A 68,844-nucleotide genomic window follows, 5' to 3' on the forward strand; every position below is an offset into this window, starting at 1 on the left:
AATAAACTAAATTATTTTACTATATATAGAAGTAGTTTGTTTTTAGTAAGTAGTACTTTATTTATTTATAGTAAGTAATTAATTAGTAGTTGAACTAGATAGTTGATTTAATTAATAAAACTACTTTATTGAACTATATATAGAAGTAGTTCCCGCATCGACGTCGGCGATGCCTATCCCGCATCCTCGTCGTCGTCGACTCGGCGGTGGAGGCTTGCTTGATCAGGGCCATGTTCGGGACTGGGCTCCACCGGGCTGGTATTGGGAGGTGCTACCTTCCGGGAGACGTAGGTTGGTGAGGAGGCAGCCCGTTGCTGACCCGATCCTTGTTTGGTGGCGGTCGCGTGGGCCAGTGACGGTGCCGAGGCTTCCAGACACCGCGGAGGTGGTACGTCACCGTGTCAGCGAGGAGGACGAGCACGTCCGTCGCTACATGGTTGCATTGGAGGGCAGGTTCGACAATACCTGGCAGGTTCTTCAGGGATCTCATTGGAGCTATGATCCTGTGATGGTTCCTTATCTTTGGGTGTCCACCGCCCGCGTCGATACCCGTCGGGCTCTACGGTTCTAGTTGTATTAGTGATAATATTAGACAATGTACGGACACCAAGAGATGATGTACTTTTGCTTATAATTATTGAATGCATGCTAATTTGAATACTACTTTATTTTATGATTTGGTTTTGCTTATTTTATGATTTGGTTTTGCTTATTGAATGCTCATATTGGATAAGTTCTCCTTCATTCCTGTGTGCTAGACAATTTGATGTAATAGTGCACTCGGGAATGAAAGGAGGAGTTACGTGCATCACCGATAGTTAACCCGTGATTAATAATAATGATCTTATTTAATATTTGAATTATGAACATAGGCCAGAAATGTCGTACTCATCGGACGACGAAAACCGCCCGGGGGAGTGCGACTGGTGCCACGACGACCGAGGTATCTGTAACAGGTTCATTGAGCTGGACGAAGATCGTCGCTTCAGCATTAAGCTCGAGGAGACTTTCGATGTTCATACGGTACGCAAACGACGACAATAGTTTTTTTTCGTAATTAATCATGACTTCAACTATTTTAATCATGACAATATTTTTCATTTTTTCCAATTCGACTAGCTTATCCCATGCTTTGCAAGACGCTATGTCTTGGAGATGATGGGTTTTGAATACCATGAAAGTTTCGAAACCAAAAAAATTATTCTAAGTACCCATCATGGTGTGGATTTTCAAATAAAGCTGTACAATGCTCAGAATGTAACCCATTTTGGTTGCAAAAATTGGGAAGCACTTTGCAAGATGTATGGTCTTGATGAGGGTATGCTTGTCACCATGGATCTTGGTGATCCTACAATCGAGCAAGAGAGACCTTCGATTTGGGTCCTTGTGGATACACCTCCAATTCTTCCCCCATGTGAGCTTAACATAGTTATTAAGTAATTTATATTGTTTATTTCAAAATAGTTGACAACATATCTCCATTGACAGCTTATTTTCATTCTTCAAAGAATGTGCGGAAGATGGTAGACAGAACCTACTACACCGAAGGCTCCGAATTAACTTATCAGGAGAAAAATCATCTGGTCGGATTTTGTACTGATCTTGAGAATTACAATATCTACAATCAAACTCCTCAACATTATGGTCAATACGTGCCACTAGTGCACGTGTTGAACTACGGTAACTACCATGGAGATACCCTGGTAAGATTATTTTTTACTATTACAACATCCGTGCATCTTTTTGCACACTTCTAAAACTAGTACATCATTGCTAACTATGAAGTTATTACTAAGTTTTTCAACAGATAATCCCGAATGATTGTGTGCCTCATCTGATGTATACGCATGGTAGCCTTCATGTTTTGAACATACAACCAGGTCGTCCTACGAATCTCAACTGTCCATATTGGATTTCTAAAAGAAGTGTAGACATAACAATCAAAGAATGGAAAAAATGTATGGACAGTCGTAAGGAGCTTCTTGGAAGCAATAAGCAGCGAAGGGCAAGAATTGGAGACAGGATGATCGCCATTCTTCATAACGGAGAGTCAGGGTCTATATTGTTTTATGCTATTTTACCTTAAAGGTGTTTAGGTCCTACCTGATACTAATGATCATGTGCTAAGAACAATTATGTAGGGTTGGGTTCGATGACTATGAGGATGATGATCGTATGACTTATTATTAATAACGAGTAGAAGTTGTATGATGATGCATGATTAGTAGGACTTGTTATTATATATGATGATGTATGATGCGAGCATGCATGAGCATGTTATATCTGCGGGTACAATGAACATAGCAACAGCGTTGATAAACCAAGGACGAAGATATAAGAGAGGACACTTCTCTCTATTAGCTAGCTAATAACAACCTAAAAATAACCCCCAAAACCCCTAAAGCAGCCACTTTTGTAAAAAAAAATTGACTTTTGATCCCGGTTGGAGCCACCAACCGGGACCAAAGGCCCCCTGACTGGGCTCGGCGCACAGGGCCACGTGGAGGCACATTGGTCCCGGTTCGTGTTTGAGCCGGGACTAATGGGTGGAGGTATTAGTAACGACCCATTAGTCCCGGTTCATGAACCGGGACTAAAGGCCCTTACGAACCGGGACTATTAGGTGTTTTTCTACTAGTGGGGGGCCTATGGCAGGGGAGGCGGCAGGGGATGCCTTGTCCCCACACATCTTCCTACTGGTCACCAATGTCCCCGAACAAACGATCAAGCAGGACGACATCCTCATTCACCCTATGGTCATTGGAATACCGCACTCAGTCTGTACGTTGATGACACCCTCATAATCGTGCATGTGGACCTCGGAGTTGTGGATCACTTGAAGCGGATCCTCAACGACCGTGATTAACTTCCACGAGAGCACGATCACCCCAGGAGTGTCCTGGAAGATGATCTCCAGTCCATGAGTGTTGTTCTCGGCTATTGCGTGGAGTCTTTCACCGTGTGTACTTGGGGTTGCCGTTTTCCTCCTAGAAACTGGAATTTGAAGACTTCCTGCCACTCGTCGTAAGGCTGAGCGCTACCTCTCGAGGTGGGGCGCGCAACTGTTGTCCTTCGGTGGCCGCCTCATCGTGCTAAATGTTGTTTTGGACGCCCTACCCATATATGCCATGGTAGCTATGGAGTTTCCACTGTTGGTGGTCTGGGCCATCACGCTCTCTGTCGCTTCTTCTTATGGGCCATGGCCAACAAGGCCTCTGGACTCGATGCTTCGTTTCCTGGGACAAGGTGTGTCGCTCCAAACACGAAGGATGGCTTGGTGTTCGGTCTAAGTGCTGAAACAACTGTCTGCGGATGAAGATGTTGCACCGTCTGCACACCCTGCTTGACCCCCCTTGGGCTCGCTAGGTCTTGACATGCCTCGATGGGCACATGCTCTCCCCTCGACCCCCGACCTCTCCAACCCTCACTCGTTGTCCATGGTCGGATTGATGCCGCTCTATTGGGGCATCTCAATGGCTACAATGGGGGACGAGGCGAGGACTTCGGACTGCCTTTTGGCTCGATTCTTGATGTCGGATGGTCCTCTGGCCGTGGCCATGTCGTCGCTCTTCTCCCACTTCATTTTCCCAAACGCCTCCATTTTGTTCGTTGTTGCGAATGTGCTTGACCGCATGCGGGTGACATTCTCGATTGGTTGAGGTGTCCAGGCTGTCGCGGCCAAACTGGGGAGGTTGTTCTCCTCTGCGCTTTATGGGTCTTCGGTGGTGTTCATGCCCTGTTTGCTGACTTTTGCCTGGTCAAGGAATGCTCCCAGTCGGGTGCGATTCTTCACGCGGTTATTTTTTTAGGGAAAAGTTGCTAATTTATTCATAGTTCGCTTCCTCAACTGCTACCTCCGAGCGAATGCACTCGGGAGGAACATTTTTTTCCTCGAAAAGGGGGGTTCCCCGGCCTCTGCATCAAAAAGATGCATACGGCCACTTTTATAAATAAACAAGTAGTTCAACAAAGTCTTATCAAGTGCTTCAACAAAGGAAACTGGCTCACACAGAGCAAGCAAAAAAAAACAAGGCCCAAAAGCCACAACCGGCTGGCAAAATATAGAGAGATAGGTAAACTAGGCGCCTATCCTATTACATGACCGTCATCCAAACCGGTTGAAGATATCCCGCGCTACCATCTCCCACCGGACAGATCCAGTAACCAAACGCGCCCTGGCCTCCGTCGGAGTGAGTAATGACCAAGTATGGATTAGCACAGTAGCCCAGAATAGAACCTGCAAAAAATGAATAGTTGTTGTTTTGTTAAAAGCCAAGTCATTTCTGCAGTTCCAAATTGCCCATAACAATGCACATGCTCCTACACGAATTTGTCTAGCTGTTTCGGCCTCTATACCACCCAGCCACGTTCCAAACAATGACCTGACCGAATTCGGAGGAGTAATGTTAAAGGCAATTTGCACCGAGCGCCACAACACCCTCGCCATCGGGCACTCAAAGAAAAGATGCTTGATATTTTCATCCCGATCACAGAAACTACACCTAGTAGATCCTGTCCAGTTGCGCTTAATCAAGTTGTCCTTCGTTAGAACGACTTGTTTATGCAGAAACCACATAAACACTTTAATTTTCAGAGGAACCTTAACTTTCCAAACGTGTTTGGAACTAGGAATTACACTAGAGTTGATGACATCAATGTACATCGACTTGACCGTGAACTCACCAGATTTAGTAAGCTTCCAACACAACTGATCAGGCTGATGAGTAAGCTGAACCTCCATAAGTCTACTCACCAGATGAATCCAAGCCTCCCACCGGCCACCCACAAGCACCCTCCTAAATCGGATGTTAAGAGGAACCGATTGCAGCCTCGTTGCAACCAGAGCATCACGTCGCTGCACAATGCGATAAAGCGCCGGGTACAATCGGATGTTAAGAGGAACCCATAGCAGACTCGGGAGAACATGGAGCCAAGTTTTACATAAGGCATTACAACAACCATTCTTAGCTAGGACATGTGCGACCTTATTCGCTGACCGTTGCACCCAAGCAACCTTAAAATCATCAAAAGACTGAAGCAACGCTTTGATCTCTTCAACTAGTTGCCCATTAGCTGAGAGATCTTTTTGCTGAGACACAATTTTTCACCGCCACCTGCGAGTCAGTCTCTATGATCACCTTCTGGACATTGAGTTCTTGAGCTAAAAAAATGGCATGTCTACACGCTAGTAGCTCGACCACTTCGGAATCAGCAGCAACTGGGAAAAAATGGCTCGCACATGCAATGAACTTGCCATCGCTGTCCCGAAGAATAGCACCAGATGCTCCTGAGCCTTGGTCTCTAGATAGAGCACGATCTGCATTCGCCTTGATCCAGCCTGCAGCGGCTTAGACCAGTCCTGAACGTCTTGTTGCACCGGTCGTCTCGGCATCGTCGTTCGTATAGACTTCCATTCCTCTCTTAGTCTCAAGACTCCGTCTCTGATAACCGCCGGGTCATCTATATGTCCTGCATCTCTCGCATTATTCCATCCTAGCCATCCATAGCTCGTACCATGCCGTGATTACAGTCTCACGTTCCTCTGAGCAAGCACGCCCCAACCATTCTAGCAACCACGTCCGCATCCCTCTGTACGTCTCTATCTCCTTCGGTAGTCCTAGCAGCGGCGCTCCGATCGAGTCACGCAGCAGCTTCCAAAAGAACAACGAATGTGGACATCTCCAGAACCTATGTACGAGGGACTCCTCCCGGCCACATGCGATGCAAAAGACGCCTGGTTTAATTCTGCGCCTGTGCAGCTCATGTCCTACAGCAAGTCCATTAGATATTATACGCCACGTATGAATTTTCATCTTGTTTGGGACATCTGCGGACCATAGTTCCAAGAAACTTTTGTGATCTGCAGCCGGGTTGGAGCTAGTGGCCAGTGCCTTACCAGCTCGTTTGATGCTCATACCCATGTGGTACGCGGAGCGGACAGAGAAGACACCCGATTTAGTATGGGCCCAGGCTCGGTAATCTTCAGTCCCTGGGCCGCCTACAATGATTTGTTTGATTTCCTTCACTTCATCATCTGAGAAAGCTGTGTGCACACTCTGGACGTCCTGCACAGCCCCGTGTGCACACCAGAGATGCCCTCAATTCTTCATGGGTGTTTTCCCGAGCATGCACATGCGGTGCATGCTATGGGTCTGCTAGACCGGTTGGTGCTCTCGGCTCGTCTTAGGACGGCTTCGTGGGCCACCAGATTAGATAGTATGCATTGATGCAGTCCGGGCACATTATCAAGCTTGTAGGTGTAGCGACTTTGTTCGCCAGAAAGGTTGCTTCTGGTTGATCGGTGTATTCATTTTCTCAGAATCTGTTGAAAAATGACAAAGATGGTTGTGTGCATCGCTCCATGTAGAGGCTAAGGGTTATTCTTTTTTTTAAATGCACACACGTTTTTTCCTGTTCGTGTGTCTAAAGTAAACACGATGGTGCATTCTGCACGGATGTACATGAAAAATTGCACATGTTTGTAACAAGTTTGAATCGATTACATGTGATAGTAGTTGTGGCACCACAGTAGAAGAGAGGAGCGTAGGACGAGTTCTTTTGTTTTGTGATGGTGGTGGTGGTGGTGCTTGGATACCACAGGAATAAAGCGAGGAGATGAGGGTTTTTATTTTTGAAATAACCACATACAGTATATTCCATTAGCAGACAAACTTATTACAGAGAGTACATAGTCATCACATAAGACATACATAGGTGTCTTACATGTTTGCACTAAAGATCCTCCTACCGGTAAAACTAGAATTTCACGAGTGGAGAACCATGTGCCTCGTTGAATCGTTGCCCACCATTGTCCTCCATCATCAGAAAGGAGAACAACCACCATACCAAGATCTGAGGGAGCACCTTTGCATACAAGAATGCTTTTCGAGCCGATGAATCAGACCGCCGCAAGCGACGATACCAATGCTTTGTGGCACGTCGACCGGGGTTTTTCCTCGTCCATTAGATCCCGGCACCATCAACTTCATCCAACACGGTGGAAGAAGCGGAACGTCGCCGTCTGCCGCCATCCACGTATCCCACTGTAAGACACCAAACACAACTACAACAGCCGATGCCAACCAATGCCAAGTGCCGACCACTAGACACAAATCACTGGATCCGAAGACCGGCAAGAACACCAAGCCATCTGCTCCCCGGCACCACTGCTTAGAACATCATTGAGATGAGGAAAAACACAGGCAAATTATTCGGACGCGGCGTCATCCCCTCCATTGATGCGACGCCTCTCAAAGAAACTAGCCCACCCTATCTCCTTGCCGGACAGAATCAACGGGTCTCCGTCCAATCCCACCACCGAAGCGGCAGACATGGGGGACGAGGACCCTCAGCATTCAGCAACACCGGCGGAGAGAGAGGCAGGCAAAAATTGCCTCGCGCATCGCCTTGGACCGGTTCCTGCTGGCAGTTGGCGCCTGGCGGTGTTAGCGAGGCGATGAGTTGTGTTCGGTACGACATAATCATATAACATTTGTACTGTAAATCCAAAATAAAGTCTGCCGGGCCGGGCCGGCCCCTATATAGGCATGACAATGCTAGCCCCAACAACGAAGAAGAAACAGCGGATTACCTAAAGAAACAGTGGATCCCTCTCCCCTGGTAGTCGAGAAACAATGGCGGCGCTCTGACTGGCGGCGAGGAGGCTTTGCTCCCGGCTCGGGATAAAAACGGTACTCCTCCTCTCCTACCTTTGATCTCTCTCCTTACTGCCCTCCGGAACGGCGCCCGCTTTCTTTCCGTGGCGTTGGGGGCAGACCTAGGGTTGTCCATGCGAGAACCGTTGCTGCTGAATCTGAGTTGAGGCCGAAAATCCTGAATAAATCTTAATGACTTGGGGCGAAAAAGAAGAATGGGATCTTTCGTTCTATGATAATCATCTCACTTCTGATTTGTGCGCGTGGCAGGGTCTTTTCGGGCCAGCGGCAGCCCAGGGAAAAGCTGGGATGCCGACCGCCATGTAAGCCTTCGATTTTGGCATCACGAATGTCGATGATGAAGCGCGCAAGATCTTCTGGCAGCTAAAGAACAAACGAATGGAGGGTGAAAAAGATTTAACACTTGCTGAAGTGACCAGCATTGTGCAGGCCATGTATGACATGCATGAGAACAAAGATGGGGCTACAAGCAATAACTAGCTTTACAGTACAATGTTATAGGAGTCAATACTAGATTTACAGTACAATGCTAGAAGTCTAGAAATCCTCATGAACACATGTAATATTAATTTGGATCTTTGTTATTTTCCTTCTTCGTATTTTCGGGCTAGCGATAGGGTGTGGAGAAATCAAAGAGAAAACAAGCAAGTGGCGCAAAAGAGAAGGCCTCCGCAAATCATGATGGATGATGATCAGTTTTGGGGTTGTCAGTGTGGTTTTGGTTGTATGGGTTGTTATGGTCGGTGTATTTTCCTCCAATTGTGGTCCATGTGTTTGGAGGTTTGCAGAAGTAGCGTGTCAGGGATGTTGGTTGATCTGTTTTTGTTGTCGTGTTGGTTCATGGTTCGGTAGTAGTCCACATGCTGTGTCGGGTTTTTGCTACTTTGCCTCTCATAAACAAGTGTCAAACTGGTTTCATCCAGTTTTTCGCTAATTAATGAACATGGCAATTCTCTTCTGCTTAATTGACCAAATTGTAGCTGTAGGTAGTTTGCAATATGATGTTGCATCCAAAGCTGAATAATGAATTATGCTGCCTTTCGCTATTTAACCTGGTATAATTCTTGACAATACATAAGTGTCGGCTTAACCCTTCACTTACATATTGTTCCCTCATATCGAATTTCAAATGCTCAAATGGAACTATGCAACCAAAACTAATTAGGCCAATACTTACATGCATACAAATTGAAATATAATTTCCAATATGATTCAGACGGTATCACAAATAATGAAATTTTAGATGAAGCAAAAATATTTTGGCAAAGATTAAGCAGGATGTCCAGGCAAACCTACAAAGGAAAGAAAACAATAGATGATACTGTATTATACAAGTAAAAGAACACCAATTAATGAAATGAACATGAAGCAGATTTTGCAAATGTGTATATTCGCATCTTTGTCTTTCTTTGCTAAGCCATCGAAGATTTTTCCAATGTGTGGGGAGGTGAAACCGAGAAAAGGTTCAAACACAAACTGGTTCCAAGTTCCGCCAACTTATTACATAACAAAACTATATGACTAGAAAGTAAGTACCTTGACAGCAGCGCGCAATGAATTAGATTATAGATAAGAGAACATACATAGAAGCAGTGAAGTAAACTTACAAAACAGAACTAGGTAATTCATATAAGTGATTTTCCAGCTTTCGTTATTTTTGTCCACGAAAGTCTGATATTCCTCCAACAGCATGAGCATGACGCACTAGATGTACTGGAAAGGAATGTAGCTTAACTCAACTATAGTGCTTAGAAAATTTCAATGGAAATCCTAACCAATACTTGAATCACCTAACTCACCGAGTTCCCAAGGAACTCGGCAGACTAGAAACAACTTGGCGTTGTGTTTGCCGAGGTTCATTCTTGGCAAACAGTACTCGGCTGGACGGTTGCCGAAAATTATTAATTTCTCTAAGTTCCTATTATTGAGAACTTGGCAAACTACCATATTAGGTGAAATGGGTGTTAATAGCAGTGTCACGTGTCCAACGACCTTTGTCGAGTGGGGAACTCAGCAGTCCAACGGCGAGTAGGGGTTTGACACATGGCACATTTTCTGCCGAGTTTAGTTTACCAAAACTCGGCAAACCGTTGTCGATTGATCGTCAACACCACACACACACACACACACACACACACACACACACACACACACACACACACACACACACACACATCACATCACATCACATATAGTCCATACGAAGAAGTCACATAACAAGCAACATAGAGAGTTCACAAACATCATATAAGTCACATAATGGAAGCTCGCAAGTAGTTCGCGACACAAACTCTCGACGCGGAAGATCATCTCCGTGGACATGAGCTCTAGGGCTGTTGTGGATGATGAGGGGTATGTTTCGTCATAGCCTCCATATTTTGTGAGAAGATATGCAATTATTTTTGTCAACATTGTAACAAAGAATTTCATTGGATAATGGAGCGCAGCCGAGGCACATCGATCACCATCTCCATCGCATCTGCATTGTTGTTGCCATCCACCACATGCACCACTTCTGCATTGGCATCGGCATCCACCATATCATCATCGTCTAGAGTGATGGTTGTCCATGCCACCGCCCACCGCCTCCACTGCATCGGCCGCCACGGCCCGAATGAGAGACCGATGCTTGGCTCACCGAGATCTCTATCCGGGATCGTCCGAATCGTCTTCCTCCATCACCCACAAGAGGAAATCGGTGGGAACCGCATTGACACCATCGACGAGGAAAATGCATTGCCGCTTTAGCGTTGTCACTGCGGACCTCACGGCTTGCACTTCCTCGATGATCTAGTAGACATAGGGGAACTGCGATGATATCTCCATCATGTTGGCGAAGTGGAGGTAGTCGCTGCATGCACACCTCAAGATTAGCGTTGTCCATCTCGGCTCGGCGAGGAGGATTCACAAACAGAGTCAGCAACGCCGGTTGCGGCCGCAGGAGCAATGGAACGGGCGACTGTGGCACAGCCGCGGACGCTACTGAGGTAGGTGGCGGCGGCATGGAGGATGGTGGGGGCGGAGGCAGGTGGCGGCGGCGCAGTGGAGTTGGCGATTGATACATCTCGAGCGTATCTATAATTTTATTTATTATTTTGCTATTATATTATAATTTCTATAAAAAACTTATATTATTTTTATGGACTAACCTATTAATTTAGTGCCCAGTGCTAGTTCATGTTTTCTATTTGTTTTTGGTTTCCTGGAAAACCAATATATATGGAGGTCAAAATAAGTTGTCGATTTAACATGGATTTCTTGGGCAATGTCGTGGAATTGTCACGGCAGATGTCCTTAGTGTGAGGACTTAGTCGCGAGCTCAACGCATCTATGCGGTAGCTTGAGAGGGGTTGAGCGGAATCGAGAGACACAACACAGGACAAGGATTTAGACAGCTTCGGTCCCCGGGAAACATCATCCGGTAATAACCCTACATGCTGTTTGTGGCTAGGTCTCATGCATTATGATCATGAGGGAGTCGCCGGTAAGCCGGCTCTTTGTGTCTAGCCCTAGAGATTGTTTCTTGCCTGTCCCTCTTTGGGGAGCCTTGCCCTCCTTATATAAGTTGAAGGGGCGGGTTACATGATTAGTCCTAGTAGGATTAGGATTACTCTATTACAAATGGAGTCCCAGTCTTGCTTCCTTTGTAGGAGAATATTCCTTATGCCTTTTCCCTTAAGTAGGCCCACCATAGCATGAGCTGGCCTTCTGGGCCTTGGGCCTTGTCATCCGTCTGACCCGCCGTCGGGGCCATTAGTGAGTTGCCAGGCTTATGAGTCGTCAGATCAGTGAGCCGCCAGACTCATGAGTCGCCAATCCTCCGGCGGGTTACCAATGAAATGCCAAGTCCGACCGGGTCATACTTCCGGCCGGGTCATACCATGGGGTATATCCCCAACATTAGCCCCCAGTTTAATTTGGATTTATCCATGTTAAACTGATCCTGTAAAATAAACACAAGAACAAACTTGATAGGTTGTGCTCCGGGTTAAATATTTTTCTGAACCGGCACCTGATCATCTTTAAGTCCTTGTCATTTCCTCCTGGATGCATACTTAAGATCTTATAGCAAATCTCCTTTAACAGATATGTCCAAACCTTGCCCATGCAAAAAATCCAGGCCCTTCTTCTAAAAAATCCGGGTCAATAGGCCAGCTTCATAACCAATTTGCTAACATTGGCTCTTGTAGAGAAATATTATAAGAAATAATCCATTTGACTCGGCCTTCAATGCTCTGACTTGACAAAAATATTGGTCTTGAAATATTCAACTGATATTCAGAGCCGATTTATGATTGCCAAAATTGCCGGGTTATAAATAAATGATGCCGGGTCATGATTGTTGCAGACACCGGGTTAATCTGGTCTGCTCCAAACTGAGAATTTGAAGATTTTTTCTCCCTTATATGCATATCACCTGTAGTCCCCAAGTGTCGGGTTGTCATGCTTGCAGCAACCTGGGACTTGTAATTGCCTTATGCTCATGAAAACTTCAACCCGTGTAGCCCTCAAGGGCCGGGTCATTATGCAATAATGAGTTGGGACTTTGTAGATATAACCATGTAAACTTGAACAACAACGTGTAGCCCCCAAGGGCTGGCTCAGTAAGATAATACTGAGGTGGGACTTTGTATATAATTCATTGATAATAACATCATATAATGTAATGTCCACCATGGGGCTTGAACCCACATCCACAAGGTTAAGAGCTTTGTACTCTACCAACTGAGTACTGGATCTTTCAATATAATGGACTGAGGCTTGTGTACCTTGAATTTTTGACATGAGCGACTGGTAGCCCCTAAGGGCCGGCTCATTATAATGCGGTGAGTCGGATCTTCAATAAAGTGAGCAAAAAAATGACTTTGCATTAGCCCCCAAGTGCCATGGTGCATGCTGGCAGTGACATGGGACTTGCATATTTGATGTAATCTCAACTTGAATAATATAGCCCCCAAGTGCCGGGTCGTAAGCCTGCAGCGACTCGGGACTATTCCCTCCATTGTAGAATAAATCATATACCTTGATAAAATAATAGCTATTGCGCTGAAGCGACTTTAAAGACCTCTATCATAATATTGATAATCATAATAAAAATCCAGCCATGTTGGTTATTCAAGATTTGAATAATATAATCCGGTATGAAAAACTCAATCATTCAATATCATCATGAAAATCCAGCCAAGCTTTGGCTATTAGAAATTTCAGTAACTTATCGGTTGACAAGTAGATCCAAAGTTCAAATACTCAGCGGCTCTTGGCCGATGGCGACTTAATGCCCATTCACTGTAAGCCGGAATTTCATAACCCGGCGGCTTATAGCCTTTGAGAAAATCAAGAATTGATAACCCTTTTGAGACACCAATTTCAATCTTTGATGATGGGCTTGAACTTAATCATTTATGTAAGTCATAGCTCTATAAATCCTGCACAGAGTTTAAACAACATATGCCCTGGCGACTTAACGTCAAAAGCCAGGGCGGGTAACCATCCAAATGTAGTCTTATCCTGCACACAAGTAGATCACGAGAACCCTTGGCGGTTTACCGCAGGGCGGGTCATAATATTTCACATATAACCATTGATGTGTAACAAGGAGTCACAGATAAGCATGTTATGAATCATAACTTTGAAACATAACTATAATGATAATATCATACCTGTGATATTGAATTTTCACTGCCGGTTTATGTGACCTGTGCAGTAAGGGTGATAACCCAATCTTTAGAAGCCAAGACTCCCAAATGTTTGATGATTGTCATATGCTGGCGACTTATCATCCAAAGTTAAGCCGGGTTAAATAGAAACCACATATATATATGCCTTAGATATGAACAAAAAAGTCTCAAGACAAAATCAAAGATTGCTTTCAAAATACTTAAGCCAAATAGAGAGAAAAGACCGAGGCTTCTGATTCGAATACGATCAGTAAACCATTCCAAAGGGGTTAAGCTAGGATTCGAATACGATCATGTAGCCCCCAGTGGCTTTGGCGTTGCGCCGATCAAGAGGGTATCGACAGCTATGTTCTCTTTGGTTTGAATACAATCTATGTTTGAACAGGAAGCCCCCTAATGATCTTGAGAGTTTTTTAATGACTCTGATTTGAATACCATCAAAGTCGGTTCCCAAAAGGGGTTGAGCCATGGTTCGAATACGATCAAGAAGCCCCCTAGTGAGCTCGGCAGTGTGCCGATCAAGAGGGTACCGACAGCTATGTTCTCTTTGGTTCGAATACGACCTATGTTTGAACAGAAAGCCCCCAAGTGATCATGAGAATATTTAACGACTCTGATTCGAATACGATCAGGATCAGACCAAAAGGGTTAAGCTAGATTCGAATACGATCAACTCCCAATGGTCATTAAAGCAGGGTATCTATGTTTGAGTTGTGCTTTGCAACAAACTCTCTTTGTCAACCTTTAATTTTTCCTGAGAACTCAACTTTGCAAGAGATAATTCTTTTTGAACCGGAATTTTTAAACCAGATTTGAGAGCTTCAGAGCTTTGTGGGAGACGGGATTTCCCTTGAACCGGATTTTGAACCGGAAGCATCATTATGAGCCGGATTTTTTCTGAAGGCCTTCTAAATTTTCATCGATAGAGCAGTAATCTCCGGGGCCAGGTTATTATTTTCCCCTCCAATGACCCGGAGTTCTTGAATGCATTGAAACCGGCCAATTCTGCCGAGTCATGCCATTGTAGCCCCCGAGTCTCAAGACAAAATCAAAGACTTGGCTTGAGATTGTTCATATTTTGACCATAGCATAAGGTGTATCTCATTGGTGTTGATAGTGCGATGCGAATCCAGAGAAGGTTGAGGTGACTGCGGCGATTTAGAAATGATCCCGTATGAGCTGTGTCAGCAACTCGGCCAATGGTTCCTTCCAACTGGCTGTTTGATGTTTAACTAAACAGTAGTGGTGGCGACTTGTGCGCCTGCCCATTGAGCCATCCAGTGTAGACGACAGCTGAATATATAATAATTTGCCTCCAAATTGTTAAAAGAAAACCGGGCTACCCAAGTAGTGACTTGCTCATACCCAATAAATAGCTCATGCAGACAGATGCGGCCCGGTGTATTGATGTAGACCAGGCCGAGAGAGACGGATGATAAAGACGACCGCAACATCGGAGGCGGCACAGACAGATGAACCGGCCGTGGCATTGTAAGACGGTGCGGACGGGCAAGTTGTCCTCCTCGTTGTAAGCCGGCGTGATCGTGAGAGACGGACAGGCGCGGTCGCGAGAGACGGCCACGACATTGTAAGCCGGCGCGGTCGCGAGAGACGGCCACGGCGTTGTAAGCCGGTGCAGGAGCCCGTTGAGTAACGACGACCACCTGTGCCAAAAGATGTTGGCGTGCCTCCATCTCCGTGGTATAATATCACTTTTTGTCATAAATAATTGTCCTGCATAAATAATATTGCAGACCAAGACGAAGGTAAACTGTTCTTTGACAAAAATAATATGTGCTAATAAAACAAACTTGGATGGATATCACCTGATTTGTTCGGACGACGGATGATCCGTTTATCGCGACAGAGGTGGCTCAGGCAGACTAGCGACTCAATATAGTTATGGCGGCTCAGGCAGACCGGCGACTTAATATAACCCCGGCGGCTCAAAGCAGCAAGGGCGGCTCAACACGGCTCCGGCGGGTTGATGTAGATTAAGCTGCACGGGCGGCGACTTGCGCACACCTGTTCCATTAGTAAGTGGGCGCGGACGTCGGTGCGTGATGATGCTGACACACACTTCATAGACACAACGTGGCACCACCTTTGCTGCACATAAAAATATACATATCAAAGTAATTATTCTTTGATGAAAATAGTATAAAAATGTATAGAAAAGATAGCACATTGTATTTTTTGTCAGATGACCGTGGATGCTGGTGTTGGATAATGATGCTTGACACAGCGGTGGCCCTCGGACGATGGCGACTTAACACAGGGAAGCGAGCAGGCAGCGGAGGTGTGTTTGGTGAAGCAAAAAACACGGCGGCGACTCGAGCACGTGATGGAGACTATAGACCTCGGCGGCAGCAGCAGTTCCAAGCGGCTTGACCACGGTTGAGACTAGGCGTGAACATGCAGAGGGCGCAGCTGCGGCGCTCGAAGCGGTGGAGGCAGGGCTGGAGGCGGCTCAGCAGCTCAACCGGAGGCGCACCGCCACGGAAGTAGTTCGACGAGACTGGCGGCTTATAGCGCAGCAGCGGAAGAGCGATCGGCCGGCTCAGAAGCGGCAACTGGAAGCTCGAGGCCAGGTGGCTCACATTAAGAAACAGTATAATGAGGTGACCTGCAAGCGCCCATAGCGCTTTGTTGCCCCCAGCCGTTCATTTGTACTGTTGTACCTCCCAGATCATCAAGTTGTCCCGTCGATCGTTGATGTGGCTTTTTTTACCGTGTCACTCCGTGCGTTTCGTCCAGCCCATCGTTCCTGGGCTGCTGCTCCGAAGAACGATCTTGGAGCCGTTGCGTGAACTGGGCCGATTTGATCACATAGGTTGTTGATTAGCTCATGGGCCGGTACTTAATTCGCAGGCCAGGTTTCGTGGTTTTCATTGCCGCACTGTCCTTTACGACAAAGGCCTCTAAAAAGAACTCCTTAGTTGCGTGGGTATTTTGAATATTGTATACTTGCTGTCTCGAACATGAAAATGATATTATTTTTGCGGGAAGAATTTTTTTATCTACTCCCTCCGTTTCTAAATATTAGTCATTTTAGATATTTCAATACGGACTATATACGAATGTATATAGACGCATTTTAGAGTATAGATTTACTGATTTTGCTCTGTATGTAGTTTGTATTGGAATCTCTAAAAGTACTTATATTTAAGAACAGAGGAAGTATTCATCAACTATGAACATGGACTGACTATGAAGATAGTACAAAGGATCATAAGGGAAAATTACATCCAGGTCAGTAGACCACCTAGCAACGACTACAAGCATTGGAGCGAGCAAAAAGCGTGTTGTTGACAGTCGGGAACTCATCTTGCTAAGGTCGTGTAGGACCAGCACATCAGAACATCAATCGCTGCCGATGAAGAGAATGTAGATCGGAAGGATCTCCAACGTGTAGACAAACGAATACACGCGAACGAAGACCAGATCCACGTGGATCCACTGAAGACAAACACAGATTGAATCATGTGAGATCCGTCAGAGACAAATCTCCACACGCCCCCCATCTCCCCCGACAACACTAGAAGCACCGCCAGGACGGGGACTAGGCAGAAACAACTTTATTCCATCTTCAGAGATCCATCGCTGCCTCGCCTCTCTGGGTAGGACACAGACCCAAAATAAACTATAGAAAACATCCAAACACGAAGCCCTTCGGGCGATAAGGGTGGTCAGAATCCACCACGCATCCATGGCCTTAAGGACACAGGAGACGAGGCGGACCGACGCAGCGCCGACGGGAGGCACAAGAAATCCTAGCGGCATGCCCTTTCAAGGCTACATGACAGTAAGTTAGTAGTACTCATGTTTGAACATGACATATACCATGCAAGTTGTACTTCATTTTTGTAATCAAAAAATTGAACAATAAGCAGTATAAATTCCATCAATTTTCAACAATAAATATAACACATGTAACTTCTTTTAATAATCATGTTTGATCCCTACATAATGGTACAAATCATATTTGATCTCATTGAATTCATATTCATACACAATTAGATCATGTCATCAAACATGGACGGGCGCGGTAACGCGTGTCATCATGGTCTAGTAGCAATTACTGGCCATACTGTAGCTCCATGTGACGAATAGTATAATACCAAAGTAGTACTTTAATTGATCTTTAAACGTGAGCACTCAATTAGCACTTGGTAGATGAATTGCTTTTCTTCTTGCGGAGGAATTAGGAGAGGCGATCCCGTAGCTTGATTCTCGGGACTTGCAATTTGTACGTAAACAGCAACGGCGGTTTGCAGGCGACAGCTCGACGGAGGTTGAACAAGACCGGAGCGGCTCGCAGGCGAGGCCACGGCGGCTCGGCACTGACCACTGGCAGTGGCTTGAGGTAGTGGCGTTCCACGGCGGGCGTCTGAAGCACCCACGGCCGTGGCCGCAGCGGGACGGCTCAAGCACGCGCGTGCATGGCCGCAGCGGGACGAGCATGAGGCGGCGGCGACTTGGGCGTGGAGGTGCGGGGGCGTCCATTGGCAACCGCCACGAGCAGGGCATCGGATGGTCGTCGCGTCATCTGAAAGACCATATGGAGATACCCTGCTCCCCAAAGGTACGCGTTTTTGCATGGAGACTGGTGTCCAACTCGCTCGTAACTTGGGCAAATAAATGCCATCGTCATCTCGAGCTTACTGATGTGTGCCCCCTTTGTGGTGTTGAACGGGAGGACGGCTTCCATGCGATGTGCAGGTGTCCCCTTGCGGCGGAGTTGTGGAGAGCCATGGCGCTAGACTGGCCTATTCCCAAGGTGGAGGACATCCGAAACATAGGACCAGAATGGCTTTTCTCGCTGATGGACCCACTCTCGGAAACTACACGCATGGTAGTCCTGATGATCATGTGGCGTGCTTGGTATGTACGTAATGAAATTACCCATGGTAAAGTTCCTCCACCAACCGAGGCGTCCTGCAGGTTCCTCCATGGATACATCAACTCACTGTTGTGTATTCAAGAATGGCCCAAAGGTGATATGGAAAAAGGTAAAATGGTCATTCAGCTAGGTGCCCCGGCTAGCTACCATGACACAGAGAAGAAGTATGAGCAGCGTTGGGTTTTACCACCGGCCGGTTGGACAAAACTAAACGTCGATGGAAGCCATGTACCCGCCACTGGAGCTGCGGGTGGAGGGATGGTGCTACCTACAGAGCGATGGGAAATTATCTTCACCGCATGTAGAGAAATACGCACATGTGATAATAGCCTGGAAGCTGAATTAGCGGCCTGCAAGGAGGGACTCGAGCTCGCGCTACACCGTACCGAGTTGCCCATTGTGATCGAGATGGACTGCGCCGAAGCTGTCATGTTGTTGAATGCCAGGACGATCGATCGCTCGAGGGTCCGTGTGATGGTGGAAGAGATCAAGAGGATGGTTGTTGATGACTCTAGGGAGATTTCTATTACTGCTATTAGTCGTTCGCAAAATAAAGTCAGCCATGCACTAGCTGCATATGGGAGGAGCACCCCTCGTACTGCAGTATGGTTGGGCTCAGGTTTGAGTGACATTGTAAAACTTGTTTTGGCTGATTTGCCTCCTTAAGTAATAGAATCTTTCTTTACCCCGCAAAAAAAAAAGAGGTGTGGGGGCTGACCGCGCCAATGCAAGGTAGCAGCGCGGGGCGCAGCCGGTCGGGGGTGATTCAACAGCATGCCAACCCGGTCAGAGTCCTCCTCCAAGTCGTCAACTGTTGTGGATGTTTGACCGAACGGGTCCTCCCCCAGATCGCGGTCCCTATTGATCGGTGTACCAAATCTTTCTAGTGCCTGTCTTCACGAAGGGGATGTGGCAATTGACGCAAGGAAATAAAAACTGAACTTGCCAATTGATTCAATCTTCACGTGAGTACCAAATCAACCGCTTAGCACGTACTAGCACTTCGTATTGATCTGATTTGATGTTTTGACACAGTGTACAGTAATAGCAATAAGGTAGCAGCTTCGGGACTTGAAGCGAATCTGCGTACGTCGACTGCCGCGGATGTAACCTGCTTCACATGCCCCGGCTCTCGTAGTAGAAAACTGCAATTTAAACAGCGGAGTACTCTGAAACGGTCTCTGTCTCACCGGATCGTACTGGCTTTTCTGATGGAAAACGATCCCACTCGGACAGGCGGATCAACAGGTCAAGCGTGACGACGCGCACGGAACCCTAGCCTCTTTTGATCTCAAACCTTCTCGATTGCGAGGGCCGCGCGGCCGGGTCAGAGCTGACGTGCCCCGCCGGTAAAAAACTTTTGATTTCTATCTAATTTATGTAGCCACTCAAAACCTTTTCAATCTTGACCGATGAACTTGGAATTGATGTGGATTCTGACCGGCCCTTCTTCACTCAAAATTTACAAACTTCTTGATCCCTAAAAAAAATCCCTCCAAGAACTCAACAGTATCATGAGCACGCCCCACGGTGGGCGCCAACTATCGTGGAATTGTCATGGCAGATGTCCTTAGTGTGAGGACTTAGTCGCGAGGCCAACACATCTATGCGGTAGCTTGAGAGGGGTTGGGCGGAATCAAGAGACGCAACACAAGACAAGGATTTAAACAGCTTCGGGCCCTGGAAAACATCATCCGGTAATAACCCTACATGCTATTTGTGGCTATGTCTCATTATGATCATGAGGGAGTCGCCGGTAAGCCGACTCTTTGTGTCTAGCCCTAGAGATTGTTTCTTGCTTGTCCCTCTTTGGGGAGCCTTACCCCTCCTTATATAAGTTGAAGGGGCGGGTTACATGATTAGTCCTAGTAGGATTAGGATTACTCTATTACAAGTGGAGTCCCAGTCTTGCTTCCTTTGTAGGAGAATATTCCTTATGCCTTTTCTCTTAAGCCGGCCCACCATAGCATGAGCCGGCCTTCTGGGCCTTGGGCCTTGTCATCCGTCTGACCCGCTGTCGGGGCCATTAGTGAGTCGTCAGGCTTATGAGTCGTCACATCAGTGAGCCGCCAATCTTTCGGCGGGTTACCAATGAAATGTCAAGTCCGGCCGGGTCATACTTCCGGACGGGTCATACCGCAGGGTATATCCCCGACATGCAACAAGAAACACTGTAAGGTTCGGGAGAGATCGAGACGAGCAGCCAGGGGACCACACGGACAGGTGGTGCAACCAGTCGGTAGGCCACACCCACTGCCCGTGTGGGGCCCCTACTTATTGCCCTGAACTGATTCGGTCGCCATAAATTCCTATAAATACCAAAACTATTCGTCGTACCTCCAGAAGAATTTTATCGCCGCCGCAAGCTACTGTTTCATGAAGATCCCATCTGGAGGGCCTTTTCAGAGCTCCAGCGGAGGGGGAAGCATTGTCGGTGTCATGGCCTCAAATCAGCACGAGAATCAAGACAGTCAATATTTAAAACCCACTACACCATGAAGCGTCACTCGGATTTCCAGTCAGTCGGCTTGTGGAATTCGAGGAGTCTTCCTTCAAAGATGGTCTGACAAAAGCCTGACAGACATGCAAAAGATTCTGATATGATGAGTCATAAAGATTCGCAATGATGACCATTTACGACTCGCTTTCCAAGTCGTCTAGGGACCTTCAGTCGGCTGGGAACCGCAAACAAACTGATTGACAGGGCCCGTCCCGAGTCATATAATATGTGCCCAAGGCATGATGTTATCCCAAAACCGAGTGGGCCGACACTCGTCGTAGATCCGCTCAGCGTAGGAGCAAGGGGCGCCCGTGATATCTTTTGTGGCACGAGTCACATTCTCTCCGGGGAACCAAATATCTGGCTGCGCAGACTTGGTTCCGTTGAAAGGCGTCCGGCAGGCGTTCCTGATAAAGGATACTGACTGGCAACGCTTGATTCGATCAAGCCCAGATGCCCCAGACCACCACTTGGAATTTTTTGATATGCCCACAGTCGAGCCACAAGCCGTCCTCTCCATAAGAGATTGAAAAATGGGTATCACGAAGTCTTTGTCCCGATTTCTCGTCTCTTTGCCCTCCGAGGGCATGAACAAACTGAGTCCACCAAGGTCTCTCAGTCAAACCTCAAGCTCGCCCACAATCAGACATCTCACCAAGGGGAAGCAGACAACCATTCTCTCCAGCGGGACCTCGACTGACTCGAAGGCTATTGTCAGGGTGATAAATACGGGGTTGGCCCAAGTATACGGATGGCCCATCAGAGGTCCATGATCCGTCCAGGATATGGCCCAGAAGACCATGGGCCAAGGGGCTTCTTCATCAAGTATAAGGAGGGTGGCTCAGGACCGCGCTAAGTCCCTAGAGTTGGACACTAAGTCAGCGGACAGCCGAGCGCTAGTAGTCGGCTCGAAATGAAGAGAGCAATCAGCTAGACCATCAGTCGTGGCTGCCTATGATACATCTCGCCCACGATGTCTTAATGAAGGTAGTTACTCAATAGCAGCATAATCTGGTTAAATACAACAGTTACCAGTAGTAAATGCCATGAGGTAGTCAGCCACACCTGAGGCCATGAACAACATTAATATCAGCCCATTATGTACCCTCTCCTGACGCACTCTATATATGCCGGAGGGAAGCTCTGGGCTAAAGGTTGAACATCCACACATCATACCTTACACCAAGAGCTAAGACCACCACATGAGTAGGGTATTACCTCCACCGCAGAGGGCGCTCGAACCCGTATAATTCCTTGAGCGTACTCCCAATTGCACCGTTCGGTAGATATGACTGCCTCTACAATCCTACCCCGCCCCCTAGTATTGTCAAGATTATATCCACGACAAGGGGCTTGTGGCGCCATCATAGATCTGGTCGGTAGCAAAGTGGCGTCGTGGTTGCTATTCCCATGAGATTTGACATGGACCAAGAGAGCGACGGAGTCGGAGAGGATCCGACCAAAGTTGGGTAAACCACGTGGTCGCAACTCCCTTGGTCCACCACCGACAAGGAAACCATCGATAATCGAGGACGACAGATCGCCATCGTCAAGCCACCTTGGGATCGCCTCCTAGTGCATCGCCACCTTGGGCTCTCAACGAGGTCTGACGGAGTGGTCACACTGTTGACGAGAGGCATGGTGGTCAGGCACTCAGCGGCCGATCTTGCCTGATCTGGACGCCAACGCACGTCCGGTGAGGCCTCACGCTGGCCCAACCATGGATCCATTGTCGGCCCGCGTGATCCGGCCTCACTCCCATTCAATTATTGTTGGATCGCACGCAGGGACGGATCCAGGAATCATACTAAAAGTGGGCTAATGGAAAAGATAAAATGTTGGGGGGGGGGATGCAAATTTGTAGCGCTCTGCACTAGCAATCTAAGGTTGTTTTCAGAAATAGATTGCCATGGGGGAACCATGGCCCCGACTCGCCCCTGACTGGCTCCGTTACTGATCTCACCCGAGAAACTCGCAGTAGAGAGAATGGTGGAGTCGTGCAGGATATTTAGTTGGTTACCACCTTTGTATTGCGTCGATATTAGCTTTGGTATGGTAGAAATAGATGATTCCTACATGGCATCCTCGCTAATCTTGATGCGTGGATGGACGCGGGATTTCTTACCGGTATCTAGCGGAACATGTAAAAAGGTAGGTGTTGCAAACAGACTACAAACGTATGACAATCGCCAAGAGGTGGCGCCGGCATACAAGGCTGGGTGGGATTGTGTGTGCGTTCATAGGAATGAGTATGTATGATTATACTGTATTAAAAAAAAGATCTCTTGAAGAAAAACCTAAAAGAATTTCGCCGTGGCACGGCGGCAGAAGCAAAGAGCGGGCCGGCTGTGGAGTTTTCTTTCTTCCTTGGCAAGGCAAGCAAACCGATCACACACCAACGAGAAGAAAGACTGGGCCAAATACACCGGAGCCCACCACCCGGTCGGTCGCGAAGAAGAGGAAGCGGATCGAGTCGGCGAGGGCAATGGCGGCGCTCCGGCTAGCGGTGAGGAGGCTTTGTGACCGTGTGCTCGGGAGATCAGCGGTACTTCTCCTCTCCTACGTCCGACTCCTCTCCCTCTCTAGCGGTGTTGGCTTTGTTTCCGGCGTGGGAGCCAGATCTAGGGTTGCCCATTGCTGCCGATTCCTCCATCCTTTGCCGTTTTGTTGTCCAAGTTGGGGCCAAAAACCTTGCGCATATCTTAAATCTTCTACGAGTTGGGGCCAAAAATTCTCGATTACTGGCGGTTAATTAGGAGCCACTTCCAGACATTGATCTGCTCTTCAAATCAGGCGATCGATTGTAGGAGATTAGGCGCCATATGAAACATTGATTCTGAGGATGTATGTACATAATAACGTGAAAATTTTAATTTCTTTCAGCATGTGACGCTTGCTCTCAACTTTGATAAGCTTTGTCATGATATATCTTATTAGTGTAGACCTTGGTGGTTATACGATGTTAACGGTAGGGGAAAAAGAGTCGAATTCCCCTCCTGTATAAGGGTTCCCGAGCAAGACACATGCTTGTAGTGCTAGTGTTTGTGGTGTGATTCCTACCAAGTACTGGTAGGAAGGAAAGGCGCTAACCAACTAAATGGTACAGTATAATTGGTATGTGGTTGTTAGGGCCTTGCAAATTGCCTAGAGTGACAACAAACAGGATATGAAAGTACGCTTTGGTAGTATATATATGCCCTAACGACAAAATTTGGATAATGCCAGCTCGATTATAATTTTAACCTTCAAATTGAGAATGTGGGAAAGCCAGCAATGCAAGCAGGGTATTTTCAATTGCTAGGTTGTCCACCTTTAATTGTTCCATGCTAGCCTTACTTACGATTTCTGCTGCAGGTTATTTCCGAGCGAAAATTTCTGAAGGAACTCGCCAATATTGATCCCGAGCATCTCAAGGCTGCCAGAAAATTCCCCAAGATTCATGTCAAGGATGTTGATGCTACGTCTTTGGAGGTCTTCAAGATTCTCAGGGAGAGTCCTGTCGATGGTCATAAAGATGTAACCCTTCGTGAAGTGCGCATGACACTCAAGACCTTGGCTGAGATTCAGGAAGAAGAATGAAGATGCGCTACTAGGAAGCAATATCGTCTCTTGCTCTAATATGAACTAGCTTTGCAGTATGTAATATTTGAACCTTTCCTATGTTGTCGCTTTGTGGGGACTACTGGACGTATGTGATGTTGGGATCTTTGCTATTTTCTTGCTTCTCAAGGTCATTGTTCTTGATCTTGACATGCCCACCAGATTGGAGTGTATAAGCTTTCAGGCTAGCAATAGGAACGGCGTGTGAACATCTACCTGTAGTTGTAGAATATGGTAATGGAATGGTCATTTGGAAACAAAGAAAAAAGGCATACCAGATAGGAGTGGTGGTGCAAGCCATTGATGATCAAGATCAAGTATCATCACGGACTGATGTTTAGTGTTCGTATTGTCAGTTTTCATTTTCTTTTTTGCTATGGAAGTCTCCTTCCTCGTGCATCTTTGTGTGAGAAGGCAAGTTTGGTGCCTTCTCTAGCCAGATGCATAAATTTTGCAAGGAGGTATCTTCCATTCAGTTCCCTTGATCTTCTTCGGCTCTGGGTGAAGAAACATTGTGACCACACATAAGTTGCTGGATGCAAAACATAATGTCCAAGCATGGAATCCTGCTGAAACAAGTTCTGCGGATGAGTCTTGGTTAAACCATTGGCTGTTCAATCAAAACACATGAATCACGAGAACAAGCATAGGTTGCAAGAAAATATACTGAAATAAAACACACAACCACTACACCAAGAAATTTCCTTGAGAATTGCACTAGAGTGAGGTGTAACTTCAGTTCATATTTCTTGGTGCTGGACACATCCCCAAGCAAGTAAGCATTTTATGAAGCTACTAATATCGTCGAGGACAAGCATAATTTTAACAATTGCTATCAAAAGTACAAACTTCACATTTATCATCAGTGCTTCCTTTTTTGAAAATAAATAAATGGTAATAACACCAACAAGGCAACAACAGCTAGAGGACTAAACCAAATGGGCAATTAAGCAAACCAGGGCATTCCTTCATTCATAGACGCCTAGATGGCCAAGGGAAGCCGAAGGATGATTCGACTAGCTTTAGAAATCTAGAAACTTAACCTTTATGAACGTTAGTGCCTATATATTTGACTAGCTAATTACTAGTATGATGATATTTTGATCTTTGCGGTTAAGAGTATCGTGTTTTGATATTTTCTTCCTTTATAAGGTCGAATGATTCTCTATCTTTGAAATTAAGGTGTGGACATGCCTATCTGATTGGAGCGGTGGCCCAAGTCACTGTAAATAGTCGTTTACATGGTGTTAGCACATAGAAAACATAAAATCTAGTTGTTGTCTAGGTAATTGGCCTTTAGGTAAATTTGTCATGTCTATATACGGAAACACGGCAGAAACAAAGTGCAAGGGCCATTTGTGGAGTTTTATTTCTTCCCTGGTAAATCAACTCCATCATCGACGTCGACCAACTAGAGTTAATCACCAGGAGAAGCTTCTCCGAGACCTTCATCTACGCCGCCGAGGTTTTTCGGTGCTGCTGCAAAAGGAACGCCCCCACGCTAGTCCTCAAGCTCGACTTTGCCAAGGCCTTCGACTCCGTCGACTGGCATAGATTGTGAAGGATCTGTGGGTTTCCCGACCGGTGGTGCGACTGGATGGACTCCATCTTCCAGTCCTCCATGTTAGCGGCCATCCTCAACGGGGTACCCAGCTGGAGGATTCAGTGCAAGTGGGGCCTACGGTAGGGGATCCCATGTCGCCACACCTCTTCCTGTTGGTCGGCCATGTCCCCCAATAGATGATCAGGCAGGACGGCGTCCTCTCTGACCCTATGGTTTGCAAAATGCCGCCCTCGATCCTTCTCATCATCGTGTGTGCGGACCTCTGGCTTGTGGAGCACCTAAAGCGGGTCCTCGACCACTGTGATCAACTTCCACAAGAACACGGCCGCCCCATGAGTGTCTTGGAGGATGATCTCCTGGCCATGATAGTTGTGCTCGGCTGCTGCGTGGAGTCCGTCACCAGGTGTACTTGCGGATGCTGCTTTCCTCCCATAAACTGACAATTGAAAATTTTCAACCACTGATTGCCAAGGCTAGCTAAGTGCTACATCTGGAGATGGTGCATGTAGCTGTTGTCTTTTCGTGGCCGCCTCGTCGTGCTAAATGTTGTTTTGGACGCCCTACACATATATGCCATGGTAGCTATGGAGCTTCCACCATCGGTGATCTAGTCAATTAACGCTCTGCGTCGCTCCTTCTTGCGGTCCATGGACAACAAGGCCTCGGGGGATCGATGTCTCGTTTCCTGGGACAGGGTGTGTCGCTCCAAACATGAAGGATGGCTCGGTGTTCGGTTTAAGTGTTAAACAATTAAATATGGATGAAGATGTTGTACCGTCCGCACGCCCAGCTTGACTCCCCATGAGCTCTCTAGGTTTTGACATTCCTCGATGGGCGCATGCTCTCCCCCTCGACCCTGGCAGCATCTGGCCTCTCTGACCCTCACTGGTTGTCCCTGGTCGGGTTGATGTCGCTCTACCGGGGCATCTCAACGGCTACAATGATGGACGAGGCGAGGACTGCTGACTGCCTTCTGGCTCGACTCTTGGCTGCCGGACGATCCTCTGGCGGTGGCCATGCCATCGCTCTTCTCCCACTTCGTTTGCCCAGACGCCATTGTTTTGTTCGTCGTCGTGAATGTGCTCGATCAGGTGCGACATGCGAGTGACATTCTCTACTTGATTGAGATGTCCACGCTGCCAAACAAGAGGCCCTTCCGCCACGCGGCAGCCAAACTGTGAAGCTTGTCCTCCTCCGCGCTTTACGGGTTATGCCGCTTCGACGTCGTCCATGCCCTGTTCACCGAGTTTGTCTGGTCGAGCAATCCTCCCAACCGACCGGGTGCGATTATTCATGTGGTTGCTGGTTCAAACCCATGTACACACCATAGATGTGCTCTTGTGCACGAACATCATCGATCGAGCCGCTGCAGGCTGCCCCCTATTCACCGAGCCTCTCGAGACGGCGAACTATTGGGGAACGTAGTAATTTCAAAAATAATTCCTACGCACACGCAAGATCATCGTGATGCATAGCAACGAGAGGGGAGAGTGTGTCCACGTACCCTCGTAGACCGAAAGCGGAAGCGTTATGACAACGCGGTTGATGTAGTCGTACGTCTTCACGATCCGACCGATCCAAGCACCGAACGTACGACACCTCCGTGTTCTGCACACGTTCAGCTCGATGACGATCCCCGGACTCCGATCCAGCAGGGTGTCGGGGATGAGTTCCGTCAGCACGACGGCGTGGTGACGCTGATGATGTTCTACCGACACAGGGCTTCGCCTAAACTCCGCGATGATATGACCGAGGTGGAATATGGTGGAGGGGGGCACCGCACACGGCTAAGGAACGATCACGAAGATCAACTTGTTTGTTCTAGGGTGCCCCCTGCCCCCGTATATAAAGGAGCAATGGGGGAGGCTGGCCGGCCCTTGTGGGCGCGCCAAGGAGGAGGAGTCCTCCTCCTAGTAGGAGTAGGACTCCCTCTTTCCTACTCCTACTAGGAGGGGAAAGGAAGGGGGAGAGGGAGAGGGAAAGAGGGGGGCGCCGCCCCCCCTCTCCTAGTCCAAATCGGACCAAAGGGGGAGGGGGCGCGCGGCCCATCCTGGCTGCCCCTCTCTCTCTCCACTAAAGCCCATAAGGCCCAATACTCCTCCCGGGGGGGTTCCGGTAACCCTCCGGCACTCCGGTTTTCTCCGAAATCACCCGGAACACTTCCGGTGTCCGAATATAGTCGTCCAATATATCGATCTTTATGTCTTGACCATTTCGAGACTCCTCGTCATGTCCGTGATCACATCCGGGACTCCGAACAACCTTCGGTACATCAAAACTTATAAACTCATAATAAAACTGTGATCGTAACGTTAAGTGTGCGGACCCTACAGGTTCGAGAACTATGTAGACATGACCTAGAACTGTTTCTGGTCAATAACCAATAGTGGAACCTGGATGTTCATATTGGCTCCTACATATTCTACGAAGATCTTTATCGGTCAAATCGCATAACAACATACATTGTTCCCTTTGCCATCGGTATGTTACTTGCCCGAGATTCGATCGTCGGTATCCAATACCTAGTTCAATCTCGTTACTGGCAAGTCTCTTTACTCGTTCCGTAATACATCATCCCGTAACTAACTCATTAGTTACAATGCTTGCAAGGCTTAAGTGATGTGTATTACCGAGAGGGCCCAGAGATACCTCTCCGACAATCGGAGTGACAGAACCTAATCTCGAAATACGCCAACCCAACATGTACCTTCGGAGACACCTGTAGAGCACCTTTATAATCACCCAGTTACGTTGTGACGTTTGGTAGCACACAAAGTGTTCCTCTGGTAAATTGGAGTTGCATAATCTCATAGTTGTAGGAACTTTGTATAAGTTATGAAGAAAGCAATAGCAACATACTAAACGATCAAGTGCTAGGCTAACGGAATGGGTCAAGTCAATCACATCATTCTCCTAATGATGTGATCCCGTTAATCAAATGACAACACATGCCTATGGTTAGGAAACCTAACCATCTTTGATTAATGAGCTAGTCAAGTAGAGGCATACTAGTGACATTATGTTTGTCTATGTATTCACACATGTATCATGTTTCCGGGTAATACAATTCTAGCATGAATAATAAACATTTATCATGATACGAGGAAATAAATAGTAACTTTATTATTTCCTCTAGGGCATATTTCCTTCAGTCTCCCACTTGCACTAGAGTCAATAATCTAGATTACATAGTAATGATTCTAACACCCATGGAGTCTTGGTGCTGATCATGTTTTGCTCGTGGAAGAGGCTTAGTCAACGGGTCTGCAATATTCAGATCCGTATGTATCTTGCAAATCTCTATGTCTCCCACCTGGATTTGGTCCCGGATGGAATTGAAGCGTCTCTTGATGTGCTTGGTCCTCTTGCGGAATCTGGATTCCTTTGCCAAGGCAATTGCACCAGTACTGTCACAGAAGATCTTCATTGGTCCCGATGCACTAGGTATGACACCTAGATCGGAAATGAACTCCTTCATCCAGACTCCTTCATTTGCTGCTTCCGAAGCAGCTATGTGCTCCGCTTCGCATGTAGATCCCGCTACGACGCTTTGTTTAGAACTGCACCAACTGACAGCTCCACCGTTTAATATAAATACGTATCCGGTTTGCGATTTAGAATCGTCTGGATCTGTGTCAAAGCTTGCATCGACGTAACCCTTTACGACAAGCACTTTGTCACCTCCATAAACGACGAACATATCCTTAGTCCTTTTCAGGTATTTCAGGATGTTCTTGACCGCTGTCCAGTGATCCACTCCTGGATTACTTTGGTACCTCCCTGCTAAATTAATAGCAAGGCACACATCAGGTCTGGTACACAACATTGCATACATGATAGAGCCTATGGCTGAGGCATAGGGAACTCCTTTCATTTTTTCTCTATCTTCTGTAGTGGTCGGGCATTGAGTCTGACTCAACTTCACACCTTGTAATACAGGCAAGAATCCTTTCTTTGCCTGATCCATATTGAACTTTTTCAAAATTTTATCAAGGTATGTGCTTTGTGAAAGTCCAATCAAGCGTCTTGATCTATCTCTATAGATCTTGATGCCCAATATGTAAGCAGCTTCACCAAGGTCTTTCATTGAAAACTTTTATTCAAGTATCCTTTTATGCTATCCAGAAATTCTATATCATTTCCAATCAATAATATGTCGTCCACATATAATATCAGAAATGCTACAGAGCTCCCACTCACTTTCTTGTAAATACAGGCTTCTCCAAAAGTCTGTATAAAACCATATGCTTTGATCACACTATCAAAGCGTTTATTCCAACTCCGAGAGGCTTGCACCAGACCATAAATGGATCGCTGGAGCTTGCACACTTTGTTAGCTCCCTTAGGATCGACAAAACCTTCCGGTTGCATCATATACAACTCTTCTTCCAGAAATCCATTCAGGAATGCAGTTTTGACATCCATCTGCCATATTTCATAATCATAAAATGCGGCAATTGCTAACATGATTCGGACTGACTTAAGCATCGCTACGGGTGAGAAGGTCTCATCATAGTCAACCCCTTGAACTTGTCGAAAACCTTTTGCAACAAGTCGAGCTTTGTAAACAGTAACATTACCGTCAGCGTCAGTCTTCTTCTTGAAGATCCATTTATTCTCTATTGCTTGCCGATCATTGGGCAAGTCAACCAAAGTCCACACTTTGTTCTCATACATGGATCCCATCTCAGATTTCATGGCTTCAGGCCATTTTGCGGAATCTGGGCTCACCATCGCTTCTTCATAGTTCGTAGGTTCACCATGATCTAGTAGCATGACTTCCAGGATAGGATTACCGTACCACTCTGGTGCGGATCTTACTCTGGTTGATCTACAAAGTTCAATAACAACTTGATCTGAAGTTTCATGATCATCATCATTAACTTCCTCACTAATTGGTGTAGGTGTCACAGGAACCGACTTCTGTGGTGAACTACTTTCCAATAAGGGAGCTGGTACTGTTACCTCATCAAGTTCTACTTTCCTCCCACTCACTTCTTTCGAGAGAAACTCCTTCTCTAGAAAGGATCCATTCTTAGCAACAAATGGCTTGCCTTCGGATCTATGATAGAAGGTGTACCCAACTGTCTCCTTTGGGTATCCTATGAAGACACATTTTTCCGATTTGGGTTCGAGCTTATCAGGTTGAAGTTTTTTCACATAAGCATCGCAACCCCAAACTTTCAGAAACGACAACTTTGGTTTCTTGCCAAACCATAGTTCATAAGGAGTCGTCTCAACCGATTTTGATGGTGCCCTATTTAACGTGAATGTGGCCGTCTCTAAAGCATAACCCCAAAACGATAGCGGTAAATCGGTAAGAGACATCATAGATCGCACCATATCTAGTAAAGTACGATTACGACGTTCGGACACACAATTACGTTGTGGTGTTCCAGGTGGCGTAAGTTGCGAAACTATTCCGCATTGTTTCAAATGTAGACCAAACTCGTAACTCAAATATTCTCCTCCACGATCAGATCGTAGAAACTTTATTTTCTTGTTACGATGATTTTCAACTTCACTCTGAAATTCTTTGAACTTTTCAAATGTTTCAGATTTATGCTTCATTAAGTAGATATACCCGTATCTGCTTAAATCATCTGTGAAGGTGAGAAAATAACGATATCCGCCACGAGCCTCAATATTCATCGGACCACATACATCTGTATGTATGATTTCCAACAAATCTGTTGCTCTCTCCATAGTACCGGAGAACGGTGTTTTAGTCATCTTGCCCATGAGGCACGGTTCGCAAGTACCAAGTGATTCATAATCAAGTGATTCCAAAAGACCATCAGTATGGAGTTTCTTCATGCGTTTTACACCGATATGACCTAAACGGCAGTGCCACAAATAAGTTGCACTATCATTATCAACTCTGCATCTTTTGGCTTCAACATTATGAATATGTGTATTACTACTATCGAGATTCATCAAAAATAGACCACTCTTTAAGGGTGCATGACCATAAAAGATATTACTCATATAAATAGAACAACCATTATTCTCTGATTTAAATGAATAACCATCTCGCATCAAACAAGATCCAGATATAATGTTCATGCTCAACGCTGGCACCAAATAACAACAACTAATCCCGAAGGTAGATGTAGAGGTAGCGTGCCGACCGCGATCACATCGATTTTGGAACCATTTCCCACGCGCATCGTCACCTCGTCCTTGGCTAGTGTTCGCTTATTCCGTAGTCCCTGTTTCGAGTTGCAAATATTAGCAACAGAACCAGTATCAAATATCCAGGTGCTACTGCGAGCTCTAGTAAGGTACACATCAATAACATGTATATCACATATACCTTTGTTCACATTGCCATCCTTCTTATCCGCCAAATACTTGGGGCAGTTCCGCTTCCAGTGACCAGCTTGCTTGCAGTAAAAGCACTCAGTTTCAGGCTTAGGTCCAGACTTGGGTTTCTTCTCTTGAGCAGCAACTTGTTTGCTGTTCTTCTTGAAGTTCCCCTTCTTCTTCCCTTTGCCCTTTTTCTTGAAACTAGTGGTCTTGTTGACCATCAACACTTGATGCTCCTTCTTGATTTCTACCTCCGCAGCTTTTAGCATTGCGAAGAGCTCGGGAATTGTCTTGTTCATCCCTTGCATATTATAGTTCATCACGAAGCTCTTGTAGCTTGGTGGCAGAGATAGGAGAATTCTGTCAATGACGCCATCATCCGGAAGATTAACTCCTAGTTGAATCAAGTGATTATTATACCCAGACATTTTGAGTATATGCTCACTGACAGAACTATTCTCCTCCATCATGCAGCTATAGAACTTATTGGAGACTTCATATCTCTCAATCCGGGCATTTCCTTGAAATATTAACTTCAACTCCTGGAACATCTCATATGCTCCATGACGTTCAAAACATCGTTGAAGACCCAGTTCTAAGCCGTAAAGCATGGCACACTGAACTATTGAGTAGTCATCAACTTTGCTCTGCCAGACGTTCATAACATCTGGCGTTGCTCCTGCAGCAGGCCTGGCAGCCAGCGGTGCTTCCAGGACGTAATTCTTCTGTGCAGCAATGAGGATAATCCTCAAGTTACGGACCCAGTCTGTGTAATTGCTACCATCATCTTTCAACTTTGCTTTCTCAAGGAACGCATTAAAATTCAACGAAACAACAGCACTAGATAAGCAAAATACTATCAGGTACTAAGTTCATGATAAATTTAAGTTCAATTAATCATATTACTTAAGAACTCCCACTCAGACAGACATCTCTCTAGTCATCTAAGTGATCACGTGATCCAAATCAACTAAACCATAACCGATCATCATGTGAGATGGAGTAGTTTTCAATGGTGAACATCACTATGTTGATCATATCTACTATATGATTCACGCTCGACCTTTCGGTCTCCGTGTTCCTAGGCCATATCTGCATATGCTAGGCTCGTCAAGTTTAACCTGAGTATTCCGTGTGTGCAAAACTGGCTTGCACCCGTTGTAGATGGACGTTGAGCTTATGACACCCGATCATCACATGGTGTCTGGGCACGACGAACTTTGGCAACGGTGCATACTTAGGGAGAACACTTCTTGATAATTTAGTGAGAGATCATCTTAAAATGCTACCGTCAATCAAAGCAAGATAAGATGCATAAAGGATAAACATCACATGCAATCAATATAAGTGATATGATATGGCCATCATCATCTTGTGCTTGTGATCTCCATCTCCGAAGCACCGTCATGATCACCATCGTCATCGGCGCGACACCTTGATCTCCATCGTGGCATCGTTGTCGTCTCGCCAACTATTGCTTCTACGACTATCGCTACCGCTTAGTGATAAAGTAAAGCAATTACAGGGCATTTGCTTTTCATACAATAAAGCGACAACCATATGGCTCCTGCCAGTTGCCGATAACTTGATTACAAAACATGATCATCTCATACAAAAAAATATAGCATCACGTCTTGACCATATCACATCAAAACATGCCCTGCAAAAACAAGTTAGACGTCCTCTACTTTGTTGTTGCAAGTTTTACGTGGCTGCTACGGGCTGAGCAAGAACCGTTCTTACCTACGCATTAAAACTACAACGATAGTTCATCAAGTTAGTGTTGTTTTAACCTTCGCAAGGACCGGGCGTAGCCATACTCGGTTCAACTAAAGTTGAAGAAACTGACACCCGCCAGCCACCTATGTGCAAAGCACGTTGGTAGAACCAGTCTCGCGTAAGCATACGTGTAATGTCGGTCCGGGCCGCTTCATCCAACAATACCGCCGAACCAAAGTATGACATGCTGGTAAGCAGTATGACTTGTATCGCCCACAACTCACTTGTGTTCTACTCGTGCATATAACATCAACGCATAAAACCAGGCTCGGATGCCACTGTTTGGGAACGTAGTAATTTCAAAAAAAATTCCTACGCACACGCAAGATCATGGTGATGCATAGCAACGAGAGGGGAGAGTGTGTCCACATACCCTCGTAGACCGAAAGCGGAAGCGTTATGACAACGCGGTTGATGTAGTCGTACGTCTTCACGATACGACCGATCCAAGCACCGAACGTACGGCACCTCCGTGTTCTGCACACGTTCAGCTCGATGACGATCCCCGGACTCCGATCCAGCAGGGTGTCGGGGATGAGTTCCGTCAGCACGATGGCGTGGTGACGATGATGATGTTCTACCGATTAGGGCTTCGCCTAAACTCCGCGACGATATGACCGAGGTGGAATATGGTGGAGGGGGGCACCGCATACGGCTAAGGAACGATCACGAAGATCAACTTGTGTGTTCTAGGGTGCCCCCTGCCCCCGTATATAAAGGAGCATGGGGGGAGGCCGGCCGGCCCTTGTGGGCGCGCCAAGGAGGAGGAGTCCTCCTAGTAGGAGTAGGGCTCCCTCTTTCCTACTCCTACTAGGAGGGGAAAGGAAGGGGGAGAGGGAGAGGGAAAGAGGGGGGCGCCGCCCCCCCTCCTCCCCTAGTCCAAATCGGACCAGAGGGGGAAGGGGCGCGCGGCCCATCCTGGCTGCCCCTCTCTCTCTCCACTAAAGCCCATAAGGCCCAATACTCCTCCCAAGGGGTTCCGGTAACCCTCCGGCACTCCGGTTTTCTCCGAAATCACCCGGAACACTTCCAGTGTCCGAATATAGTCGTCCAATATATCGATCTTTATGTCTCGACCATTTCGAGACTCCTCGTCATGTCCGTGGTCACATCCGGGACTCCGAAAAACCTTCGGTACATCAAAACTTATAAACTCATAATAAAACTGTCATCGTAACGTTAAGCATGCGGACCCTACGGGTTCGAGAAATATGTAGACATGACCTAGAACTCTTTCTGGTCAATAACCAATAGTGGAACCTGGATGTTCATATTGGCTCCTACATATTCTACGAAGATCTTTATCGGTCAAACCGCATAACAACATACGTTGTTCCCTTTGTCATCGGTATGTTACTTGCTCGAGATTCGATCGTCGGTATCCAATACCTAGTTCAATCCCGTTGCCGGCAAGTCTCTTTACTCGTTCCGTAATACATCATCCCGTAACTAACTCATTAGTTACAATGCTTGCAAGGCTTAAGTGATGTGTATTACCGAGAGGGCCCAGAGATACCTCTCCGACAATCGGAGTGACAGAACCTAATCTTGAAATACGCCAACCCAACATGTGCCTTCGGAGACACCTATAGAGCACATTTATAATCACCCAGTTACGTTGTGACGTTTGGTAGCACACAAAGTGTTCCTCCGGTAAATGGGAGTTGCATAATCTCATAGTTGTAGGAATTTTGTATAAGTTATGAAGAAAGCACTAGCAACATACTAAACGATCAAGTGCTAGGCTAACGGAATGGGTCAAGTCAATCACATCATTCTCCTAATGATGTGATCCCGTTAATCAAATGACAACACATGTCTATGGTTAGGAAACATAACCATCTTTGATTAATGAGCTAGTCAAGTAGAGGCATACTAGTGACATTATGTTTGTCTATGTATTCACACATGTATCATGTTTCCGGGTAATACAATTCTAGCATGAATAATAAACATTTATCATGATATGAGGAAATAAATAATAACTTTATTATTGCCTCTAGGGCATATTTCCTTCACGAACCACCTCATCTTATGTTTCTCCTTCGCTCGTTGCTTCTGGGAGGTGGAGGGGATGCCTGAGCCTGACTACAATAATGCTAAGGTCTGTCTACTACATTGCGTGCATCATCCTAGCATCAAGTAGCATTTCAAGCTTAAGTGTCAATGGGAGCGAGGGCCCATAATGGTGTCCAAACTACAAGGTGTTCAAAGTATGTGACATTATTAGTTAGTGTTGTTGCCGTGCATAGATAGGAGGAGCAAAATTATATAAGCATTTCTATTAGCTCGGGTGAAATTAACTGCTTCTTAGAATAATTTGGACCATGAACATGTGAACGGCTCGGTTCAAGATTGAATTCGCAAAAGACAGTTCATCGATGCTTGATATCTTACCTGCGCTGGTCACCGAAAGTATCATGGTCTCCTCTGAATGAATTGTCCGCATACGGCTCGGAGGTCTGGCTGCACGATGACATTTCTCTCATCAAGCAGCTTCCTGTGAAGGTAGAGAGGAACGGTCATTGTGGTCGGCTCGTCTAACATCCTCGTGACGTGCAGGCTGGTGAGCTGTCTGGCATTGAAGGTTTGCTTCCTTGACGAACCGTTGTTGTAAAGCCGCGAGACTATCACGATGGCCTAGTAGTAGCAGATCGCGTGACCAAGCTAGATATGCCTCAGTTCAGTGGCTTGGGAACTGATATGATACGAGAAAGGAGGAAAGGAGCCTGACTCCGCAAGTCCGCGTTCGGCGGTGCTACAGCAGCGGAGGTTTCTGGACTTCCGGCGATTGCCGGCGACTGGCGACATGTCGATCCCCTTTTCTCTTTGATTTCCTCCCTTATCCCCGTGCTTCCTCTTGCACTCTTCTCCCTGTTCCTCCGCTCTGTTCCTCGCCTCCATCTCCCACTGCTGCTCTCGCTCGCTCTGTTCCCAGATCCCTTTTCTTGCTTCTTTGCCGGCGGCGATCTACCCAGTCGGATCTAGTGCTGGTTCCCCCCTCCCCTAGCCCTGCTCTCTCCTTGCCCTGTCCTCCCTCTGTCCTCTCCGTCCTCCCTGCCGTGTTCGCCCCACCTCCCATGGCTTCCCTCCTCGCCTGTCAAGACTCCCTTGTTTCCCTTTGCCGGACTTGGAGGGTCGGGTTTCGGTGCTAGTTTGGTAAGCGGAGAGGCCTCTCTGCTGGTTTGGGTTGGTCCATCTCAATCTGGAGTAGTTGAGGTGGGCGGTGGCTGGAGTTAGGCTGACCCTATCGCGCCTCGTGCGCCATGAAGGCCATAGCTTGGAACTGTCGAGGTATGGGCAGGGGCCTCGGCAGTGAGCACATGCTATACCTTGCAAATTTGATGCGGCCCACTAATGTTCAGGTAACTTTTGTTTCAGAAATTAAATCTTCCAAAGTCCGTTCAGTTGATCTTGTCAATAGGTTTGATGTGTCCAATGCATTTGTTGTTCCTTCTAGAGGTGCCTCGGGTGGTCTTTGGCTTATGTGGACCGATGAACTCAAAGTTTCTATTCATACAGCTGCTTTTCACTATACTTTAGCTAATGTAGTCCATGTAGCTTCTGGGGTCAACTTTTGCCTGATTTGTATATATGGTGACCCGTATCATAGGCAGACTAATGCCATCTGGGACCAAGTTACTACTTTTGTATATGATAATTTAGGTAAACCCATGGTTTCTATGGGTGACTTGAATGATATCCTGTATGATGTGGATGGTTGTAATGGTAATATCAACTACTATCGTATGCATGCTTTCCGGTCGCTTGTTAAAAATTGTGGCTTGTTTGACATTGGTTACAGTGGCCCTGCTTATACTTGGTGTGGTAGACAGAATACTTCCAAACCTATTCATAGACGCCTTGATCGTTGTTTGGTTAACTCTGAATGGTGCTCTTATTATCCCAATACCAAAGTGTTGAACCTTCCCATCATTCTCAGTGATCATGCTCCTATTTTAATTTCTACAGAGAGTCAATTTGTGAAACCTAAGCAAACTTTCAAATTTGAAAATTGGTGGTTCATGGAGAAAGACTTTCACTCTTTTGCTAAAAATACTTGGAATGCTTGTACTCTCACTTCTTTTGTTGCAAAGTCTTCCTCTTTGGCAGGGTCTTTAAAAACTTGGTGTAAAAATAAAAAAACCCTTCAGCAGAACCTTGCGGACTTGGAGTCAAAGATTAATGAGCTGCAGCAGCTTCCTCTTCAGCAGCAAAATCATGATTTGGAAAGTTCTCTCATTGCTAGGTATGATCATACTCTCTCTAAGCTTAATCAATTCTATAGGCAGCGAAGTAAGAAGACTTGGGCGGCTAAAAGTGATTGTAATACTAAATTTTTTCACCAAGCTGTTCTTAAGCGCAGAAAAAGGAATACTATTTGTTCTATCAAAGATGAGCATGACATGATCCATTTCAAACCTGCTGCCATCATGCAAACTTTTGTTAACTATTTTAGATACATTTTTTCTTCTCCTAATGATAATGTGGGTAGACCTTTTCCTCTTGCTCAATGGAGCAATGATAATGATGACCCTACTTACTCTGTTCCTAATAAAGCTGAGATTTTACAGATTCTTAAAGACATGAAACTCAATGCTTCTCCAGGGCCGGATGGGTTCAATGTGGAATTCTATTTAGCTACTTGGGATTGGATTGGGGATGAGGTAACTCAGCTCGTGACTAACTTTTATTCTACTGCTACTCGTTCTCCTCATATTAATGACACCAATATTGCCCTCATCCCTAAGAAATTGGTTCCTCTTGTGCCCATGGACTATAGGCCTATTAGTCTTTGTAATGTGCTTTATAAAATCATTGCTAAATCCCTGGCTAATAGGCTCAAGCCTCACCTCCCAGACTATATTGATCCAGCTCAACAGGCTTTTATTGAGGGCAAACGTATCAGTGACAATATCATTATTGCTCAAGAAATTGCTCATTCCTTTTCTCTTAAATCCTGGAAACATGATGCTTTCATGCTTAAGATTTACCTTGCTAAAGCTTTTGATCGTCTATGGTGGAACTTCATTGTTTCTGCTTTATTACGTAAAGGGTTGCATGGTCATTTTGTTAATTTGGTGTATGCATGCATTTCTTCGCCCACGTTCTCTGTGCTCATTAATGGGCAACCTTCTCAAAATTTTAAAAGTTTCCGAGGTATCCGACAAGGCTGTCCTATGTCTCCTTACTTATTCGTCCTTGCTATTAATGAACTTTCAATCATGCTCAATGATGCTTTGCAGGCCAATCATCTTCGGGGAATTTCTCTTGGACCAAATTGCGCTTCTGTGCATTCCCTCCTTTTTGTAGATGATCTTTTGGTTTGTGGACAGGCTACTTGTCAGGAAGCTCAGACCATGGCTAGCCTGATTCAACACTTTTGTGATCTTTCCGGTTGGGACCCCTGCGTAGTATGCGCGACGGCTATGCGGAGGGGGAATTTTTGGTCTTTTTTCAGGGAATTAGACTGATTGGTTGGTGTTAGCGAACCGAATGCTCACCTTTACCTTTTTTTTCATCATGATGATGATATATTGTTTTGGTATTAGTCAGATGGCAACTTTACCTTTTTTTCCTTCTTCATCGTGATATATCCTAAGACATGTCATTTTTTTTCTTTTTTGTCCTGCACATATTGATGGTGACATGGTGATTTTAAATGGTTTTATTCAATTCAATAATTTCAAAATATAGAACTAATTTAGGGATTTCATTGTACCGTTGGCATGACAATTTTGTTTTCCACAATTACTGTAATCGTGAGAATGGCAACTTCTTTTCAGAAATATGAGTGGTAGATAGTTACATTTGTTTAAAAAATGTGGTAGTTTTACTCACTTTCTTTCTTTGTGACATAGGCATAGCGGTGAATAAATGATTTTTTTCTTCTATTTTCACAAATTAAGGCATTTTTTATCTAATCATTTTATATATGATGATATTTTTGTTATATATGTCATGGCATTTTTGTTCAGCCACTGAAAGTCAAGTCAAAACATCACTTTTTAGACTTGGTATTAGTTCATAGCAAATTGGGCTTTTCTTAGGCCAACTGAGATAGTTATGACAACAACAAAGTAAGTACTATAAAGAGAAGGGTTGTCTCCATCGTTCGCTCTAGGAGAACTATCTGTTCGTTGGCGCCTCCTCTCCTGGGGAACATTCTCTAGATATTCGCATCCAAGAACGACAACAATAACGGGGGTGCCCATAGAGATATAGTCTGCGTGCGTGCGTGCGTGCATGCGTTCATAAAGTGAGTGTATGTGTGTTCATAAAGTGAGTATATACGTGTGATTGTATGGTGTTTCAAAAAAAATATCTCATGAAGGGAAAAGTAAAAAAAGAATTTCACCGTGGCAGAAGCAAGCAAAGAGCGGGCCGGCCGGTTGTGGAGCAAGGCAGCAGGCAAAGAGAGAAGGCCGGGCCGGGCCGGGCCTTAGGCTATATACACGGGAGCCCACGCCCCAGCCGGTCGGTGGACGGACATTTTTTCTCCCCAACCAGCAAGGAAGAGGAAGAGGAAGCGGATCGAGTCGGCGAGAGCGAGGGCGAGGACGATGGCGGCGCTCCGGCTAGCGTTGAGGAGGTTTTGCGACCGTGCGCTCGGGAGATCAGCGGTACTTGTCCTCTCCTACCTCCGACCCCTCTTCCTCTCCCTCTCCCTCTCCCTCTCCCTCTCTAGCGGCGTGGGAGCCAGATCAGATCTAGGGTTTGCCGTTTTGTTGTTCGAGTTGGGGCCAGAAACCTTGCGCAAATCTTAAGTTTTTTTACGAATTGGGGCCAAAAGCCCTCGATTACTGGCGTTTAGACATTGATCTACTCTTCAGATCCGGCCATCTATTGTTGGAAACATTGATTCCGAGGATTTATGTACCTAATAACGTGAAAAAAAGTTTTATTTCTTTCAGCATATGACCGCTTGCTCTCAACTTTGATAAGCTTTGTCATGATAAGTATATCCTAGTATAGTAGACCTTGGTGGTTATACGAAATTGACGGTGAGGGAAAAGGAGACGAATTTCCCCTCCCTCCTGTCAGTCTAAGGTTTCCCGAGCAAGCAAGACACATGCTTGTACGTAGTGCCTGGTGTTTTGTGGTGTGATTCCTACCAAGTACTCCATACAGTATAATTGGCATGTGGTTGTTAGGGCCTTGCAAATTGTCTAGAGTGGCTACAAACAGGAGATAAAAGTATGAGTAAAGCCAGCTCAATTGAGGACACTTTCATCTTCAAAATTTGGATAATGCCAGCTCAATTGGTATTTTCAATTGCTAGCTTGTCAACCTTTGCTAGTCTTACTTATGTTACGGTTTCTGTTGCAGGGCATTTACGAGCTCAAGGCTGCCAAGGAATTCCCCGACATTGATCCTGGGCATCTCAAGGCTGCCAGGAAATTCCCCAAACTTCGTGTCAAGGATGCCGATGCTACGGCTCTGAATGTCTTCAAGATTCTCCGGGACAGTCCAGTCGATGGTCATAAAGATGTAACCCTTCGTGAAGTGCGCATGACTCTGAGGACCTTGGCTGAGATTCAGGAAGAAGAAGAATGAAGATGGCGCTACTAGGAAGCAATATCGTCTCTTGCTCTAATATGAACTAGCTTTGCAGTATTGTAGTATTTGAATCTTTCCTATGTTGTCGCTCTGTGTCTCGATCTTCAAAACTGCTGGACGGATGTGATGTTTTGCTATTTTCTTGCTTCGCAAGGTTGAATCGTCCTTTGATCTTGACATGCCCACCAGATTCGAGTGTAAGCTTTGGGGCTAGCAATAGGGGCGGCATGTACTTGGTATTCGTAAGATTTGCTGGATGCTTGTACTCAGTTTCCTTAAATTATAAAATACTATATGGTAATGGAATGGATCATTTGGAAAGAAAGAAGATTTGATTGGTGGTGCAAGCCATTGATGATCATATTTGTCAGTTTTCCTTTTTCCTTTTTTGCCATGGAAATCTCCTTCGTGCATCTGTGTGTGAGAAGGCAAATTCTGGTGCCTTCTCTAGCCAGATGAACAAATTTTGCAAGGAGGCATCTTTGTTTGAGAAGGCAAACTCTCGTGCCTTGTCTAGCCAGATGAACAAATTTTGCAAGGAGGTGTCTTTGTGTGAGAAGGCAGGCAAACTTTGCTGCCTTCTCTAGCCAGATGAACAAATTTTGCAAGGAGGTATCTTTGTGTGAGAAGGCATGAACAAATTTTGCAAGGAGGTATCTTTGTGTGAGAAGGCATGAACAAATTTTGCCAGCTCGATTATAATTTTAACCTTCAAATTGAGATTGTGGGTAAACCAGCAATGCAAGCAGGGTATTTTTAATTGTTCCATGCTAGTCTTACTTACGATTTCTGTTGCAGGTTATTTACGAGCGAAAATTTGTCAAGGAATTCGCCAATATTGATCCTGAGCATCTGAAGGCTGCCAGGACATTCCCCAAGATTCATGTCAAAAGGACGTCGATGCTACGGCTTTGGAAGTCTTCAAGATTCTCCAGGACAGTCCTGTCGATGGTCATAAAGATGTAACCCTTCGTGAAGTGCGCATGACACTCGAGACTGGCTGAGATTCAGGAAGAAGAATGAAGATGCGCTACTAGGAAGCAATATCGTCTCTTGCTCTAATATGAACCAGCTTTGCAGTATGTAATATTTGAACCTTTCCTATGTTGTCGCTTTGTGGGGACTACTGGACGTATGTGATGTTGGAATCTTTGCTATTTTCTTGCTTCTCAAGGTCGAATTGTTCTTCATCTTGACCTGCCCACCAGATTGGAGTGTAAGCTTTCAGGCTCGCAATAGGGGCGGCGTGTGAACATCTACTTTTAGTTTTTTTTAGAAATGAAGGAGGACCCCGGGCCTCTGCATCTGGACGATGCATGCAGTCACTTTATTAATTATTCACACAAGACCTTACAAAGTCATACAAAAGTAAGACTAAAGCCACCGTCTAGGCAACATCTGTCGCTACTCCTATCCAGTTGATGAAGAGGTGTTGATAGTCTAGGCCTAATACCAAACAGACCTCGCAGTCAAACCTAACATCTAAGACCTGAGGTCCCAACCAAGACGCATGCCGGGTATGAGGCACCCACCAGTCCAGCGCACTCCTCAACCAGGACGCCTGCCGGGTATGAGGCCGACGCAGCCACCTGCCACAAATCCATCTTTAGTGATGTACTGTTGCATGTACCTTGCCCGGTCTAGTCGCCGTCGACGCCATCACGACGCCAGACAACGCCACCATCCTGCACTCGTCCATCATCACACGCCCACCGATGAGACCCCGCTGCTCCATGCCGCTTAGACCCGCCGTTGTCGACGTGTCAGATACCACGCCGCTCCTCCTCTTGTCCCCACACTTGCTCCAAAACGATGCCCCCAGGAGGGAGAACGACATCGAAATGTCGCTATCGTCCGATCCGGTAGACCCAGATCTAGGGTTTCCCCTCGGAACCTTCCGATCAGGTTGACATGACCTGCAAAGACGATGCCTCGAGAAGGAAACGACGTCTGAGATGCCGCCATCGTCCGCCATGACCGCAGTCAGGCACCATTTTCATCGGAGGCCACGTCGTCCCGATCTCGCGGTTGGCTGGAACCGAGCGGAGTCTCTCCACGAAGACGAACGCCGCCGTCCGTAAACCGGCGGAGATCCGACATCTCCTCATCGTGCCTCCTTGCGCCGTCGGTCGGCGGAAGGCCACCCCGCGGCGGATCCAATCGGGGTGTTGGATCCGCAGTCCCCGCCACCACCATCTCCGCGAAAATTAGGTACCCCGTCAAATGGGGCGCTGCCACCACCGCCGTCCATTCAAGGCCGCCGCTCCACCGGCTCATGGCGCTTTGGCCACCGCCGCACGGCAAGGGATCGCCGCCCCAGCCGCCACCTTCAGACCTCACGAGAAGGGCCGCCCCTGCCGCCTCAGATGAGATCTCGCCGCATCCACCCGCCCAGGTGCCTTCGGCGTCGGGCTCGCTGCCACCGCGGCCCTCGCCGCCGCCGGCGGCGGCGGCAGAGGGAGGCGCGAGAGGAAGCCTGCGGCGCTAAGGTTCGGGGGGCCCTGGCGTCGCCTAGGGGGAGGCGACGCGAGGGGGAGGAGCGAGGCGCGTGGGTGTCCAGCTGTCCATTTGATAATGTGTTAGAATAAATCCGACGCCACTGTCGATCATCCAAGGACCAAGCAATCACAAAAGCACGACACCGATATTTGTTAACAAGGTTCACCGATATGGCTACATCCCCGGGGCCTGACTACGGGCGCTCCTCCCCGTGACACCGTCACAATACCGCACCTGGTCGCCCTGGACACCGGCACATGCCGCCGGCTTCCCCTACGTTCCAATGCTATTATGTTGGCATAGGTTACATCGTGTGTCTATCCCCGCTATATATGAGAGGCCTAGGATACAAGTGTCTTACTAGGACACGACTTCATATCATATCTAAATACAATACAACTGCAAGTCCAACTGTAATCTACCTTGTACGCAATATTCGACACAACTCTAACAAACTCCACCTTGGCGAATATTCTCCACCACCTTGAATTCGTCAATGCGTCAAACTTCCATGTACATTGGACCTGAGCTTATCCCATGAGTACCGCTGCTACTTCAAAGACTCCATATAACTCCACCTGTAACTTGTAGTCCCTCCTTTTCTTGACCACAGTCAACACTCGAGCAAAATTAAGTTCCTTGTTACTCTAGTTTGTGCTCCCAACTTCCAGAGTATCCGTCCAACGCAATCACACACTAATCACAGACCTGTGTGAAAATGAACAATTCACATATTGGGTGTCACGCTTAAGAGTTACCTGAACTCAACATCACCGCTCATTTCTTGACCGCCTGTCTGAAACTAGAAGGAATTTCACCATTGCTTGTAGTCATCCCGAGTCAAATTCGCAGTTGTCTCATCACATGTATGACCACCAGAGCCCTGGCTCGTCTCCATGTCCCGTGCGTACCGCACGCCTCGCCGCTATTACCGCGTCGAGCCTCCGCTGTCCCGGTCGAGTCTCAAGGGCCGCGGACCCACACCACTCAACCCTCACTGCGGAGTACCACCGATCATCACCGACCGATGACGAGTTTCACGCTTTCATCAGACCACTGGGCTCCAGTCCGAATTATGTGTCCCTCGCTTTTCCCGCTGAATAGGCTTCGACTCTCTGTGCACTTACGTCGAAGCCCCTCAAGCAGCACCGAGTGAAGTCTTCCAGACTCCAGCTCCACCTTCAACATGACTCCATGGCAGATGATCAGTCCACCCCACGCCCCGTCGACTTCAAGCTCACATGTGCACCGTCTTGAATCAACCCCGCGCCATAGTCTTGTCGAAGCCACACAAGACATTGGGCCCGCGCCACGTGTTTCCACGCCCCAGAAGCCGGTCACCATCAGCATCACGCTCCTCTGTCGTCGTCACCGATCCAACACCTTCTTCTGTACCAACCGACTTGCGTCGATCCATCAGACAATCTAGTCCGACCCAGCCGAACTCGTTCGACTGTATGACACGCTTGAGGCTCCCAAATCATCTTCTGCGAATTTCCATCCATCACACATAATTCCATCTTACCTGGCATGACTTCTCGCAACGCCCTCAAGCATCCCTGTTGTGCCAACAAATCTTCCATCATTGTCTGCCATAACCTAAAGTTTCCAGTTCCATGAACTTCTCCACCTCAAACCCGATGCCCGATGGCATCATGATTCTTCGTACAACTGACGTTGTGAAAAAATATCCGAGCTTCCAACATGTGCTCAAGTACACAAGATGCACCAGTAGCAAATTCCTACCAAAAATCTTTCTTGCACTCACGTGTATTAGCTCCCAGGCTCAACTTCCAATTGCTAGTAATTGCTTTGCCAAAACCTCCTGCTACCCGATGGAATAGAACGATGGATCTTGTCTTCCGCTGAATTGATCTGCTTCACGTCTCGTCGTGTCACGTCATACATGCCCGAGGACTCGGTCCTCTTTTTTTTTTCCCAAACAAATCACCTGCGGCTCTGGTACATCACGTACGCCTTCGGATCATCAAAACACCTCACGGCCTCGACCTCAGGCCACGGCTCCATCAAGCCGCACCAGCCAGCCTGACACGTCCACAAGCCGACGCTTCCTAGTCGATCTGGCCGCTGCCCGGCGCCCGTCCGTTGCCTCGCCTGCTGCTTTGCCTGCCGCGCGCGGGTGCTCGATCCGACTCCGAGACTTAGCTGCTGCTGCACGTTCCGCCGCTTGATCTCAATTGCTTTTTTCTGCCGCTGTCCGATTACGCCGATATCCACGAACGCCCTCCAAGGCAAACGAAATCAACACACGGTTTGACCATCTCTTGATGAACACAACGACCTTCGAATAACCTAGCTCATGATACCACTTGTTAGGATAAATCCGAGGTCACTGTCGATCATCCGAGTACCAAGCAATCACAAAAGCACGACACCGAGATTTGTTAACGAGGTTCACCTATATGGCTACATCCCCGGGGCTTGACTACGGGCGCTCCTCCCCGTGACACCGTCACAATACCGCACCCGGTCGCCCTGGACACCGGCACATGCCGCCGGCTTCCCCTACGTTCCAGTGCTATTATGTTGGCATATGTTACATTGTGTGTCTATCCCCGCTATATATGAGAGGCCTAGGATACAAGTGTCCTACTAGGACACGACTTCATATCCTATCTAAACACAATACAACTACAAGTCCAACTGTAATCTACCTTGTACACAATATTCGACACAACTCTAACATAATGGAATGGTCATTTGGAAACAAAGAAAAAAGGCCTACCGGATTGGAGTGGTGGTGCAAGCCATTGATGATCAAGATCAAGTATCATCACGGACTGATGTTTAGTGTTCGTATTGTGAGTTTTCATTTTTCTTTTTTGCTATGGAAGTCTCCTTCCTCGTGCATCTTTGTGTGAGAAGGCAAAGTCTGGTGCCTTCTCTAACCAAATGAACAAATTTTGCAAGGAGGTATCCTCCATTCAGTTCCCTTGATCTTCTTAGCTAGGCTCTGGGTGAAAAGACATTGTGACCACACATAAGTTGCTGGATGCAAAATAATGTCCAAGCATGGAATCTAGCTGAAACAAGTTCCGCGGATGAGTCTTGGTTAAACCATTGGCTGTTCAATCAAAACACATGAATCACAAGAACAAGCATAGGTTGCAAGAAAAGATACTGAAATAAAACACACAACCACCACACCAAGAAATTTCCTTGAAAATTGCACTAGAGTGAGGTGTAACTTCAGTTCATATTTCTTGGTGCTGGACACATCCCCAAGCAAGTAAGCATTTTATGAAGCTACTAATATCATCGAAGACAAGCATAATTAACAATTTCTATAAAAGTACAAACTTCACATTTATCATCGGTGCTTCCTTTTTTTTGAAAATAAATAAATGGTAATAACACCAACAACATCTAGAGGCCTACACCAAATGGGCAATTAAGCAAACCAGGGCATGCTTCGTCCCCCCACGTCGTCCGCTCTCAGGGGCGAAACCCCATGCTCCGCCGGTCCCCGCCTTCCCGTCTCCACCTCCCCCCCCCCCCCCCCGCCACCGGCAGCCGTCGTCGGGCTTGCCCGCACGGCGGTAGTGGGTGTCGGGGGCTTCCCCGCGCACCCACCTTGGCCTCTGGAGGCCCCCCACCCCGCATCGGGCGCCGCCATCCGCTTCCCTTGATCTGGCCGCCTTGGCTCCGATCTGGCGCCTAGTGCGCAAGGGTTCGCTGGATTTGCCCGGATATGGACGGCGTGGCCTTGCCTCGTCCTGCCCGGCTTGGTTTCGCGGTGTGCTACTCCCTGGTGGCGGCGGTGTGGGTCTTTCTCCATGTCTCGACGGGATGTGTGCGGTGGGTGGATGTCGGGGCGGCGGCCTCGGGCGGTGGTGGGGGGGGGAGGGTGGATGGACGACGTCTTGACCGCGCGGGCATTGAGTTGCCAGTGGTCTCCTTCGCGTTGCAGGCTCTCTCTGTACTGCATGGCTTACGATCACGGTCGTTGGCCTTGGTGCGTTCGCGGGGGCTGGTAGAGATGACATCGAACCGGAGGAAACTCTGGATGACTCATTCATCCCGACGGTGGCGACGACCAGGGTCGCCGTTCTCCTCCTTGCAGGCGCCGTCGAGGTCCCTGCCCTCTACCCCGACCCCATGCCCGGGTGAAAACCCAATATCTCCTTAGATTGGGCAGCCGCGAGGCGCCGCCTGGGGCATTTGGGTGCTCGGTTAGAGGGACTGCAGACGGAGGGGATGTGACCAGTGGCAACATGTGGTGTTCGCGAAGGAGGAGCGGTGTGGCATATGGCCACGTCGACAACGGCGGGTCTCAGCGGCATGGAGTAGCGGGGTCTCGCCGGCGGGCGTTTGATGATGGACGAGCGCAGGATGGTGACGTTGTCTGGCGTCGTGGTGGCGTCGATGGCAGCTAGACCGGGCAAGGTCGATGCAGCAGTACAACACTGATGATGGATTGGTGGCAGGTGGCTGCGGCGGCCTCATACCCGGCAGGCGTCCTGGTTAAGGAGCACGCCGGACTGGTGGGTGCCCATACCCGGCAGGCGTCCTGGTTGGGACCTCAGGTCTTAGATGTTAGGTTTGGCTGCAAGCTCTGTTTGGTATTTGGCCCAGACTATCAGCGCCCCTTCATCATCTGGATAGGAGTGCGACAGATATTGCTTAGACGGTGGCTTTAGTCTTACTGTTTTATGACTTTGTAAGATCTTGTATTAATAATTAATAAAATGGTTATATGCATCGTTCAGATGCAGAGGCCGTGGGTCTTCCTTCTTTTCTTAAAAAAGCAAACCAGGGCATTCCTTCAACTACAACATCATTCGTAGATGCCTAAATGGCCAAGGGAAGCCGAAGGATGATTTGACTAGGTTTAAAATCTACAAACTTAACCTTTATGAACGTTAGTGCCTATATATTTGACTAGCTAATTACTAGTATGATGATATTTTGTTCTTTGAGGTTAGGAGTATCGTGTTTGGATATTTTATTCCTTTATATGGTCGAATGGTTCTATATCTTCGAAATTAAGGTGTGGACATGCCTATCTGATTGGAGCAGTGGTGCAAGTCACTGTAAATAGTCGTTTACATGGTGTTAGCACACAGAAAACATAATATCTAGTTGTTGTCTAGGTAATTGGCCTTTAGGTAAATTTGCCATGTCTATATACAGAAACACGGCAGAAACAAAGTGCAAGGGCCATTTGTGGAGTTTTATTTCTTCCCTGCTAAATCAACTCCATCATCGACGTCGACCAACTGGAGTTAATCACGAGGAGAAGCTTCTCCAAGACCTTCATCTACGCCGCCGAGGTTTTCTAGTGCTACTGCAAAAGGAACACCCCCACGCTAGTCGTCAAGCTCGACTTTGCCAAAGGACTTTGACTCCTCGACTGGCATAGCTTGTGAAGGATCTGTGGGTTTCCCAACCGATGGTGCGACTGGATAGACTCCATCTTCTAGTCCTCCATGTTAACTGCCATCCTCAACGGGGTACCCAGCTGGAAGATTTGGTGCAAGTGGGGCCTATGGTAGGGGATCCCATGTTGCCACACCTTTTCATGTTGGTCACTGTCGGTGTCAAAACCGGCGGATCTTGGGTAAGGGGTCCCGAACTGTGCGTCTAGGCGGATGGTAACAGGAGACGAGGGACACAATGTTTTTACCCAGGTTCGGGCCCTCTTGATGGAGGTAAAACCCTATGTCCTGCTTGATTAATATTGATGATGTGGGTTACAAGAGTAGATCTACCACGAGATCAAGGAGGCTAAACCCTAGAAGCTAGGCTATGGTATGATTGTTGTTTGTCCTATGGACTAAAGCCATCCGATTTATATAGACACCGGAGAGGGCTAGGGTTACACAGAGTCGGTTACAAAGGTAGGAGATCTACATATCCGTATCGCCAAGCTTGCCTTCCACGCCAAGGAAAGTCCCATCCGGACACGGGACGAAGTCTTCAATCTTGTATCTTCATAGTCTTGGAGTCCGGCCGATGATGATAGTTCGGCTATCCGGACACCCCCTAGTCCGGAACTCCCTCAGTAGCCCCTGAACCAGGCTTCAATGACGACGAGTCTGGCGCGCATATTGTCTTCGGCATTGCAAGGCGGGTTCCTCCTCCGAATAATTTATAGAAGATTGTGAACACCAGGATAGTGTCCGGCTCTGCAAAATAAATTCCACATACAACCGTAGAGAGAATAATATTACACAAGTTCAATCTGCTGACGTATTTTGTGGCGTAACGTCACACCACTACCAAGCCTTCAAATTGTTTTTATTGTTCCATCTCAGCGCGTTTAGCGAGGCGGTTTCCTTGGCACGTCTTGTCGAAGCAGAGATCGTGTTCCCCTTATTCCGGGATTCCCATCAATACGGACGTGGGTAACCCAACCGCGCCATCAATCGCGACGCTTGGGGGATAAGCGAGTTTTACCAGGCCGGTGGGGACGCGTGTTTCTGTCCGCCCATATAAGGGGATAAAGATCCAACCTTTTACCTGCGCCTTCTTCCTCCTTGGCTTATCCATCTCTGCGAACTCGAGCTCTAGCGCCCAAGCCCGCACATCTCACCTCAACCTTCTCCAAATATGTCCGGAGCGGGAGGCAAGTGGATGGCCTCCTCCGTCACGGAGGGGCATATCCAGAAGCTGCGCAGCGCCGGATACTTGTCCAGCGACATCGCGCATCGGCTCCCCGAAGAGGGAGAGCTCATCCCCACCCCTAGGCCCCATGAGAGGGTAGTATTCCTTCCCCATTTCCTCCGCGGACTGGGCTTCCCACTTCATCCCTTTGTCCGGGGGCTCATGTTCTACTACGGCCTAGATTTCCATGATCTGGCCCCGAATTTTATTCTCAACATCTCGGCGTTTATCGTCGTGTGCGAGGCCTTCCTCTGCATCCAGCCCCACTTCGGCTTGTGGCTCAAGACCTTCAGTGTCAAGCCGAAGGTTGTGAAGGGCAGCCAAGCGGAGTGCGGAGGCGCCATGGTGGGCAGGATGTCCCACGTTACGTGGCTGGAGGGCACCTTTGTGGAAACCATCAAGGGGTGGCAATCGGGGTGGTTCTACATCACCGAGCCGCGTGATCCCGAATGGGCAGCGGCCCCCGAATTCAGATCCGGCATCCCCACACGGCTCACCTCCTGGAAAGAGAGCGGCCGGATTTGGGGCGATTCGGAGGAGCTGACCGGACTCCAAGCCTGCGTCCAAAAGCTGGTGGACAAGAAGCTCAAGCTTGTCAACGTAGTCCAGGTCATGCTCATCCGCCAGATTCTCCCGTGCCAACGACGGGGCTTCAATATGTGGGAGTTCGATCCGGCGCAGCACCAGACTTTGAATGGGCTCTTCGACACTACGTACGAAGAGGTCTGGAAGGTGCTGTTCAAGGGCGCCGAGGCTCCCGCATCCGCTACCGAAGATCGCGGATTCAGCTCGCAGCGTCCAGCTGACGAGGTAAGTGATATTGTCCTTTACGGGACGCTTGTTATTCATAGTTTGACTCTATGCGGGATCTAAACTCCCTTTCCTTTGACAGGACTGGCTGAAGAAGGCCGCACAGGCTATCTGTCCGGCCCCATTGCCAGAGGACCCAGCTGACGCCCGCCTAACGGGGCTGCTGGCTCCGGCACCCCACGTGGTGCCGGAGAAGAAGGCCAAGAAGAAGGCCACGGGGACTCGGAAGAGTTCCCGTTTTCAGGTGCTATCGGACGATGAATCCGAGGCCGACTCCTCCCACCAAGGCGAGGAGGAGAAGAAGAAAGCCTCTCCCCCAGCGGGGGGAGGGAAGAAAAGGAAGGCCTCCCCAACAAGGGAGGCCGAAGGGTCCAAGAGGGGAAAAACTCTTCCCCCGGACTGTTCCGCCAACGCCAGTGACGACGACGAGGACTGGCCTCCAAGGGCCAAGCCTCTGGCGAGATCGTAAGTATCCGGACTCCCGAATAACTTCAAGGTTTTCGTTTTCCGCCACATTATGTCTTTCTAATGCCGCATACAACCCTGCAGTCCGCCTAAGGATGATCTCCCCACTTCGTCGAGCGGGTCCTTAGGGGCGTCGGATATGGATTCTCTTCCGACTGCCTCCACCCCCCGTGATGCGGACGATGCCGAGGTGGGATCCCAGGAAGGGACCCACCAGGAGGAGAGGGCCCCGGAGGTGTCGCAGGACAACCTCCCGGACTTTGCACCGGACTCAGCCCCGGAACCCATAGTGGCTCCGGAGTCCGGCGGGCGACCCCTTCGGAAGAAGGGCAAGACCGCGACGCCGGCTGCCTCCGTCCAACCGGAGGTGCCGGATAATTTGCTGGAGGCGCTCAACGGCGCCTCCATCGAAGAGGAACACCGCACTGTTATGAGTGCGGTGATTCAGAAGGTTCAGCTCGCCAAGAGCGGGCTGACCGAAGCCTGCAGCAGCCTTCTAACAGGCTTTGAGGTAAGAATTTCAATATATGTAAAATGGTACCGCATAGACAGTAGCCCCTGATGCTCGGTTCGGTGTTCGGAAAGAAAAGCCGGACTGAGGATCTTTAGAAAGATAAACGCAGGAGTCATGAAAATATGTCAATATGGGATTGCAGGCTGTGCTGCTGACCTCTGCCGCACTGACTGCGGAGGTCAAACTTTGAAGGAAAACCTCGAGCGGTCCGAGAACGAGCTCGGCCATGCCAAGAAGCAGCTCGAGGAAAAAGAAGGTGAGTAATACCTTATGAAAATTGTACCTTACAGAAAAGGATTTGGTTGCAAGAAAAATGACAAGGATAACTGGGGTATTGCAGGGGCCACTAACGAGGTGGCGACCCTGAAGGAGGCGGTGGCCGCGGCCGAACGCAATGCGGCTGCGGAGCGCACCGAGCGAGAGAAACAGGAGGCGCGGGTGGCGGAGGTACAGCAAGAGCTCCAGGATCTCGTGAAGAAACACGAGAGCCTGGAGCGTGACTCGAAGACTCGAGAGTCTGAGCTTGCAACGGCTCTTGAGAGTGCCAAAGCCGCTAAGGCCGAAGCCTACAAGGCCCTCCAGGAGATAGAGGCGGTGAAGAAAATAGCAGCGGGTAAGGCATTTTTCATGCAAAGTAAGCATGTGAGTGTTAATTACCTGTTGCTTACCCGAATTCGGAGCTCTCCAGGAGCGTTCGCAGATCTTCCCCGCAGCGTGTCCGATGCTGCCGCATTCTACCGGGCCGAGGAGGGGAGCTCAACGGAGAAGGTCTTCTGGTCTCAGTATGCTGAGGCCGGACATCCGGTGCCCCTTAGCGACCAGCTGAAGCAGCTGGTCGAGCTCCACAAGGCGGCCGAACAGGCCATGAAGGGCCTCATAGTTCGGCTGTGGCCTAAGGAGGCTATGCCTGGGAGCTACTTCGGCCTGGTGCGGCGGCTGGTGGACGCGTGCCCGTGGGTTGAAGTTATCAAGCACTCCGCCTGTATCGAGGGTGCGCGTCGGGCCCTTGCCCGCGCAAAGGTGCACTGGGGCAAGATGGATGCCCAGAAGCTTGTGACGGACCCCCCACCAGAGGGCAAGGAGCATCGCACGCCCGAGATGTATTATAGGAGTGTGCTGAAGGGCGCCCGCACTATTGCGGGTGAGTGCTCCAAAGATGTAATATTTGAGTAGACTCGCATTTTGTTATCCTGTGCGCTGAAAACTTGGTTCATATGCGCTAAGCAACGCTTGTTAATTTAAAATATTACCTTCTGTGCGGCTGTTTATCAAATCTGAGAGATGGCAAGTCGTCGGCTTCAGCCCCCATGCCACGAGTGCTGGGGTGTTCGGGATAAACTCGAGCGCTCTTGTTCCCATTTTTGGGTCCATCTAGGGAGGCGCTCAACACAACGAACAAGGCAACCGGACTTATAATGCTTGAACACTCTCACTTAGCCATAGAATTCTATAATTTTAAATTTCGGCGAAGCCCCTAGTTTTCGGAAGGCCGAATTTGGGGCGCTATCCACGCCTTGACCGGACAGAATCCGGCTCCTCGCTCGAAGCGGCATAAGTCTTTAGGGACTCGCAAAGAACCTCTCGAACAGCGACCAGCTCTCGCCTCATCATGACGGTCAGTTTTAGCTTTCTCCACTGAGGCGTTAACCCAGCTCAACTGGGGCGCAATCGCAGTGGTTCTCCCAGTGCTACCTTAGCCGATAAAACGGAACGTAAGGTACCAAAACATGGGAGCCGGGCAAACCCAACTATTGACCCAAGAACATGATTCGGAGCCGATGCATATAATGCTATAAGTTCGGGGTGCCGCACTTGTGAAAGTGTTCGGACTTATCACACCATAACGCGGGAAACATAAGCCCCTGGTGTATTTAGCCGTACCAAAACGTACGGATGCAACATGTCATAGATGAACATATGTGTAAGAAAGAAATGCAATTAGAAGCAAAAATGTGCTGCATTGCTTTATTCAAATAAAAACTGCTGTAAGTGCAGGACGATACAAGTGGTGCGGTAAGCAAGGGATGGGACTGTTTAACATGTCCCCCTCCAGGGGTAGGCTACGGAATAATGCATAAAACAGATTTAATGCTCATAATGGAGACCACCTGGATTTTCGTTGTAGCCTTTCTCCTTCCCTGGCTGTTGTATCGTGGGTTCGGCATGTCTGCTACCGGACAGGGCCTCTGACGAACGGAGTCCTATGGGTAAAAAATAAAAGGAAAAAAAAAGAAACGACACACTTAAGAGCCCCTGGTGCGGTTGAGCCGCAGTTTGGGCTTATCGTGGTCGAGCCCCTTGCCCCATGCCCATGGCATCTTCAGAGCGTAATGGAGTACGCGAAGGGTCTGTCTTAATGTTTTACAGGGGCTGGGGTTGGGGCCGCACTGCTACGCGTGCTCGAAACGCGTCAGGTGGTCGTGTTGTAGGTTACACCTGGCATGCTTAGCTGTGTCCGGCCGCTTAGCAGCCGGACTCAAGAATTGCCTTAAAAGGCTGCTTTGTACTTCTGCCGCGAGAGCTGCTGTATGTTCCTCCATTCGGAGGGAGCGTTCAGTGTTTCCGTTGACCGTGATGACTCCTCTAGGGCCTGACATCTTGAGCTTGAGGTATGCGTAGTGCGGCACCGCGTTGAACTTCACGAATGCGGTACGTCCGAGCAAGGCATGATAGCCGCTGCGGAACGGGACTATGTCGAAGATTAACTCCTCACTTCGGAAGTTATCCGGGGATCCGAAGACCACTTCCAGTGTAACTGAGCCTGTACAATTGGCTTCTACACCTGGTATGACGCCTTTAAAGATCGTCTTGGTAGGTTTAATCCTTGAGGGGTCTATGCCCATTTTGCGCACCGTGTCCTGATAAAGCAGGTTTAGGCTGCTACCGCCGTCCATCAGGACTCTGGTGAGATGAAATCCATCGACGATTGGGTCTAGAACCAATGCGGCGAACCCACCATGGCGAATGCTGGTGGGGTGGTCCCTTCGGTCAAAGGTGGTCGGGCAAGAGGACCATGGATTGAACTTCGGGGCAACTGGCTCCAGCGCGTATACATCCCTGAGTGCACGCTTCCGCTCCCTTTTGGGTATGTGCGTGGCATATATCATGTTCACCGTCCGCACCTGTGGGGGGAAACCCTTCTGTCCTCTATTGTTCGGCGGTCGGGTCTCTTCCTCGTCGTCGCTATGTAGCCCCTTGTCGCTGTTTTCGGCAATTAACTTGCCTGCCTGCTTGAACACCCAACAGTCCCTATTGGTGTGGTTAGCTGGCTTTTCAGGGGTGCCATGTATCTGGCACAAGCGGTCGAGAATTCGGTCCAAATTGGACGGACCCTGAGTTGTTCTTTTGAATGGCTTTTTCCGTTGACCGGGTTTAGAGCCTCTGAATCCGGCATTGACTGCCGTATCCTCACTATTATCGCCGTTAATGCGGCGTTTGTTTTTGTAGCGACGCGACCTGCCACTACGGTCCTTGATATCTGGACTGCCAGAATTTTTGTTGAGGTTGTTGCTGCGTGCTAGCCAGCTGTCCTCACCCGCACAGAAGCGGGTCATGAGTGATGTAAGGGCTGCCATGGATTTCAGCTTTTCCTATCCCAGGTGCCGGGCAAGCCACTCGTCGCGGATGTTATGCTTGAAGGCCGCGAGGGCCTCGGCATCCGGACAGTCGACGATTTGGTTTTTCTTGGTTAAGAACCGTGTCCATAATTGTCTGGCCGATTCGTCTGGCTGCTGAATTATGTGGCTTAGGTCATCTGCATCTGGTGGTCGCACGTACGTTCCTTGGAAGTTATCGAGGAATGCGGCTTCCAGGTCCTCCCAACTCCCGATTGACTCTACTGGCAAGCTGTTAAGCCAGTGCCGGGCTGGTCCTTTAAGTTTGAGTGGGAGATATTTGATGGCATGGAGATCGTCTCCGCGGGTCATGTGGATGTGGAGGAGATAGTCCTTGATCCAGACCGCGGGGTCTGTTGTGCCATCATAGGATTCAATATTGATGGGTTTAAACCCTTCTGGGATTTGATGATCCATTACCTCATCTGTGAAGCACAGTGGGTGTGCGGCGCCTTTGTACTGGGCAATATCGCAACGGAGCTCAAAAGAGCTTTGTCTGTTGTGTTCGATCCGGCCGGACTTACTGTGTCCGGGGTGACGGTGATCGTCACGTATCGTGGGGCGCCCACGTGATCCATAGATCGATCTTGATTGTCTTGCCTTATCCTCCAATATGTGGCGCAGGTCCGGAGTGTTCCCCTGTGGCCTTGTGCTTTTCGAGCGATGCCGGGGTACGGGTCTAGTGAAGGGCCTTGAGGCCTCTCTGTCGCGACCACGGGGTGGTCGATCAGTCGTATTGTCTCCTAGTGAAGCGGGATCATATGCCTCCACCTCTAATCGGGGGAGCAGCTTACGTTTGGGGTAGCTTTTGGAGGGGCGTTCGAGTTCATGCTCTTCGGCCGCGAGGACTTCGGTCCATCTGTCGGCTAGCAGATCTTGATCAGCTCTAAGCTGCTGCTGCTTTTTCTTGAGGCTGTTTGCCGTGGCCATAAGCCTGCGTTTGAAACGCTCCTGTTCGACGGGATCCTCGGGTACGACGAATTCGTCGTCATCGAGGCTTGCCTCGTCTCCGGAGGGAGGCATATAGTCCTCTACCTCTTCTTCGGCCGCTCTCTCATGAGGGCTGGCGTCCCCCTCCTCCTGTGCTGGATCTTGCTGGAGTGGGTTGTCTTCGGCGCTATCCGGTGTATTATTGTCTCCGGTGCCGGAATCCTCATTCTTGCTATGGCGGTATTTAGAGCGGCGCCGCTGACGCCGGCGCTTGGGCTGTTTCTTGGAGGGGTCATCCTTCGCTATTCCTTCGCCGTTCCCATCCTTTAGGATATCCACCATGTATATGTCGTATGAAGAGGTGGCTTTCCAGTGCCTGGTGGGCGCTGGTTCTTGGTCGTCTCCGGCATCGTCGTCCATACCGTCGATGTCCTCAGAGTCGTAATCTAGCATGTCGGTTAGATCGTCGACAGTGGCTACCAAGTGGGTGGTGGGTGGGCTCTGAATTTCTTCGTCGTCCGCATCCCAACCGTCCTGGCCGCAGTCCGTCCAGGCCTCTCCTGATAACGAGAGGTACTTTAGCGCACTCAAGATGTCGCCAAAAGGTGAGTGTTGAAAGATGTCCGCCGCGGTGAACTCCATGATCGGCGCCCAATCGGATTCGACTTGAGGGGGCGCGGGAGGTCCGGAGTCCGGCAAGGAGTCCGGCACCTCGGAGTCACGAGCTTCATGGGGGACAAGATCGGTGTTTGGCTCTATCGCCGTAGAGGTTGCAGCCCCCGAGGTGGTGTCTAGCCATCCATCCTTGGTCTGCGCAGCCGGCTCCGAGTCGAAGATCGGAGCGGGTTCGAGTGCGGCCTCCAAGGTACTATCCGGATGCAGAGCTAAATCATGCCCATCGTGATAGTACGGCACGCTCGGCTATGGCTCGAATCCGTCGAGGATCAAGTCCCCGCGGATGTCGGCCGTGAAGTTCAAACTTCCAAATCTGACCTGACGGCCAGGGGCGTAGCCTTCGATCTGCTCCAGTTGGCCAAGCGAATTGGCCCGCAGTGCGAAGCCGCCGAATACGAAGATCTGTCCGGGGAGGAAGGTCTCACCCTGGACTGCATCGTTGTTGATGATCGAAGAAGCCATCGAGCCTATCAGTGACGACACAGAGGAACTCTCAATGAAAGCACCAATGTCGGTGTCAAAACCGGCGGATCTCGGGTAGGGGGTCCCGAACTGTGCGTCTAGGCGGATGGTAACAGGAGACGAGGGACACGATGTTTTTACCCAGGTTCGGGCCCTCTTGATGGAGGTAAAACCCTACGTCCTGCTTGATTAATATTGATGATGTGGGTTACAAGAGTAGATCTACCACGAGATCAAGGAGGCTAAACCCTAGAAGCTAGCCTATGGTATGATTGTTGTTTGTCCTATGGACTAAAGCCATCCGGTTTATATAGACACCGGAGAGGGCTAGGGTTACACAGAGTCGGTTACAAAGGTAGGAGATCTACATATCCGTATCGCCAAGCTTGCCTTCCATGCCAAGGAAAGTCCCATCCGGACACGGGACGAAGTCTTCAATCTTGTATCTTCATAGTCTTGGAGTCCGGCCGATGATGATAGTTCGGCTATCCGGACACCCCCTAGTCCGGAACTCCCTCAGTCACCGATGTCCCCCAACAGATGATCAAGCAGGACGACGTCATCTCTGACCCTACGGTTTGCGAAATGCCGCCCTCGATCCTTCAGTACGCCGATGACACTCTCATCATTGTGTGTGCGGACCTCCGCCTTGTGGAGCACCTAAAGCGTGTCCTCGACGACTGTGATCAACTTCCACAAGAGCACGGCCGCCCCATGAGTGTCTTGGAAGATGATCTCCTGGCCATGACTGTTGTGCTCGGCAGCTGCGTGGAGTCCGTCCCCAGGTGTACTTGCGGATGCTGCTTTCCTCCCATAAACTGACAATTGAAAATTTTCAACCACTGATTGCCAAGGCTAGCTAAGTGCTACCTCTGGAGATGGTGCATGTAGCTGTTGTCTTTTCGTGGCCGCCTCGTCGTGCTAAACGTTGTTTTGGACGCCCTACACATATATGCCATGGTAGCTATGGAGCTTCCACCATCGGTGGTCTGGTCAATTGACGCTCTGCGCCGCTCCTTCTTGCAGTCCATGGACAACAAGGCCTCGCGGGATCGATGTCTCGTTTCCTGGGACAGGGTGTGTCGCTCCAAACATGAAGGATGGCTCAGTGTTCGGTCTAAGTGTTGAACAATTATCTATGGATGAAAATGTTGTACTGTCTGCACGCCCAGCTCGACTCCCCCTGAGCTCTCTAGGTTTTGACATTCCTCGATGGGCGCATGCTCTCCCCCTCGACCCCGGCGGCCTCCAGCCTCTCTGGCCCTCATTGGTTGTCTCGGATTGATGCCACTCTACCGGGGCATCTCAACGGCTACAATGATGGACGAGGTGGGGACTGCTGACTGCCTTCTGGCTCGACTCTTGGCTGCCGGACGGCCCACAGGAATTGTTGGAACTCGCCCACAGGATCGATCAAATCAAATCACGACGAACACTTGCGTACAATTTTTTTGGGCCAAAGGCACATGTGGTGCCTCTTTTTTTCCTCTTTTTATTTTCTCCTTTTCTTCCCTGCGATTACAATAGCTAGCCCTGCCTGTATATATATACACGCACGACTAGGAACAAACCCAAGCCGACTTAACCGGTACTAGTCCTCGGACACGGCTAACCAAACCTCAACACGTGACATGACCAAATACTAATCCTGTTACGACTATGAAACATAGACTTGCACCTATATTAGACAACAGAGCTGCTATACGTACGACATTTTCACGTCGGAAACACATACGGTGTGCTGTTGCATGTGCTATCGTCCAATCAACCAGCTCCATCGGGAAAAGAAAACCAATGCAGCATGTTGTCTAGTGAAGACGCATCAAATCGTATGTACAAAGATCGTGTGCAAAGCAATTTCGATTAGACAAGTACTACTCCTAACCGGAAACCTGTAACACTTTCCTAACCATGTACTACTTGACTCAAACGGACTAACCTAGTACACAAGATTATGCTAATAATAAATGTTACTAGTAACTAGCACATATGCCCATGCGTTGTAATGTGAGATAAAATAATATGCATTTAAAGCCAGTGAGAATTATATGTGCTAGCAAAATCCTGTGTGCACACGAAAAGAAACATTTAGGTTCTCGGTTTCGCCGTGTGTGAAGGAATCAATCTGCTATTTTTCCATCCATTGATCGAGGGTATTTAAGATTTTGTTATGTCACCGTACGTCAGAGAAGGCCCATGAGTTATTCAATCTACACTTGCTTTCAATCCTTTCAATCGAGGGGAATTTAAAGTATAAAGTTTTTGAATATTCTAGGAAACATGAACAGTTTTTTAAATCCGGAACAGTTTTTTTTAATTATGTACACTTTCGAAAAAATGCGAACAAAATATGAAAGGGGAAATCTTTTAAAATTCACAAACATTTTATGAAAACACCAACTTTTTTATAAAAACATGAACGTTTTTGAATTTGTGAACATTTTTAAAAATGGGAACATGTGTTGAAAATTCATAATATTTTCAGAAAATGTGTATCTTTATACACGAACATTATTTTTAATTTTGAAAATTTCACTAAAACCTGAATATTTTTCAATTTTGTAGCATTTTTAAATGCCATTTTCTTTCTAGAAATCTCAAACAATTTTGAAAAACAATAATTGTTTTAGAAAAAATGGGCAACTTTTTGAAAGTTCCGAATGTTTTTTAAAACAGCAACAAAATTTTGGAATTCTGAACATTTTCAAAAGTTAGTATTTTTTTTAATTCTGAACTTTTTTGAGAATTTTTTATTTACAAAATAATTTCTAAAAGAAAAATAAATTTTGAAGGGAAAAAAGAGATAGGGAAAGAGAATAAAAGTAGAAGTAAAACACCGAAAAAATGGGCCAGCCCATTATTGATTGTCCTGTGCGATACTCCAAGTATTTGTCACCCGGTGCGGAAAATAGAATTTTCCTAGCTGTGTGGGCAGAAAAAATAAGTGGGCTGGCTTCGCTGGGCCACAGCACCCGGCCACATACGAAAATTATTTTTCTAGCAGAAAAACGATAAGAATTTAGTACCATCTCGGATAGAAAAAAAAACTTTTTGGTGGTGAACGGATGAAAAAATTGACGAAACACACCTTGCTTTATTATTAGCAGATAGATAGATAGATAGATATAGATATAGATATAGATATAGATAATTTGAGTTAGTAGTACTTTATGTCTAAGTAGTAGTCTGATTAAGGTGGCCGTGTGTATTTAGGTTAGCTAGGATGGCTTGCACGTCGGTGGTACTTTTTTTGCATGGTAATACGTGTCTCATTCATATCATAAAGAACAAAGTACAAGTCATCATAAAGAACAAAGTACAAGTCACGTAATAACCAACATGCCAAAACTGAAAAGATAGCAGAACATCTATGAGCTTGACACTAACACCAGTCAACTGCCTCCGGCACCACCACAGCAGCCACCGAAAAAAAGAATGACGGATCACCTCCTCACCCGAGCTCGACGCGGCTCCATCGCTGATATGCAGCTTTGCGGACCTCCAAGGTGGCTCACCAAAAGTGAAGCCATTGCCGTTGAACGGATCAGACCGGGGCAACACCCTGGACACGCCATCGAACTCCAGATCTGACACCCCACCACGACTAAGACGCCGAAGGAGGAAACCATACCTGCCATCCACGAACCACGAACCCAGCACATGTTCCGTCTTCCAGATGTCGTCGATGCAGACCACAATCTGTATCCGCTCCTGGACTACCTCCCAAGCTCCACGCCGACGCTGGAGCAAACGTCGTCGCAATGACGGAGCCCTAGGACACAGGTCCACCACGAGGATGCCGCCGCCGCCACGCCATCCTTGCTTGAACAGACTGATTTCCAGATCCATCCCCAACCATAGGACCGATGGCCTCGTCAGGAAAGGATCCGAAGAATATTTATTCAGCGTCGTCATCGTCGCCGCCGAAGCAAAAACGATGAACAACCTAAAAACCTAGACTACGGATGAGTAAAAACGATCCACACATGTGGATCCAGCAACCCCCCTCACCACCGACGACCGAAGTCGCCGGCGGAGGGAAGCCGCAGGAGAACGGCGTTGGAAGATCGGCCCCTGGCGGCGGCTAGGGTTGCACGTCGGTGGTACTTGTCCTAGTAGGATAGATTAGGAGAGTCCGGTTAGGAATTGTATACTGCTGCTGCGTGTCTTCGTGTACGAGTAGGTCTAGCTAGTTTTTGGGTCGGCTGCTCTTATATATAGAACAGTCAGGAACGTGAGTTTGTAACATCGAGAAAAAAAAGAAAAGAATAAAGAGAAATTTAAGGGTACGAGATATACCCTTGTCTATTAGTTTTGTATGCGCGTGTTCTTCGTCTGATTTGATGTGATCGATTCTGTGGGTGAATTCCAATACTTGGCCATGCCATAGCTCTTCTCCCACTTCGTTTGCCCAGACGCCACTGTTTTGTTTGTCGTCGTGAATGTGCTCGATCAGGTGCGGCATGCGAGTGACATTCTCAACTTGATTGAGATGTCCACGCTGCCAGACAAGAGGCCCTTCCGTCACGCGGCAGCCAAACTGTGAAGCTTGTCCTCCTGCGCGCTTTACGGGTTATGCCGCTTCGACGTTGTCCATGCCCCATTCACCGAGTTTGTCTGGTCAAGCAATCCTCCCAGCTGGCCGGGTGCGATTCTTCATGTGGTTGCTGGTTCAAACCCATGTATACACCATAGATGTGCTCTTGTGCAAGAACATCATCGACCGAGCCGCTGCGGGCTGCCCCCTATTCTCCGAGCCTCTCGAGACGGCGAACCACTTCATCCTATGTTTCTCCTTCGCTCGTTGTTTCTGGGAGGTGGAGGGGATGCCTGAGCCTGACTACAATAATGCTAAGGTCTGTCTACTACATTGCGTGCATCATCCTAGCATCAGGTAGCATTTCAAGCTTAAGTGTCAATGGGAGCGAGGGCCCATAATGGTGTCCAAACTACAAGGTGTTCAAAGTATGTGACATTATTAGTTAGTGTTGCTGCCGTGCATAGATAGGAGGAGCAAAATTATATAAGCATTTCTATTAGCTCGGGTGAAATTAACTGCTTCTTAGAATAATTCGGACCATGACACTAGTAGAAAAAGGGTCAAATGTGAGACGCATTAGTCCCGGTTTGTAACAGAACCGGCACTAATGTGTCCATTAGTGCCGGTTCCAACGGCTAGGCGGGAGGAGCTCTTTAGTACCGGTTCGTGGCAAACCTTTAGCACCGGTTCGTGCCACGAACCGGTACTAAAGAAAGTGGTGGCAGGATGTTGTCAGAGTGGGGCCCTTCTAGCACCTTTAGTACCGGTTCGTGGCACGAACCGGTACTAAAGGTCGTCCTATATAAACCCTTCGTCCACCCGCACTCTGTTCTTCCCCCTTTCCCCTCTCCCTCTCCTCTGTTCTTCCCTTCTTCCTCTCGAGTTCATCACAAAATTAGCCCCAAATTTGTCAAGATTTGCTGGCCCCATCTATTTAAATGATCACCAAGGTTAGCAACTTTGTCCTTTCATCTCATTGCTAGATTAGCTCTTGCATTGGTTTATATAGTGATTAATTGTGGGTTTTAGTAATTTGGGAGGAATTATATGTGGTAGTATTTGATTTATATGCAATCTGAGGTCAAAATAACACTTAGTTTGCATATGTAGGTGTGGTTTACTTAGTGCCTTCTAAATCTCCGTCGTAACCACCGTCGATCGCCCGCACCGTCCCGTCGCCGGCACCACATTGTGGTGAGCCTCTTGTTCATGATATATAAAAAATTGATGTTTGTGTGATTTGGATATATAGTTACTCGTATAATAATTATTTTACCCGTACGTTGTTTGTTATACATAGTGCCATGGTTTTGATATCCGTCCCCATCGGCCCTCGTCCTTGTTATGATTCGGATGTGTTATATTCTCTTTTAAAACTATTTGTTGCATTTCATGTTTATGACAAATTATGCCCATCAACTTGACATAGATATTTTTATCTAGGAGGTATGTGAACCAGAAATTCCAATCGACCCTATTGTCGAGAGGTTAAATTTAGTTGAAAGAGAAAACGAGTACTTGAAAGAAAAATTGAAAAGAATTGAGGGGGAAAAGATGGAATTGGAGTTGCATGTTGCCGATGTCGTCGATGATCACAAGATCAAGATGGAGAAAATGCGCTTGAAGATTAGAAAGATTAGAAAATATGCCATCGATAGTAAGGCTTGGTATCATTATGCTGTTGGATCAATTGTTACCTTAGTTGCGATCTTGATCGCATTTGTTGTTGCATTTAAATGCTTTAGCTAGAGAGTTATTTGTTTGTTGCATTTAAGTGTTGTATGAACTTTATGTATGAACTTGTATTAATTTGGTCTATTCGGTGTTGTGTAATGAAGATGAGCCGGCAATGGATGTACGATGACCGATGCTCTCCCCAGTTCGTTGAGGGCGTGCATACTTTTCTGCTTGCGGCTGAGGCAAACAAGCGGGCGGATGGTTTTATGCCTTGTCCATGTGCTGACTGTAAGACTGGTCGCAATTACTCTACGTCAAGAACCATTCACGTCCACCTGTTTGAGTCCGGTTTCATGCCCCACTATAATGTTTGGACCAAGCACGGAGAAAGAGGGTTATGATGGAAGACAATGAAGAAGAAGAGGACGACGACAGCTATCCTGGCCATGGGTTCCCTGAATACGATGATACAACAATGGGGGGAAGAAGCTGAGCCGGTAATGCGGGAAGAAGCTGAGCCGGCAATGCAGGAAGAAGCTGAAGAAGAGGCATCAGATGAGCCCATTGATGATCTAGGTCGGGCCATTGCCGATGCAAAGAGAAACTGCGCAAGTGATTTGGAGAAGAAGAAGTTGCAGCGCATGTTAGAGGATCACAAAAAATTGTTGTACCCGAATTGCGTAGGTGACAAGAAAAAGCTAGGCACCACAGTGGAATTGCTGCAATGGAAGGTAGAGAATGGTGTATCTGACAAGGGATTTGGAAAGTTGCTGGTAATGATAAAGGATATGCTTCCAAAGGACAACGAATTGCCCGAGAGTACGTACGAAGCAAAGAAGGCTGTCTTCCCTCTAGGGTTAAAGGTGCAGAAGATACATGCATGCCCTAATGATTGCATCCTCTACCGCGGTGAGTACGAGGATTTGAATGCTTGCCCGGTATGTGGTGCATTGCGCTATAAGATCAGCCGCGATGACCCTGGTGATGTCGAGGGCGAGCGCCCCAGGAAGAAGATTCCTGCCAAGGTGATGTGGTATTATCCTATAATACCACGGTTGAAACGTTTGTTCCAAAACAAAGAGCATGCCAAGGCGATGCGATGGCACAGAGAAGACCGTAAGAAAGACGGAAAGTTGAGAGTACCCGCTGACGGGTCGCAGTGGAGAAAAATCGAAAGAAAGTACGGGAAGGAGTTTGCGGATGACGCAAGGAGGGTATGGTTTGGTCTAAGCGCAGATGGCATTAATCCTTTTGGGGAGCAGAGCAGCAACCATAGCACCTGACCTGTGACTCTATGTTTGTATAACCTTCCTCCTTGGTGTGCATGAAGCGGATGTTCATTATGATGTCAGTGCTCATCCAAGGCCCTAAGCAACCCGGCAACGACATTGGTGTGTACCTAAGGCCATTAGTTGAAGAACTCTTACAACTGTGGAATGGAACAGGTGTACGTGCGTGGGATGAGCACACGGGGGAACAATTTGACCTAAAGGCGTTGCTGTTCGTGACCATCAATGATTGGCCTGCTCTCGATAACCTTTCAGGACAGACAAATAAGGGATACCGCGGATACATGCACTGTTTGGATGATACCAACAGTATATATTTGAATAGTTGCAAGAAGAATGTGTACCTGGGACATCGTCGATTTCTTCCGAGCAGGCATCCCATAAGAAAGAAAGGCAAGCATTTCAAAGGTGAGGCGGATCGCCGGACGAAGCCTCGCCACCGTACTGGTGCTGATGTACATGATATGGTCAAGGATTTGAAGGTGATATTTGGAAAGGGTCCTGGCGGACAACCTGTTCCGAAGGACGCTGACGGACGCGCACCCATGTGGAAGAAGAAATCTATATTTTGGGACCTGCCATATTGGAAAGACCTAGAGGTCCGCTCTGCAATCGACGTGATGCACGTGACGAAGAATCTTTCCGTGACCCTGCTTGGCTTCTTGGGCGTGTATGGAGAGACAAAAGATACACCTGAGGCACGGGAGGACCAACAACGTATGCACGGAGAAGACGGCATACATCAGGGTCATGCAAGCTACGCTCTTACCAAAGAAGAGAAGGAAATCTTCTTTGAATGCCTGCTCAGTATTAAGGTACCGTCTGGCTTCTCGTCGAATATAAAGGGAATAATAAACATGGCAGAGAAAAAGTTCCAGAACCTAAAGTCTCATGACTGTCACGTGATTTTGACGCGACTGCTTCCGGTTGCATTGAGGGGGCTTCTACCGGAAAACGTTCGATTAGCCATTGTGAAGCTATGTGCATTTCTCAATGCAATCTCTCAGAAGGTAATCGATCCAGAAATCATACCAAGGTTACAGAATGATTTGGTGCAATGTCTTGTCAGTTTCGAGTTGGTGTTCCCACCATCCTTCTTCAACATCATGACGCACATCCTAGTTCACCTATGCGAAGAGATTAACGTTTTGGGTCCTGTATTTCTACACAATATGTTCCCCTTTGAGAGGTTCATGGGAGTCTTAAAGAAATATGTTCATAACCGTGCTAGGCCATAAGGAAGCATCTCCAAGGGCCATCAAAATGAGGAGGTCATTGAGTTTTGTATTGACTTTATTCCTGACCTTAAGCCGATTGGTGTTCCTGAATCACGGCATAAGGGCAGACTGGATGGAAAAGGCACGCTAGGAGGGGAACAAATAATATGTATGGACGGACATTCTCTCACTGAAGAACACTACATAGTTCTATAGAATTCCGCCTTGGTGGCTCCGTATATGGATGAACACAAGAATTTGCTACGCTCCAAACACCCGGAGCGGTCTGATGACTGGATTACACGTGAATAAACCAGGAGTTTCGCCAGCTGGTTGCAGACACGTACCATGCATGACACCTCTATTGAAGATGACATGTACTTGCTGTCCCAGTTACCATCTTCGAATATAATGACTTTCAAAGGGTACGAGATAAATGGTAATACATTTTACACGATCGCCCAAGATAAGAAGAGCACCAACCAAAACAGTGGTGTCTGCTTTGATGCAGAAACCAAGATGGGAAAGGAAACATATTATGGTTATATACAGGACATATGGGAACTTGACTATCGACGTGGTTTAAAAGTCCCTTTGTTTCGGTGCAAATGGGTCAATATGACACGAGGCGGGGTAACGGAAGACCCGCAGTACGGAATGACAACAGTGGATCTCAACAATCTTGCGTATGCAGACGAACCATTCGTCCTAGCCAATGATGTGGCACAGGTTTTCTATGTAAAGGACATGTCTACCAAGCCAAGAAAAAGAAAAGATAAGGAAGCGAATGCATCGTACGATGAGCCAAAGCGGCATATAGTTCTTTCTGAGAAGAGAAACATCGTGGGAGTGGATGACAAGACAGACAAGTCAGAAGATTATGAAAAGTTTGATGAAATTGCTCCATTCACAGTGAATATTGACCCGAGCATCCCCTTAAATGATGAAGATTTTTCATGGTTACGGCGCAAAGGGACACACGCGAAGAAAAAATTTCACACCCAAAGATCTGGGATGTGATCGGCTTCACTATCATCACTTTCTTTTGTGTTTCACACCCAGAGGGGAATCTCTATAATAGTTAGGGTTATTATGTGTTTTGGTATTTGAAACGCGAAGAAATTTTATGTGCAAACAAATTCTTTCATGCCTTTACTGATTTTTAAAGTTAAGTTATTCACAAACTAGTGATTCACACTAATTTCAAATAATTCAAAATTTAAACTATTCAAATTTGAAAACTACAGGCACTAACAGAAAGTTTGTAATTTTTTGTACCTAAAGCAAAAATATTCACAAAGAAACTCTAAATACACAAAAAAATAACACAAAAATAAATAAAGCAAAAATAAATAAATAAAAGCCCGCCTACTAGGCCAGAGCAGCCTGCATACGACTAGAAACCCAACCTGTCGTTGGGCCAGGATGCAAGCCCGCAAAGGCCAAGTGGGCCCACAGGGCAGCAAAGAACACGTAGGCCCAGTAAGCCTGCTTTAGAGAGGAGCTCGAGAGAGCGACCACACGGGGGTTTATAAACCAGTGCGGTCGCCCCTCGGCTAGCGAGGTGGGACTAAACTTGCAGCACCGCACCTGCGCCAGCGCACCCCCTTTAGTACCGGGTCGTGGGCCTTTAGTACCGGTTTGTGCCACCATCGGGTACTAAAGGGGGTCGCTTCCCGCCGCTTGGGCTGGCCAAAACTGGCCTTTAGTATCGGTTGGTGGCTCCAACCGGTACTAAAGGTGCCTTCTATATATACAACACTTCGAAAAATTTCATTCTCCCTTTGTTTCTTCCTCTGTTTCCCCATTGAAACACCGCCCGCCCCGATCGATCGACGCCGTCACCGACCCCGTCGCCGTCGCCGCCCCCGTCCCCGTCGCTGCCCCCGTCGCCGTCGCCGCCCCCGTCCCCGTCGCCGCCCTCGTCTCCGTCGCTGCCCCGGGCCCGTCCCCGTC

The 68,844-nt window shown here is 47.7% G+C and overlaps 1 protein-coding gene across 2 annotated transcripts; it reads left to right on the top strand.

Moving 5' to 3' along the window:
* The first annotated feature begins 36,578 nt into the window (after nucleotides 1-36,578).
* On the top strand, nucleotides 36,579-41,930 carry LOC123148637 (uncharacterized). 2 transcript variants are annotated; one of them, XR_006474022.1, is made up of 4 exons: nucleotides 36,579-38,258; nucleotides 38,584-38,676; nucleotides 39,256-40,632; nucleotides 41,339-41,930. XR_006474022.1 is itself a non-coding variant. In XM_044568117.1 (2 exons), exons 1-2 carry the CDS (start codon nucleotides 40,573-40,575, stop codon nucleotides 41,564-41,566), a joined length of 288 nt encoding a protein of 95 aa, XP_044424052.1. In that variant the 5' UTR covers nucleotides 40,431-40,572; the 3' UTR covers nucleotides 41,567-41,930. The 2 variants fall into 2 exon arrangements, 1 of the variants encoding a protein (XP_044424052.1); XM_044568117.1 differs by lacking the exons at nucleotides 36,579-38,258; nucleotides 38,584-38,676 and having other exon boundaries at nucleotides 40,431-40,632.
* Nucleotides 41,931-68,844: the final 26,914 nt, after the last annotated feature.

The sequence above is a fragment of the Triticum aestivum genome, chromosome 1B (genome assembly GCF_018294505.1).
Source record: "Triticum aestivum cultivar Chinese Spring chromosome 1B, IWGSC CS RefSeq v2.1, whole genome shotgun sequence".
Classification (NCBI taxonomy): domain Eukaryota; kingdom Viridiplantae; phylum Streptophyta; class Magnoliopsida; order Poales; family Poaceae; genus Triticum; species Triticum aestivum.

What these genes read in the sequence shown, in the direction of transcription:
- LOC123148637 (XM_044568117.1), top strand. Translation starts at nt 40,573, where the DNA reads ATGGCGGCGCTCCGGCTAGCGTTGAGGAGGTTTTGCGACCGTGCGCTC. An exon ending in GTGCGCTCGGGAGATCAGCG is followed by an intron (nt 40,633 to 41,338) that starts GTACTTGTCCTC and finishes TTTCTGTTGCAG; the next exon opens with GGCATTTACGAGCTCAAGGC.